Source organism: Hemitrygon akajei, chromosome 14 (genome assembly GCF_048418815.1).
Source record: "Hemitrygon akajei chromosome 14, sHemAka1.3, whole genome shotgun sequence".
NCBI lineage: Eukaryota > Metazoa > Chordata > Chondrichthyes > Myliobatiformes > Dasyatidae > Hemitrygon > Hemitrygon akajei.
The window spans coordinates 97,850,943-97,923,031 of record NC_133137.1 but is presented as its reverse complement, the minus strand read 5'-3'; the positions used below and the strand labels follow the sequence as shown (position 1 = coordinate 97,923,031).

The 72,089-nt window shown below is 40.8% G+C and overlaps 1 protein-coding gene across 5 annotated transcripts; it reads left to right on the top strand.

The window, feature by feature from the left end:
- The first annotated feature begins 12,830 nt into the window (after positions 1–12,830).
- Positions 12,831–65,020, top strand: cdhr5-rs (cadherin-related family member 5, related sequence). Of its 5 annotated transcripts, none has more exons than XM_073067008.1 (16): positions 12,896–13,005; positions 22,735–22,872; positions 26,873–27,081; positions 29,826–29,888; positions 30,680–30,772; positions 31,983–32,069; positions 36,664–36,774; positions 36,944–37,114; positions 38,384–38,474; positions 39,867–39,973; positions 45,344–45,544; positions 49,306–49,437; positions 49,641–49,719; positions 51,767–51,954; positions 61,004–61,033; positions 62,213–64,645. In XM_073067008.1, exons 2-16 carry the CDS (start codon positions 22,806–22,808, stop codon positions 63,527–63,529), a joined length of 2,946 nt encoding a protein of 981 aa, XP_072923109.1. In that variant the 5' UTR covers positions 12,896–13,005; positions 22,735–22,805; the 3' UTR covers positions 63,530–64,645. The 5 variants fall into 5 exon arrangements, with proteins under 5 accessions (XP_072923112.1, XP_072923111.1, XP_072923107.1 ...); XM_073067009.1 differs by lacking the exon at positions 12,896–13,005 and adding an exon at positions 22,058–22,135; XM_073067011.1 differs by lacking the exon at positions 22,735–22,872 and having other exon boundaries at positions 12,831–13,005; positions 64,507–65,020.
- The last annotated feature ends 7,069 nt before the right edge of the window (positions 65,021–72,089 follow it).

The window sequence follows — 72,089 nt, the reverse complement described above, 5'->3', positions numbered from 1 at the left end:
TCCCCTCACCTCGTCTTCCTACTCCCACAAAATAGACATTGGGGGTCATTTTGAGTACCATGATTAAAATTAAGTGATTTTTCTTCCAAAATAGAATAAAGGGGCAGTGGGAAAAGAAAACTAACAGAATAACTTGAAAGGCTGAATGATGCCTATTGTTTCTATGCTAAAAATGCATAGCATCTGAGAGCAATTCCACTGCACTTTAGAAAATCATAATGAATTTGGAAAATGTTACTAATGACTCTCAAAGGGCTAGTTTCACAGATGTGTCAGAAGCTTGAAGCTTCAAGCTGTGATGCACAACACATTCCTTGTTTATGTTCAGTTCTGCTGAGTTCCTCTTTGCTTATAATTCTAATCATTTCACAGTGATTGTCTCGGTTATTAATGGAACACTGGTTAATATTATCCTCTTAGAACCAGGCTCATAATCTGTCAGGGCAGATGGTCTCACACGACAGATTGCTCCAACACTCATTTGCAAAGTAATTATTAGCCTCTTATTTGTGTTCCCTGAAATTTACCTCTTCATACACCAGCATAATGCTTCTCAGTTATAATACATCCCTGGTGCAAAAAGAGAGCAAGATAGAAGTAGTGTTCATGGGTTCATGGGTCTGATGGCAGACAAAAAGAAGTTGTTACTATAATGTTAAGTGTTCCAAAAATATTCAAACCAATGAACACATGCAGATCCCAAAAAGCAGTCCATCAGCTCATTGCCCATTTTCCTCACTCCCCTTCACCCCTCAACTTATTTTCTCTCCATGCCTAAAAAATTTTCAATTCTTTTGTCACTATAGGGTGATTTACTGTAGACAATTCACTTACAAATGCCTTTGGTATATGGGAATATAACAAAACACAGCAGGAAAATACATATACAATGGATTCTGGTTAATTGGGATACATCAGGACCAGTACATTTTGGCCCAATTAAGCGGCTGGCCCCAATCAGCCGAAGTCTTATGGAAATAGTTAGAAAGGTATAAAAAAGACAAATTACCATTTGCCTGAGCAACAAATTATGTATTTAAATGTAATATGGAACAGATTGGAAAATTACCAATAATACTACCATACCTTAATGCTCCGTATTAGTTCCTAATATTCCTTGTTGGAGGAAATCATCCATTTTACACTTTCAGGTTCTGTTGATTGACTGAAAATGAACAAAATCAGCACAGACAGCTGGTGCAGATATGGACTGCCTTCATCCAATGTTATTGATGACTGCATCCACCGAATCTTCAGTTTCTTCGTCATATTCAACACCTTCAAGTTCCTAACTTGTTGACGTAGTGAAATGGTCACTCTCGGCCATGTCTTGCATTTCCAGGCCTGATTGCTTGAACCTGCGGTGAACAAAATAGTTCTGAATTGTCTTACTGCTTACTTCTCGCTAACTATCAGTGACAAAAAATCTCTCCATTTTGAACAAAAGCATACACAACGGACGTTATTTAAAAACTGTTTGCTCGAAGAATGATGTAGTGTTTAATGGCCAGACAAGTGCATGTGACTGATGCTAGTTAAAAACTGGTCGGCAATTTTCTAAAGTCTCAATTAAATGGCAGTGTCCCAGATAAACAGAAGGCATCCCAACTATTTTCTTGATTAGTTTTCATCCCTTAAGAGTTGTTCCAAATAAGTGGGTGGCCTGATTAACCAGAATCCAGAATCCACTGTAGTTAAAGCAGAAACAGTGGTTAGTATAATTGCATGACATTGCCAGCTATCACTGATCAAGGTTTGATTGCCGCCGCTGTCTGTAAGGAGTTTATGCATTCTCTCCATGACCACTGTAAGTTTCCTCTGGGTGCTCCAGTTTCCTCCCACATTCCAAAGACATACTGGTTAGTAGGTTAATTTAGCAAAAGAGTGTATTTGGATAGCGTGGGCTCTTTGGGCCATGGGCCTATTACTGTGCTCTATCTCTACATAAGGGATACCCAATCTGTTTTTATGCCACGGACCCCTTGGTTAATGGCAGGGGTCCATGGCATCAAAAAGGTTGGGAGCCTCTGCTCAAAATAAATAAATAAATAACAGCCCAAACCCACTCAGAAAGCATCTGAGGTGAGGATTGAACCTGTGTTTCTGGGGTTGCGAGGCAGCAGCAGTAACTATTACAATACTACACTACCTCTGTCACTCTTATGATAATGCATTTGAAAGGAAAACATTTACCTGTTAGCTCATTAGTGACTCTGATTTCATTTTTGTTTATTAATTGGGAATTCTAAATTGGAAAAGGCTAGAATTGCAGGAATATATTACCACCTGTACAGCCTAAATAACATATTCCAGAGCCGAGCAATATGTTATTGAACCCATGATCACCCTCCATCCATTGTGGTTGCAGAATACAATGCAGGATCTCACCAAGTCCATTTCCTGTCACTTCTACCTGTGACAAGTATTACACACTCATGGGAACTGCATCAGCTCCCTGAGATCACATGCCATTCTCATCTTGGTATATATCGACATTCTCTCACTGTAACTGCATCATTCGTGGAGGCTCCCGAGGCAGTTTGACCACAGCTGTTCAAGAAGAAAACACCTCGCACACCAGAGGGTGCTGAGCTTGCCCGTTTTGCCCACATCCTAGCAGAAAATTAAAACCCTGGCTTTGCATACTCTAAAAGACACACATACAGACCCACCTTTCCCAACACATACACAAGGGTTCAATCTCAGCTGAATTTAAAATTTTTAAATCACTGAACTGATTCCACAACCTATGGAGTCATTTTCAAAAACTCTGAAACGCATGTTCTCAATATTATTAATTCCTTATTTTATTATTATTTCATTTTTCTTTTGCATTTTTACAATTTGTTGCCTTTTGCACATTAGTTGTTTGTCTGTCTTTGTTAGTGTATAGTTTGTCATTGACTCTATTGTGTTTCTTTATATTTACTGCAAATGCCTGCAAGAAAATGAATCTCGAGGAAGTACATGGTGACATAAAATGTACTTTGTTAATAAAATTACTTTTATCATTCTATCAGAGCTTTTGCAGGAACTCTATGAAATGTCATAGAAATAAAATGATTCTTGATCTTATCATAAGGACCTTCCTTTTATCCAGTGAATCTTGACCTTTTCCGATAGGTTGTTATATACAGTAATCCTCAAAACCTTGACACAATCCTGTGACTCTTTAGAGAGTGGCCTTGTCATCTGGATCTAGTCCCAACCTGGTGTACTCAAGGCTGAGTAGCCCTTCACCTTATAATATGATGTAGCACAGAGTAGACCCTTCCAGCCCTTGAAACAGCGCTGCCCCATCGACCCCCAGCAAACCCGATTATCTCTAATCTAATCACAGGACAATTTTCAATGAGCAATTAACTTAACCAATACACCTTTGGACTGTGAGAGAAAACTAGAGCACCTAGGGAAAACCCATGCATTCCATGGGGAGGACATTCAGAGATCCTGTCAAAGGATGCCAGAATTGAACTCTGAACTCCGACGGCTGAGTTGTAATGCTAACTGCTACACTACTGTGGTGCATGATGCCTGTTAATTCTTTACTGATTGTGCCATGTGACTGACTGCATTCTGAGCTTCAACAGGCTATGAGAAGCCCTAGAGCGAAGGAGTGATAGTTTGTTCCCTTTGTCGAAGTATTTGCTCTGCGATTGGACTCCAATGGATGTGATGAATCAAAAGGATACCAGAATTAGATCTGTTGAATTTCCCAATTTCTCCTTTCCACCCTATCCCTTTATCTAACATTTGAATTAAATCCCTTCAGCCAGTCACCAAACAATCTTATTGATCTCATGTCTCTAATGAAACATTCAATCCCACTCCCGGTCATAATGCTTGATCGTACCTCTGCACCTTAGTCCCTCAGTCCTTCCACACCACTGTATCTCTCAATACAGCAGACTGAGCCCCAATCCAATCCAGTCTCCCAATATGTTGATTTAGCAGAGCCGATTTGATCGGACAAATGGCCTGATTCAACTCCTATGTCTTATGACCTAATCTCACTTCCTCACACATTCCTCAAGCACTTCCCACACTCAGCAGCCCAATCTTACTATCTCTCAGTCGGTGGGGGGGAAATACGGAGAAAAGGACAGAACCGGTATTTTTGGTAGGTTGGCAGCAGCTTCTCAGGGGCCAACCAAAACTGCTTTTTACTTTGTTAAATGTGTTTTTTTTTACAATTGCAAGACAATTCTACTTAGAAACATAGAAAACCTACAGCACAATACAGGCCCTTCAGCCCACAAAGTTGTGCTGAACATGTCCCTACCTTAGAAATTACTAGGCTTACCCAAAGCCCTCTATTTTTCTAAACTCCATGTACCTATCCAAAAGTCTCTTAAAAGACCCTATCGTAACCACCTCCACCACCATTGCTGGAAGTCCATTCCACGCAATCACCACTCTGAGTAAAAAACTTACCCCTGACATCTCCTCTGTAACTTCTCCCCAGCAACTTAAACCTGTGTCCTCTTGTGGCAACCATTTCAGCCCTGGGAAAAAGCCTCTGACTATCCACATGATCAATGACTCTCATCATCTTATATACCTCTATCAGGTCACCTTTCATCCCCAGTCGCTCCAGGAGAAAAGGCCGAGTTCACTCAACCTATCCTCATAAGGCATGCTCCCCAATCCAGGCAACATCCTTGTAGATCTCCTCTGCACCCTTTCTAGGGCTTCCACATCTTTCCTGCAGTGAGGTGACCAGAACTGAGCACAGTACTCCAAGTTGTGTCTGACCAGGTCCTGTATAGCTGTAACATTACCTCTCGGCTCCTAAATTCAATTCCATGATTGATGAGGGCCAATATACCGTACGCCTTATTAACCACAGAGTCAACCTGTGCAGGTGCTTTGAGCGTCCTGTGGATTCGGACCCCAAGATTCCTCTGATCCTCCACACTGCCGAAAGTCAAACCATTAATACTATAGTCTGCCATCATATTTGACCTACCAAAATGAACCACTTCACAATTATCTGGGTTGAATTCCATCTGCCACTTCTCAGCCCAGTTTTGCATCCTATCAATGTCCCACTGTGACATTTGACAGGCCTCCACACTATCCACAATACCCCCAATTCTTGTATTATCAGGAAACTTACTAACCCATCCCTCCACTTCCTCATCCAGGTCATTTATAAAAATCACGAAGTGTAAGGGTCCCAGAACAGATCCCTGTGGCACTCCACTGGTTGCTGACCTCCATTGCAGAATATGACCCGTCCACAACAACTCTTTGCCTTCTGTGGGCACGCGAGTTCTGGATCCACAAAGCAATTTCTCCTTGGATCTCATGCCTCCTTACTTCCTCAATAAGCCCTGCATGGAGTACAATATCAAGTGCCTTGCTGAGATCCATGTATACTATATCTACTGTTCTTCCTTCATCAATGTGTTTAGTCACATCCTCAAAAAAATTAATTCAGACTTGTAAGACACGACCTGCCCTTCACAAAGCTATGCTGACTACTCCTAACCATATTATACCTTTCCAAATGTTTATAAATCCTGGCTGTCAGGATCTTCTCCATCAACTTACCAACCACTGAAGTAAGACTCACTGGTCTATAATTTCTTGGGCTATCTCTACTCCCTTTCTTGAATAAAGGAACAAAGTTTGCAACCCTCCAATCCTCCAGAACCTCTCCCTTTCCCATTGATGATGCAACGATCATCGCCAGAGGCTCAGCAATCTCCTCCTTCACCTCCCACAGTAGCCTCGGGTACATCTCATCCTGTCCCGGCGACACTATGATCACTATCTCCAAAATGCTCTCCCACTGAGAGATCTGATACCTGACCAGGTTCATTTCCCAATATCAAATCAAGTACAGCCTCTCCTCTTGTAGGCTTATCTACATATTATGTCAAGAAATCTTCCTGAACACACTTAACGAACTCCACCCCATTTATCCCCTTGCTGTAGGGAGATGCCAATTGATATTTGGGAAATTAAAATCTCCCATCACGAGAACTCTGTTATTGTTATACCTTTCCAGGATCTGTTTCCCTATCTGCTCCTCGATATCCCTGTTACTATTGGGCGGCCTATGAAAATCACCCAGTAAAATTATTGATCTCTTCCTGTTCCTAACCTCCACCCACAGAGACTCCATAGATAATCTCTCCATGGCGTCCACCTTTTCTGCAGCCGTGTCACTATCTCTGATCAACAGTGCCATGCCCCCACCTCTTTTGCCTCCCTCTCTGACCTTTCTGAAACAGCTAAAACCCAGCACTTGAAGTAACCATTCCTGTCCCTGAGCCATCCAAGTCTCTGTAATGGCCACCACATCATATCTGCAAGTACTGATCCACTTCAGGAACTTCAAGCACTGCAGGGCCACTCTATCACTGAGCTGCTTATTGATCGGAGTAGCTGGACTGGTATCGGTGCCGGAGCCAGCTGAGGCATCAAAGGGCTGGCTGGGATGTTGGTGAAGGAGCTGGCTGGGATGTTGGGAAAGGAGTTGGCCGGGATGTCGGATGAGCTGGTCTGGGTGCAGAGGAGCTGACCTGGCTGCAGACCGTAAGGCATCAGAGTTGGTGTGCAAAGGCAGTATGCAGTATAACTGTGGGTGATCATCTTAGACCCTTCACTTATGACCGCAAGACTCTGTTGGACAGTGATATGTAAGTTGCTGCAGGCCTGTTACTCTTGCAACTTGATTTGATTTCAACTGGGCTGAACTGTCAGTTTGCTCAAGAAGATTAGAGGAATTAGATCACAAACAGCAGGATTAAGAATCCAAAGATAGCAGAAGAATGAAACTAATTGTGTTGAAAATAATTAAGCACTCATCAGATTTAACAGAAATATGAGAAGAGAAACAGAGTTGATATTTCAGGTGAAAACTTTTTCATCAGGACTTGGAATTTGAGAAAACAAATTGGTTTTAAGTGGCAGAGAGGGGTGGATAGACAGAGGGGAATATCTCAGATAAGGTGAGGCCTGATTTACCATGGCAACAAGTTATTGTTGAAACCAAATATTCAAGCAATTAAAGAGTGAAACTTAGAGAGAAAAAACAAATGAGAGGACATGTTTGAGGAATGTAATGTCAGTGAGAGCTGTAGGAGATACCCAGCAGATCTCACACTGCCAGTGGAGAGACAAATCACATTGTAGACTAAGAGGAGGTACCAATAGAGTAGTTAGTTTTGACACCTGCAGCTCAGTTTAAACATGGAACAAGTTGCCCCGTGCTCAACATGATTACATTTTTTCAAAAAAGTTCAATGTGAACTGGAAACTATATTGCTAATTCTGATACCAAATGAAATGACGTCAAAGATTAAGATTTGGACAACACCAAATCCTCTTTGAGTCTCATCAGCTGAGGTTAAATCAAGTAATGTTGGCAAATCACTCAAGTGATCCCATAAAATGACTGGTCTATAAATTAACCTCCATTCTGCATTTTTGAGTACTAATTACAGTCCAAAATCTATTGTGAATTGAGATCTATTGTTTATGTTACTGTGTATAAAACATCTGAACACATTTTAACATCCTTGTCACAGGTGTACACCTGTGACATGCAGAGAATGGAGGCGTATGATTAATCTTCACTCAATGCGGACTGGACCATTTCCCTGTGCATGTTATTCACGTGCATGTGGTTAGTACAGAGTACAAGGTATGCACAAGAAATCAGGTCCAAAAAGTTTTATTGATCTGTCAGAGCAGAGCACATTGGAATTAATTTCTTTTGTTTGTTAATGGAATTAAAAACTGGTATCAGTAATGCTAATCATGAAACTACCAAATTGTCACTAAAACACATTTAGATCTCTAATGTAATCTTCCAAGAAAATGACAGAGGGAGAGAGGGAGAGAAACAGTTCAGACAGAAAAGACTGACAGAGAGGGACACAAAGTAGGAAAGAGATTTAGAGAGGAAAGGGCAGAGACAGAATAGAAAGAGTGAAAAGAGCTTAAAATGGGCTAAGAAGAGAAAGAAATAGATAAAGACTGAGAGAGTAACAGAGAAGCAGATGTGATTTGGAGACTGAGAGAGAATGACAGAATAAGGATGGTTTCAAGGAGAGATAGGTCGAGAGAAAAACAATAAAGGTGGACCCTTTCTGGATGCACCGGACATCTCTGAGGTTTAGATGAGGATTGCATTCCACCTGCGAATGTATGGCTCATGCAGATTTTGAAAACAACAAGATTTCACCACCACTCAGCTTAGGAGTCCATTTATACCGGATGTCACAGCATATGATGATCGCAACTCATCCCCACCACTACCATCAAACTAGCCTTCACCATTCATGAAGTGCCTGGACCTGAACTGGTGGATTCACTTGTCAGATATCTCTGCTTCAGTTCCTGGCAGCTCACTGGCTAAAATGAGGAGCAAGGAAGGTGCAAGTTCTGGGGACGGGACAGATAAGGGGCATTTTTAATTCTCCTTAAGTATATGGCAGAGTACAGAGTGGAATGAGGAAAAATAGGGAAAGTGGGAAGGATGATTAAAAATGAGAATATTGTCATGTGACAATTGATCCTCCATTGGCCACTGGCTCTATGGGAGTTGAACCCCTGATTACAGCACTGGACATTACAGGGTTTACTTCTGACCACTGCTGGGGTGAGGGTGAGGGTGAACTGATGGGTTTGGTGCAGGGTACTCACTATATCAGATTTCTCACATCTGCTTGTACATCCTTCCCTACCTCAAGGTAGGCAATAAGATTGTGAATTTGTGACTGATGTTCTTCTCCACTCTGATTTGGAAAGGCAGCAGGGAATCTGCTTGGTCTAAAGCCTCGTTGTTTCTCAGCTGCCGTCTAGCCCTTTCGGTTTCTCACCATCAAGGGGTAGCAGTGAGGTTGAACTATGTAATTTGTTGTGGAATAGCATGAAAGCACGTGCCAAGAGCAGAGTCACCCATGAGGAAATGATTTCTTTGGACACCAACTGACTTGCTCATGTTTGTTCTTGCTTTAGTTGTATGGGCTGCAGTGGGCTTGACAGTGCTGAAAATTCAGTACATCGCAGAGATCAGTCAGCTGCTGGGCTCCCATGTTCTTTCCACCCACAGACTGCTCCTTGGATCACAGATTATTGCATGGATACAGGGGCCTAATGAGTCTATACCAACCATAAGGTCTACTCAGCTAGTCTCAATTTCCTGCATTTGGCTCAAACCCCTCCAATCTCCACCCCTTGTTGTACCTATCTTAAATGTTACAATCGTACTTGCCATATCTATGTCCTCTGGCAGCTCGTTCCATTTACTTAGGATTTTCTGCATGGAAAGGTTTCCCTACAAGATCCTTTTAAATTTTAATCCTCTTACCCCAAATCTCCCTAGTTTCAGATTCCCTACCCTGGTGAAATGACTGTTACCATCAACCTTACCTATGCCTCTCATCATTTTAAATGTTTCTGTAAGCTTGCCCCTCATTTTCCTACCTTCCATGGAATAAAGACCTAGCTTGATCAATCAAATTCTATATCTCAGGCCCTCTAGACCTGGCAGCACACTGTAATCTTTTCTGCATTCTTCCAGAGTAACCACATCTTTCCGATTCAAAATCGTATTCCAAGTTGTACACAGTACTCCAAGCGGGGCCTCACCAATGACACTTACAACATGATATTACTCAGTGTCCTACGTGATGAAGGCCAGCATGCTAAATGCCTTTTTCATCATCCTATCTACCTGTAACATCACTTTCAGTAAACTGTGCAATTGTCCCTGTTTTCCTCTAATGCTAGTGCCTTACTGTTCGTGGTACAAGTCCTATGCTGGTCTGACTTTACAAAATGCATCTCTCATGCGTATTTGTATTGAAAACTATTTGCCTTTACTGAGTCCACTTCTCTAACAGATCAAGATCCCCTTGTAATATATAATAATCTTTTTCTGTATCAACAACACCTCTCAAATTTCTGCCATCCAAAACTTACTGATCAAGAGTTCTACAATCGCATCCAAATAACATATGCAAATAACAAACACCATCCTATGGCACACCACTAGACACCGATTTCCATTCTGAGAAACAACCTTCAACCTCTATCCTCTGGTTTGCACTGTCAAGTTAATTTTGAATCCACCTGACTTGCACTCCCTGGTTTCCATGGTATCTGGATTTCTAGACCAGCCCACTTTGCGACTTTCCATATACAAAACCACGCTGACTCCTCCCAATCAGACTCAGTCTATCCAAATGCCGGCAGATGCTGTCCCTCAGAATTTTCTCCAGTTACTTGCCCATTACTCATGTCAGGCTGATTGTCCTGTAGTTCCCTGGCTTGCTCTTGCCACCCTTTTAAACACTGGAACAACATTAGCCACTTCTCAGTCTTCACAACCCGCATAAAGGCTGCCACAATTTCCTCATGACTGCCAGTCTAAGTGGCAGATCACATCACCTCCCAAACTATGCACCTGCCCACCCAGTCAAGCGCATCTTACTCCATTTGTGGCGGAGTCTATAGGTCTCAGCTCAGAACCTAAAGAACTGGAAATGAAATGGGTGCTTGCTGAGAATGAGAAGATACAGCATTGAGCAGCATGTAAGTGTTTTGCTGAACCAGCTGTGGATGGACTTTCCTCTCATTACTATCATCAGGGAGGAGGTACAGGAGCCTGAAGATGAACACTCAACATTTTAGGAACAGCTTCGTCCTCTCTGCCATTACATTTCTGAGTGGACCATGAACCATGAACATTGACTCGCTATTCATCCTTTGCGCTATTTATTTATAATATATTTTTGTAACTTAGAGTAATTTTTATGTCTTGCAAGGTACTGCTGCCACAAAATCACAACTGTCACAGTGTACAGTCAGATACATTAGGGGCATTAAGAAACTCTTAGAAAGACACATAGGTGATAGAATAATGGAGGGCTATGTAGGAAGAAATGGTTAGATTGTTCTTAGAGTAGGTTAAAAGTTCAGCGCAACATCCTGGCTGAAGGACCTATACTGTGCTGTTACGTTCTATGTTCCTTGTTCTATATATCATTGATAATAAAACCCTGATTCTGATTCTGACTGAGTCATCCTGGGATTATAAGATCCCCTTCCTTTTGTCAAGGTTCATTTTATTGTCAAAGTATACATATACAATACAACTCTCATATTTGTCTTCTCCAGATAGTTGTGAAATACACACGAAAAAGTAAGAGAATCAAAACTCGCAGAAGGCAGAATCCCTCAACCCCACCGCACAGAAAAACAGCAACAATAACAATCCCCAATCCCATCTCACAAAAAAACACAGCAACAATAACAATCCCCAATCCCATCTCACAAAAAAACACAGCAACAATAACAATCCCCAATCCCAGCTCACAAAAAAACACAGCAACAATATCAATCCCCAATCCCAGCTCACAAAAAAACACAGCAACAATAACAATCCCCAATCCCATCTCACAAAAAAACACAGCAACAATATCAATCCTCAATCCCAGCTCACAAAAAAACACAGCAACAATAACAATCCCCTATCCCATCTCACAAAAAAACACAGCAACAATATCAATCCTCAATCCCATCTCACAAAAAAACACAGCAACAATATCAATCCCCAATCCCAGCTCACAAAAAAAACACAGCAACAATATCAATCCTCAATCCCATCTCACAAAAAAACACAGCAACAATAACAATTTCCGAATGCTGTCCCACAGAAAAAAAAGTCACATCAACCACAACAACTCCGACCCCTCCTCCCCTCAGGTAAGTAAATCGCAGCAACAATAACAATCCCCAATGCTCTCCGCCACAGAAAAAAAACAAAAACAATACAATCCCCGAATCCTTCACTTGCAGAAAAAAAGGCAGTGACAATAACAACACATCCCCAAACCCCTCCCTCGCATAGAAAAAAAAGCAGCCACCTCCTCACTCACAACAAAGAACAGTGACAGTAGCATCAAGTCCTTCCCTATCCCTGTCCCACACAAAGAACTTCCAGATCACCCACCTGCCAATCGGCCACAAGAAAGAAAATGCTGAAAAACTGAAGGAGACCAATATAAAGTACAGTGCAATCACATAAATCTCAGAACATTGAACGGTCCTACTGTGACTCAGAACTCACGCCTTTGTCACCTCTTTGACCAGGCTTTTTAGCTCAGTGTCAGTGAAATCGAGTACCCACCCCAGCTCTGCCATCACAGAAATTGCAAAATGACCTTCAGCAATGCTCAATTCCCTAAATAATGTAGGGATAACATCAATTAGCGCTGATTAGTTTTGGCTATAACCACGCTACAAATGGTTAGTGTGCGCAAATTGAGGAAAAAAAAAGATTTAGAAGCTTGTTTCCCACATGAATATTTGCATAAGTCCTATCTGAATGGCTCTGGGGCAAATTAGTCACTTTATGCAGAGATTAGTTTCTATTATAGTTGATTTCAAATGAAAGCTTCTCACAAAATTAAAACACAAAAATAAATTCACTTTTGAGTCAAATTGCTGGACAGCTCATAATTTTCACTGAACTGGTAAAAGTCTATCATTTCAGAAATGTGGTATACATTATCCTGCCACATTGTAGTTTTTATGTGATGTTTATAATGGCAAATATTTTCTCCTCAAATACAAACAAACAGAAACTATTTATGATTCATCTCATTGAATTTTAGGAGAAGTTAGTGTTCTGTACATCCAAGCAAAGTAAGTCATTGGCCTAGAAATTCCTTCTCCCCTCAACAAATATGTTGTACTAAATCTCCTTCTACTGGCTTAGATACTATTCCTAAAATCTTATCTCTCTTTAAATTCCCTCTAAGCCCTTACTAGGGTAGAGATTTCTCTGCCAAGCAACGGACATGTGACAACCTTACTGCCGTTGTCCAGAGAAAGCAACTTAATCTTTAAATACCCAGCAAATGGAACCTGTGAAAGAAAAACATGTTCCATTAAATAATGCAAAGTATTTGCTAATTAGTAAACCCTGGACTATCGATGAAAGTGAACTCAGCTGGACTTCCCCAGGAGGGACAGTGAAGGGTAAGTGAACATACATTTTATTATAGTCGATTGAAGCAACAGGCAACTCATTTAATTTAATTTTTTTTTCTGGCTGATGATAATTTTAGAGCTATATAAGTTATTCATCAGTTGGAATTGTGAGTTAATTTAATGTGAATATATTATAAGTATGTGAAAAACTAATCACAGAACTCTTTCAGCAATTTTAAGTGGAATTTCTAACTCAAATCTATTGCAATCACATTCACCCGACCAATCAAATATGAATGTTAGAGACTTGTGCACGGTGTTCAACAGGAGGGTGGGGGGAGGTGATGTGCATGGAGACCCTCAGCTATACGCTGATGATTACAGTGCTTCCTGTCTATGTTTCAGTGTTCACAAAGAGATCCAGAAGTGGTTCATCATTCAGAGAGGGCCCAGAGCCTGTCAGTTGGAAAGAGGGTCCCCTTTTATAAAAGGTTCCTTTACATGGTCACCAGTACAGGGGTACCCAAGGGCGTATCTGTACATGGAGGGGAAGAGGGGACCCTGGGGTTATATCATTATTTGCTGGTAGTCTAGAAATGTAATGATATTCTCACAGGGGTGTATCAACATTGAGACAGGAGGTCCAATGTGTGCATTAGCAACAGAAGGGGCTTCAGAAGTGTGTAAGTATTTCCAGAGAGTCTGAAGTGTGCATCAAAGTATCTTGAGAAAGAGATGTCACATGTGTGTCAGTATTCACAGAGGATTCGGGAAATGTATCGGTATTACATATGTCTTACAAATACTGTACATCACTATTCACAAAACACTTTGTGAACAATCTGTATTCAAGAGGTGTCTCAGGTGGTGCATCAGTTTTAACACAATTTTCAAAAGTATCCGAGTGTACAGAGAGTGCTTCAGGGGATACTGATAATCTCTCAGTATTTGCAGATTGTTTCATGATTATGTCTATATTCACAAAAGGTCTTAGCGGTATCCTTGTTCATAGTAGCTTCTGGGATTTAATATAATACAACTCACAGGGGTTCCTTCGAGCACTTCCATCTGCACAGCAGGTCTCAAGCGTAAAACAATATTTGCAGAAGATCCCAAGGGTATATTAGTAGTCAGAAACAGAATCAGAATCAGGTTCACATGGTAGAGCTGACTCTTCTTGTTTTGATCCTGTGCAGAGGCCTCCCCATACCAGACACTAATGCAGCCAGTTAGAATGCTCTCCACGGTACGTCTGTAGAGATTTGCAAGTGGCTTTGATGACATACAAAACTTCCTCCAACTCCTATGAAATATAGCTGCCGTCTCACCTTCTTTGAGGCTGCATTGATATGTTCTATCCAGGATAGATCCTCAGAGATATGGATACCCGGAAACTTGAAATTGCTTGCTTTTTCCACTTCTGATCCCTCTATGAGGATTGGTGTGTGTTCCCTCGTCCTACCCTTCCTGATGTCACAATCAGTTCTTTGGTCTCACTGACATTAAGTGCAAGGTTGTTGCTACAACACCACTCCACTATCTTGCTCTTGTATGCCCTCTCATCACCATCTGAAGTTCTGCCAATAATAGTTGTGTCGTCAGCAAATTTATATCTGTGCACAGTCATGGGTAGAGAGAGTAGAGCAGTGGGCTAAGCAGACATTCTGAGGTGAGCCAGTGTTGTCAGTGAGATGGAGATACTATTTCTGATCCATACAGACTGTGGTCTTCTGGTTGGGAACGAGGATCCAGTTGCAGAGGGAGGTACAGAGGTCCAGGTTTTGGAGCTCTTTGATCAGAACTGTAGGAATGATTGTGTTGAATGCTGAGCTGTAGTCAATAAACAGCATTCTGACATTTATATTTGTATTGCCCAGCCAATCTAAGGCCAATGAAGAGCCAAATGAGGTTGCATCTTCTGTAGACCTATAATGGTGATGGGTAAATTGCAGTTGTGCAGATCCATAAACAGGAATGATAAGAGCCTCTCAAAGCACTTCATCACTGTGATGTGAGTGCTACTGGATGACAGTCATTAAGACAGCTCACCTTGCTCCTCTTGGGCACTGGTATAATTGTTGCTCTTTTGAAGCAGGTGGGAGCTTCTAACTGTAGCAATAAGAGATTGGAAGTATCTTCGAACACCCCTGCCAGTTGGTTGGCACAAGTTTTCAGAGCCCTACCAGGTACTCCATTGGGCTTGTCATTGTGCAGGGGTTCATCCTCTTGAAAAGCAGCCTGATGTCGGCCTCCAAGACAGAGATCACAGGGTCACCAGGTGATGCACCATCAATAACTCTTGGAGACTGGAAGTCTCCAAAAAAGTCTCCAAATAAAAGCCTATTAACAAGGCTTTTATTAACAACAAAAGGGAGCACGACATCTTGAAGACTGAGGGAGGAGCAGTGCCCCAATCGCCTTTATACAGGGGTGTGTGGGAGGAGCCACAGGAGCAGTCAGCAGCAGTCAGCAGAGGGGCGTGTTCACACAGGTATACATAGTTTACCACGCCAGGTGCTGGAGGGATCCTCATAGCTACAGTTTTATTCTCTCTTTCAAAGCGAGCATTAAAGGTGTTCAGCTGATCTGGGAGTGAAACTTTGTAGGAAGTAATGTCCTGCAAACCCTGCCAGAGTTGACATGCATTTGATTCTGCCTCCAACCTCATTCTGAATTGTTCCTTTGCTCTTGAGATAGCCCTCTGCAAGTACCTGGTTTTCTTGTGCAGTCCTGGGTCATAGAGCTTCCTTTGAGGATGACAGTATTCACAGAGGTTCTAAGTTATATCTGGGATTTTGGAAGTTCCTCAGTATTCTCAGAGGGTCCCAGGAATGTGCCAGTTTTATGGCACGTTCCAGATGTGAATCAGTATTTGCAGAGGGTGTCAGTGGTTTAACCATGCTCAACAGCAGTCCTGAGAACACATTGGTACTCAGAGAGGGTCTGGGTAATATCAGTACTCATAGACAGTCCAAGGAGCTTATCAATATTCACAGGGTTGCCAGGCGTGTATCTGTTTTCACAGGGGATTCTGGGAGTATCTGAATATTCACAGAGTATCCCTGAAGAGTATCAGGACTCACAGAGGATGCCGGGAGCATTTCAATATTCAAGGGGATCCTGGGATGAATCAGCATCCACGGTGGGTTCTGGAAGAATAATTAACTTTCTTAGAAGTTCTCAGGTCGGTTTCAGTATTTATCGACTGTCTCACAAGTAAATTAATATTCACAAGAAGTCCTTGGATGTACCAGTATTCACACTGGGCTCTGGGAGCATGTCAAGGCTCCTAGCTGTGTTTGTTTTCACAGAGTCCTTCAAACATATCAACATTGTTAGCAGATCTCAGCAGGGTACCGCTATCCACTGGGGGCTTTGAGAAGGCATCAAGGAGAGTATCCGTATAGTTCTCCCCCACTTTAAGGCAGTTTAGGTGATGGACTACTACTTATCTATATGGATTTGTTAAGTTACTTTCAAAAAATGTGAGATACAGAATAAAAATTCACTCTGGAATTTACTTAAGTAAAAATAGCTAGATAAGCACAGTATACTGAAGAAACAACATTATTTATCAAGCTTAGACAATGAAAATAGTATTATGGGATGGTTTTCTTGAAACACAACCACTCTGTAACAAAGAAGTGTTCTGTACTCACAGGGTGCTGTAAGTTTAGCATATCCTGAGCATGTATCGGTTCGGAGTATACAGGTGTACAGCGTAGCACAGAGGAGGAAGGCATGAGAATATCACAGCTGGTCATAGAAGGTTATCAATTATCTATCTATCTATTTATCTATTTATTTATTGAGATGCAGTGTGGAGTGGGCCCTTCTGGCCCTTTAACCCTGATTTAACTGTAACCTAATCACGGGGAATTTACAATGATCAATTAACTTACCGACTGCTATGTCTTTGGACAATGGGAGGAAATCAGAGAACCCAGAGGAAACACATGCGGTTACAGGCAGAATGTACAAACTCCTTACAGACAGTGGCAGGAAAGTAACGGGTCCTGGGAAGGGATCAGTTTTAACAAGGTTCCAAGATGTGTATTGATTGGGGATCTTGGGTGTGTGTCATTCAGAGGGGTCCCAGGATTATATCAATAGGTATAGGATCCTGGAACCCTTTTATTCTTTACAGAGGACCCTGTAAATTAATCAGTTTCCCCACACATTTCAGGTATGTCTTAGTGGTTTCAGATGAGGGTAACCTGGAAAGCTCTGAAAACTTGTGTCAATCAACTAGTGGGTGTATTTAAGGACATCTTCAACTTCTTTTTGCTTTGGTCAGAAGTTCCCATTGTTTCAAAAGGGTGACAATTATACCAGTGCCCAGGAAGAATAGTATGAGCTGCCTTAATGTCTATCGTCTAGTAGCACTCACACCTACGGTGATGAAATGCTTTTAGAGGTTGGTCATGGCCAGAATTAGCTCCTGCCTCAGCAAGCACCTGGACCCATTGCAATTTGCATATCACCACAATAGGTCTACAGCAGACACAATCTGAATGACTCTTTACGCGGCCTTAAATCACCTATACCATACAAACACCTACGTCAGGATGCTGTTTGTTGACCATAGCTCAGCGTTTAACACCATCATTCCTCCAGTCCTGATTGATAAGTTACAAAATTTATACATAAGCTACCTCCCTCTGCAATTGGATCCTGGACTTCCTTACCGGAAGACCACAATCTGTGCCGATTGGTATTAATCTCTCCTCCTCGCTGACAATCAACACTGGAACACCTCAGGGGTGTGTGCTTAGCACTCTGCTCTACTCCCTCTATACCCATGACTGTGTGGTTAGGTATGCCATCTATAAGTTTGCTGATGATACAACCATTGTTGACAGAATCTTAGATAGAGATGAGAGGGCGTACAGGAGTGAGATATAACAACTAGTTGAGTGGTGTCGCAGCAACAACCTTGCACTCAACGTCAGAAATACCAAAGAGCTAATTGTGGACTCCAAGAAGGGTAGGGGAAAGGATCACATACCAATCCTCATAGAGGAATCAGAAGTGGAGAGCGAGCAATTTCAGGTTCCTGGGTGTTAATATCTCTGATGATCTAACCTGGTCCCAACATATTGATGCAGTTATAATGAAGGCAAGACAGGGGCTATATTTCATTAGTTGAGGAGATTTGGTTTGTCACCTATGACACTCGAAAACTTCTACAGAAGAACCGTGGAGAGCATTCTGACAGGCTGCATCACTGTCTGGTATGGGGGGGGGGGGGGCGGTGCTACTCCACAGAATCGAAAGAAGCTGCATTTTGGGTACTAGACTCTGTAGGTATCCAAGACATCTTCAAGGAGCAGTGTCTCAGAAAGGCCGGGTTCATCATTAAGGATGCCTCCCCCCAACCACCCTGGACATGTCCTCTTTTCATTGTTACAATCAGGAAGGAGGTACAGAAGCCTGAAGGCACACATTCAGTGATTCAGGGACAGCTTCTTCCCCTCTGACATCTGATTCCTAAATGGACACTGAACCCATGAACACTATCTCACTTATATTATTTCTGTTTTTGTACTATTTTTAATTCAACTATTTAATACCCGTGTATATGCTTACTGCAATTAATTTACATTTTCCCAATATTAACATGCATTGCATTGTACTGCGGCCACTAAGCTAACACATTTCATGACATATGCTGGTGATATTAAACCTGATTCCAATTCTGAATAGAATCAAAGGGTATATTTGTTGTTGAACTGTATTTGCAGCAGATGCCTGGAGTGAATCAGTATTCACAGAGGTTATTTGATGTGTATCTGTATTTTCATTGGGTCCCAGGACTCCATCATTATTCACAGGGGTTCCCAGCTGCTTTTCTGTGTTCAATGAGGGCCCTGGAGGGACGTCAGTATTCACAGAGGGATTCCCAGTGAATACTAATGCTTAGGAACCCAGTGAATGCTAAAACTGACACAAATTACATGTAAATATTAACATATTCTCAAGATGCTCCTTGAATACTGATGTATTTGTGGGTCACTTTGTGAAAGGTGATATTCTTGCAGAAGCATTGAATGCATGAGGAAAGAAGAGAAGCATCAGTGGCGCTCATTCCACTTGAGAGTCAAATGCACGTTCTATAATGGAAGTTGTGTGATGGGACACGTATAAATAGACAGAGGTTGCTCAGTAAGAGCCCATATCATAAGCAGAACATGATGATATTGTAATTTGATCCCTTGCAAGTCCCATCTTTTCTGAGCTTGCAATACTTATAAGACAATCTACTTCCCTTGCAGTCCAAATATAGAAAGTGATACAGTGAGTTAAACTCTTTCTCAAAAATCACTCAAGACAGAAGCTTTCTACAGGGATTTTAATGAGATTGTACTTGTGAAGAGATATTGCTGTTTCAAGGGCAAATAAAGTTAAGATGGAGATGGATGTCTTTCCACCATGTGCTTCAAATCAAATCCACTAACCTGCACAGGGAATGATATAAAATCAGCTTAGGTACAAAAAGTGATGTTCATACAAAACAAACTGCACTTCTAGAGGCCAGAGCAGCCAACATTCTTCACTGAATTATATGCATTTATATGACAATGAACAGCCATTCAGCTCAATGGGTCTGCTTGCTTGTCCACCCTCACTGCCCACCCTCACTGTCCATCACTGTCCACCCTCTCTGATAATCACTGCCCACCCTCAGTGTCTTTGATGTCTATCCAAATGCTAGCCTAGCTGGACCATTCTGCCTGTATCATTATTAGTGTGGTTGAGATATGAGGCATCCATTGTACCTAAGAAACTGGAATCACCAAGTGAAACAGAACTGTGCCGAGGGCACTAGGAGGAGATGTGAAAAATGTTCAGTGATCCACCACAACAAAGATGAACTTAGAAAGTGAGCTGGAGCAAGCAGGTGCTCTGATGGACACTACTACATTTAGCAGTGTTAATGTGGAGGTCACATAACAAGTGAGAATCTTCTGTACTATATTTGTATGCAATAAAGTCATGGGAGGCATAATTTTAAATTGATTAGAGGAATTTTTTAGAGAAGGTAAGATGGCAGAAGCAAGTTTATTAGAGACTGGGGTAGGTACTTGGAAAAGGCTGCCAGGAGTGTTGGAGAAGCAGATATATAAGTGACTCATAGATAGGCACATAGAGGAAAGAAAAATGGAGGGCTCTGTGGGAGGGAAGGGTTAGATTGATTTTAGAGTAGATTAGTAAACAAGTTTTGCTGGAGGCTGAGAATTGGAGCCCCATGTCAGTAAGGAACTGATTGGACAAACAGGTAGATGTCAAGGAAAGTTGTCATGGTTCCAGTTGGTCGTTCCCCTTTAACACTTTCTCCCCGATTATGCCCCAATTTTAGTCAATTGCTGCTAGTTACCCAATTACCGTACAGCTGGCTTTCATCAGAGACTGGGAAATAAATATGATGACGACTCTATCACAGGTTGCCAGTTCGTTGGTCCATTCTAGTGTGATACTTTGTTCCCTGTTCCGATTAGAACCAGTAGCTCAAAGTTCCGCTCCAGTTTCTAGAGAGTCTCTGTGAATTCCGTCTCCTTGCCAAGATCCCTCTGGTTTCCTGCTCTACGTTCAGGTCTACGCCAGCCTCCCCAACTGAGTCGACGTGCCAGTGTCCTGCATTAGGGTTCTTCTCCATTGCCCCCGTGTAGCAAAAGTATTGTAAGACAAAATTGAAATAACAGGAATGATGGGTTGGATATTTGAAGTGTATATATTTTAATGCTTTGAGTATTATTGGGAAGGATGATGAACTTTAGAGCATGGATCAGTACATGGAACTGTGATGTTGTGGCCACTACTGAAATTTGGTTGAGAGAGGAGAAGGAATGGGTGATTAATGTACCAGATTTTCAAAGTTTTAGAAAGGATAAAGGAGGATGTAAAAGAGGCAGGGAATGGAGTTGCACAACTAATTAGGGACAATATCACAATTGTACTCGGGGGAGATGTAATGGAGTGATCAGACTCTGAGTACATTTGGATCGAAGTCAGGAACAGGAAGGGTGTGATCACACTGATGGGATAGTACAACAGACCCTCCAACTGCCTCCAGAACATTGAGGAACAGATATGTAATCAGATTAAGGAAGTGGGGTTGTTGTCATGGGGGATTTCAACTTCCCTTACATAAACTGGCACTTTCTTAGTGCAAGGGGTTTAGAAGGGGCTGAATTTGTTAAGTGTATCCAGGAAGGTTTCTTAAATCAATATGCAGACAGTCCACCAAGAAGAATGGCCGTACTGGACCTGGTGTTGGGTAATGAGTCTAGCCAGATGACTGACCTTTTAGTTAGTGAACAGTGACCACAACTCCTTAAGTTTCAGGATAGCTATAGATAAGGATAGATATAGCCGGTGTGAGAGAATTTTAAATTGTAGTAGGGCAAATTACAAGGGCATTAATTAGGAACACCTTTTCTCTGGGAAGACAACATCAGACTTGTGGAGGGTGTTTAAAGGTCAATTGCACAGTATACAGGAAATGCATGTTCCTATTAGAAGGAAGGTCAAGGTTGGAAAGATAAGAAGCTTGGATATCTAGAGAGGTGATGAATTTAGTCAAGAAGAAAAAGGAAAATAATGTAAAGGTTTGGAAGTCAAGATCTAATGAAGCAGATGTGAGGATAAGGAAGCCAGAAAAGAACTAAAAATGGGAATTAGGATGGCCAGGAGGTGGCAGGAAAAGTCCTTGGCAAGAAGGATTAAGATGAATCCTGAGGCATTCCATATATACAACAAGAGCAAAAGAATAACTAGGGAAAGGATGGAACCACTCAAGAATAAAAGGAAGATAATTTGCTTGGATGTAGAGAATGTGAGTGAGGTACTTAATAAGTAGTTTGCTTCAGTGTTTACAAAGGAAAAGGATATGGAGGACCAGGAGATCAGTGGTGAGTTTATAAATTCATTAGGGTGTTTAGAGGTCAAGGAGGAGAAAGTGTTGGGCCTCCTAATGAGTATTAATGAGGATGTCCCCAGGGTCTGAATGAATTTACCCCATTTATTGAAGGAGACAAGAGATGAGATTGCTGGGCCCTTGACCAGTATCCTTGTGTCCTTTCTAGGTGTGGGTGAGGTCCCGGAGGACTGGTGAGTGGCTAATGTTGTACCTCTATTTAAGAAGGAAAGAAGGGAAAGTCCTGGGAACTATAGACCGGTGAGTATTATGTCAGTTGTCGGGAAGTTGCTGAAGAATATTCTCAGGGATAGGATATATGAGCATTTGGAAACCCATGGCCTAATTAGGGAGAAGAATCATGGCTTTGAAAGGTGGTGCTTAATTGGGTTTTTTGACAAGGTGACAAGAGAGATTGATGAGGGTAGGACAGTGGATGTTGTCTACATGAATTTTAGTAAGGCGTTTGACAAGGTCCCTCACAGGAGGTTAATCCAGAAGATTAAGATGCATGGGATCTGTGGCAAATTGGCTGCTTGGATTCAGAACTGCCTGAACTAGTGTGGATATTTTCAATCACCATTGCTCTGAACTGATTCTATAATTTACACTCACTTTCAAGGGATCCTTACAACTCATGTTCTCAGTATTTTTTCATTTGCACAATTTGTCTTCTATTGCACATTGCTTGTTTGTCAGTCATTGTAAATGTATAGCTTTTTTTTTTTGTAAATTCTATTGTATTTCTTTTATTCCTGTAAATGCCTGCAAAACTCAATGTAGTATATGGTAACATATCTGTACTTTGATAAATATACTGTGAACTTTGAACTTATTAATTTTACTTTGAACTTTGGCAGTGACTCTGAGAAGAGAGTGATAAAGGGCCTCTATATTGTACTTCCAACTGCAACCCACAGACCTGAACATTATGCTGAATTTACAGATATTGGTTGTGGGCATGTTGCTTGCCAGGCTTAAACCAGTCTTCATGGAAGGTAACAGTGACTCACTGCTTCACATTGTTTTTGGAAACTTTTCTGCATTTATATAGTGGCTTTTGTAGCTCCAGATCTACTAAATTGTGGTCTCTATTATCAAGCAGAAAATACAACAGCCAGTTTTTGTAGGGTAATACTGGCAAATATCAATGAGAATTTGACCAGATCACCTTTTGGATGAAGAAGAAACATTGACCAAGGCAGTGGGGAAACTCCTTTGTCTTTCAAATATGCCACAGAATCTTCTCCATCTGTGGTAACAGGGCAAACTTTTAAAATCTATTTTGAAGATTTGTTATGTTTGAGGCCTGGTTGAAATTACAAATGCAATAAAGATGTTTGAAAATCTAAATCTGAGGCAAGCTCATAAGTTGACTGAGGCAACACACACAAGATGCTGGAGGAGCTCAGCAGGCCGGAAGCATCTATTGAAAAGCGTAAGCTGTCAATGTTTCAGGTCAACACCCTCCATCAGGACTCTTTTAACTGAGTGCAGTTTTGAACTTGCTGAACCTGCCTTCACATTTTACCTTGACCAATGGGGTGAAACTAGGACACAGAACCGTGAGGAGATCTTTAACCCATTGAACCCATCAAACTCATTTCACCATCAAGTGACCTTTAATCCTTCATAGAAATGTTTTGCAAACCAATATCAATTTGTTTTGAGTAGGGGTGGAGTGGAGGGCTATCATGGTTTGCAGCAAGATCTGGACCAACTGGAATAATGGCAGATGGAATTTAATGCAGTCAAGTGTGAAGTTTTGCACTTCGGTAGGACTAACCAGGTAGATCTTATACAGTGAATGGTAGGGCACTGAGGAGTGTGGTAGAACAAATGAATGTAGGAATACAGGTCAATGATTTGTTGAAAATGGCATCACAGGTAGATAGGGTTGTAAAGAAAGCTCTTAGCACATTGGACTTCATAAATCAAAGTACTTGAGTACAGGAGAAGGGATGTTGTGTTGAAGTTGTATAAGACACCGGTGAGGCCTAACTTGGAGTATTGTGTGCAGTTTTGGTCACCTAACTACAGGAAAGATGTAAATAAGGTTGAAAGAGTGCAGAGAAAATTTACAAGGATGTTGCCAACTCTGGAAGACCTCAATTATAGGAAAGACTGAATAGGTCAGGTCTTTACAGACAGACAGACAGACATACTTTATTGATCCCGAGGGAAATTGGGTTTCGTTACAGTCGCACCAACCAAGAATAGAGTAAAAATAGAGCAAAATAAAACCAGAAATAATTAAATGATAATAAGTAAATTATGCCAAGTGGAAATAAGTCCAGGACCAGCCTATTGGCTCAGGGTGTCTGACACTCCGAGGGAGGAGTTGTAAAGTTTGATGGCCACAGGTAGGAATGACTTCCTCTGATGCTCAGTGTTGCATCTTGGTGGAATGAGTCTCTGGCTGAATGTACTCCTGTGCCTAACCAGTACATTATGGAGTGGATGGGAGACATTGTCCAAGATGGCATGCAATTTGGACAGCATCCTCTTTTCAGACACCACCGTCAGAGAGTCCAGTTCCACCTCCACAACATCACTGGCCTTGCAAATGAGTTTGTTGATTCTGTTGGAGTCTGCTACCCTCAGCCTGCTGCCCCAGCACACAACAGCAAACATGACAGCACTGGCCACCACAGACTCGTAGAACATCCTCAGCATCGTCCAGCAGATGTTAAAGGACCTCAGTCTCTTCAGGAAATAGAGACGGCTCTGACCCTTCTTGTAGACAGCTTCAGTGTTCTTTGACCAATCCAGTTTATTGTCAATTTGTATCCCCAGGTACTTGTAATCCTCTACCATGTCTACATTGACCCTTTGGATGGAAACAGGGGTCACCGGTGCCTTGGCCCTCCTCAGGTCCACCACCAGCTCCTTAGTCTTTTTCACATTAAGCTGCAGATGATTCTGCTCACACCATGTGACAAAGTTTCCCACCGTTGCCCTGTACTCTGCCTCATCTCCCTTGCTGATGCATCCAACTATGGCAGAGTCACCAGAAAACTTCTGAAGATGGCAAGACTCTGTGCAGTAGTTGAAGTCTGAGGTGTAGATGGTGAAGAGAAAGGGAGACAAGGCAGTCCCCTGTGGAGCCCCAGTGCCGCTGACCACTCTGTCTGACACACAGTGTTGCAAGTCTGCCAGTCAGGTAATCAATAATCCATGACACCAGGGAAGCATCCACCTGCATCACTGACATTCCTTGGAATGTGGAAGACTGAGTGGAGATTTGATTGAGATATACAAAATTATGAGGGGTATAGGTAGAATAAATGCAAGAAGGCTTTTTCCACTAAGGTTGGGTGGGACTACAACCAGATGTCATGGGTTAAGGGTGAAAGATGAAAAGTTAAGGGAAATATCAGGAGAAACTTCATCATTCATAAGGTCATGAGAGTGTAGAATGAGCTGCCAGCGCAAATGGTACATGCAAGATTGATTTCAATATTTAAGAGGACTTTGAATAGGTACATGGATGGTAGGGGTATGGAGGGCTATGGTCCCAGTGTAGGTTGATGGAAGTAGATAGTTTAAATGGTTTGGCATAGACTAGATGTGCCAAAGGACCTGTTTTTCTATTGAACTCTTATATAACTCTATGACTCTAATTTCAGATTTGGAAAGGTTAATGAAGTTTAGCATCAGAGTTTCACTCTTCTACAAACATCTATATGAACAAATGTTTCCTAACCTCCCTCCTGAATGGCCTGGATGTTATTCAAGGATTATGCTCCCTTGTCTTAGATTCTTTCTGCACAGAGATATATCTTCCTCTCCATTCTGTAGCTTCTTTCAAAATCTTAAACCATCAAATAACCATATATCTTATGGGGATACCAAACCTGCTTTACAAAAAGTCTTTTCATATGTAAACTTCACAGTATTGCTAACATTGCAGTGAATTTATATTGCAATATAGCAAAAATAGTATATCCTTACAAAGGTGTAGCACTGTGTGTATATGAACTTCTCTCAATGTTGCCTGATTCGATCTTTAGATTACGTTTGTAAATTATATGGCTAGTCTCCATAAATTAGTAATTTTCCCAGGACAATTGGTTATGTAATAAGGCCACTCCATTAGTCAGTAATTTCCCCTTAGTATTTGCCCAAATAAAAATTCAATCATTGGTTAGTAATCTCCTGGAGAAGATGGTATATTTTTAAAAATAAATTATGCATTATGCATTACCCACAGATATTAAGGTAATTTATACAGGATTCAGAGTTTTCTTCTCCTAGATGAGCTGCCAAGCATGGCTGATGAGCCTCATCTGCCCAGAGCGTTTGGTTTTAATGCACCAGTAACCTGTCCTTCCCTTTCTCTTGCTGGGCTTAGTAGTTAAGCCACACATGAAGGTCAGGAGCTGGACTTTGTTGTCAGAAGTTATTTCAGACTCAGGCCATTGGGAAATTTTATAGGTATTGAGAGCTTATCTCCATTCCCCCACCCCTTGGCTTTGACAACCTTAAGGAAACTTAGGGAGGAAAAATTCCTGAAAGTGACAGAAGACAAACAGGCCCATAGAAAAGAACTCTGCAGCTCCAGCAGAGCTGCGGCCTCTTAAAGGTGCAACTTTTACAACACAGATTGCCACTGCCAAATTGGTCTCGTCAACCACAGCTGGCACTGCACCACTAATGTAGGTAGCTAGGACGCAATATCCATGGTTGACCTCGACCAACACAACTTAGGATTGCAAGGCCAATGACCTACTGAGTTTCTCCAGTACTTTGTGAGTGCTGTTCAAAATTTCCACCTTTTGCAGAATTTCTTGCATTTATGAGTTGCAAGGCCAATTGTGGGGCAATAATCTTTTCAGGTCACCGCACACTTACCCATGCTGGTTGTTAACCCCACTCAAGTGACTGACCACAATGCATCATCTATCACTATGGCACTAACCTTTACCAGAAGGTAAGGGCTAAATTGTTGAATGCAGTAATGGGAATTATGAAGTATTTCCTTGTCATTTGAACCAGGTGATCTATGCTCTGGAGGGCATGACCTCTCTGTGGATATTCGAGAGAATAGTCCAGATGGAACATTCATTGCGAAGATCCCTGTGAATGGCAACCCGCTCACTGCAGAGATTCACTTGAATGTGACTGGACCAGATGTGGAATGGTTTCGAATGGAAGGAAAAGTCATCAAATTGAATGTGCTACCAAACAAACCTTTGGATCGAGAGGTACACATAAGAGGTGGAAGATTCTGGGTGTCCAGGATGGCGGAGTTGAAATTCTGAGACAAATTGATCTAGCCAAATTATTCAGGCAGATTATGGTGAAGTTAAAAAAATCCTGTACTGAATACACTGGCACTGAATGAACTAAACAGTTAAAGAAAGGCTCATTGTGCAAATTTCACTGAGTTTTTATTCCTTCCCTAAATTTCACCTGGCAAGTTTGATTGTTATGAATATCAGCACTTCTCAGGAAATTTATAGTCTGGTTCCATTTGATATCCAAGCATAAAGTCTCTTTGCTGAACCACGTGCCAACAATGCTGACACTTCTCCTTATACGTGCTCCCCTTCACGGATATCATTAGAGGGCATAAACTTGATTTCTACAGTTATTCAGATCACACACAATTGTATTTCTTGGTTGAGCCTAATGATAAGACCATAAGACATAGGAGCAGAATAAGGCCATTAACTCATTGAGTCTGTTCTGCCAGTCCGTTGTGACTGATTTATTATCCCTCTCAACCTCATTCCCCTGCCTTCCCCCTGTAACCTTTGACAACACTGATTACTCAAGAACCTAGAGTCATAGAAAACTACAGCATAGAAACAGCCCTTTGGCCCATCCTGATGTGTCTGTGCACAAGTACATATCAATTAAATAAAAGTACGCACGTAGGACATGGCTTTAACTGGCATATTCACATTGCAGTGAAGAGAGGGAGAGAATAATGTACATGCACAGACATCAGATCTATATGTAGTGTTAAAGGAGGGGGGGTTATTACTCTAAATAAAATAGATCCATACATTACACATCCTTCAATAAGATCCCTCTTCATTCATTTAAGCTCCAGTGAGTACAGGCCCAGAGCCATCAAATACTACTCATGTGTTATTTCTTTCATTACTGGGATAATTCTTTTGAACCTCCTCTGCACCCTCTCCAACACCAGCACATATTTTCTTAGATAGGGGGCCCAAAAATGCTCACAGAACTCCAAGTACAGTCTGACCAATGCCTTATGAAGCCTTAGCATTACATCCTCGCTTTTGTATTCTAGTCCTCTTGAAATGAATGCAAACATTGCATTTGTCTTCATTACCATCAACTCAAGCTGTAAATTAATCTTCAGGGAATGCTGCAGGTGGAAACCCAAGTCACTTTGCACTTCCAACTTTTGAATTTTTTCCTATTTAGAAAATTGTCAACATCTTTATGCCATCTGCCAAAGTGCATGATCAAGTACACCCCTACACTATATTTCCATCTTTGCCCATTCCTCAATCTGTCCAAACCCTGCTTCCACAGCACTACTTGTCACTCCACCAATCTTCATATTGTCTGCAAATGGCCACAAAGCCATCAATTCCATCATCCATTTAATTGACGTCCTGTAATGTGAAAAGAAGTGCCCCAACACTGACCCCTGCGGCACACTACGAGTTACTGGCAATGAACCGGAAAGGGCTCCCTTTATTCCCACTGTTTGCCTGTTGCCAGTCAGCCATGCTAGTACCTTTCCTGTAATACTATGGTCTCATATCTTGTTAGGCAATCTCGTGTGTGATACCATGTCGACGGCCTTCCGAAAGTCCAAATAAACAACATCAACTGAATTTCCTTTGTTTATCCTGCCTGTTATTTCCTCAATGAATTCCAACAGATTTTTCAGGCAAGATTTCCCCTTAATGAAACAATGCTGACTATGGTGTATTTTGTCATGTGCTTCCAGGTACCCTGAAACTTCATCCTTAATAATAAACTCCAAAATCTTTCCAACCACTGAAGTCAGGCTAACTGGCCTATAATTTTCTTCCTTCTGCCTCCGTCCCTTCTTAAAGAGTAGAGTGACATTTGCAATTTTCCAGTCCTTCAGAACCGTTCCAGAATCTAGTGATTCTTGAAAGACCATTACTAATGTCTCCACAATTTCTTCAGCTAACACTTTCAGAACACTGGGGTGTAATCCATCATATCCAGGTGACTTATCTACCTGCAGATACTTCTGCTTCCCCAGCCCCTTGTCCTTAGTAATAGCAATGCCATTCACTTCTGGCCCCTGGCACTCCCACATTTCTAGCATTCTGCCAGTGCTTTCCACAGTGAAGACTGATGCAAAATACTTAAGTACATCTGCCATTTCTTTGTCCCTCATTATTCCCTCTCCGGCATTATTTTCTATCGGTCTGATATCAACTCTTGCCTCTCTTTTACTCTTTATACAGTATATCAGAAAAAGCTTTTTGTATCCACTTTTTTATTTTTTGCTGGCTGACCTTCATATTTCACCTTTTCTCATTTCATGGCTTATTTAGTTGCCTTCTGTTGGTTTTTAAAAGCTTTCCAATCTTTTACCTTCTCACTAATTTTTGCTATATTACGTGCCCTCTTCTTTGTGTTTATGCTGCCTTTGACTTTCCTTGTCAGCCACAGTTCTCTCAACCTCCCTTTTTCATCTTTGGGATGTATCTTTCTTGCACCTTCCAATAATGCCAAAATATCTTGCCTAAATTAACTCAAAAGACATTTTTTGATATTTTTTGTGCTGAGATTACCCAAGGCCCTAATTCCAAGTTGATGTCAGATTTCTTGATAGGGAGAATTAGTTATATTTTTGTGAATGGGCCATGAACAATTTTTTACCTACACCCTCTGGAACAGTAGATGAATACACTGTGCACTGGCTATTGGATGTTATAATACCACTTGCCCTAAGATTGTGCATGTTGTGCTTCTTTAACAGCTACTGACCATCCCCTTTCTGTTTGCCATGATAAGCTGTACTGATATTGTTTCTACAGATCAGGTATGTGGATGTCTGCTACCTTATATTAATCTTGTGCCTATTTTTCTGTATCTTTGCCTGTTACTTCAATCAAAATAATTGGTAAGAATGAAAGACACATTAGGTTTATTTGTCACAAGTGCATTGAAACGTATAGTGAAATGCATCCTTTACATCAACACGTGCTCCCATGCTTCTGGCATATCCACAAATTAGTAACCCTCACCCATGCGGGAGGAAACTGGAGCAGACCTCAGAGGAAATGGGGTTGCAGAGAGAATATGCAAACTTCTTTCAGAGATCAGCAGGAATTAAACTCCAATCACTGGTGCTATAATAATGTATGCTAATCCTATGTTACCATGGTATGAGGTAGTCAGGAACCAAGTTGTTCATCAGTGCATTGGCATGGTGGTTCTACACAAAAAAAACCCCAATTTGAGACCAGTAAATATAGACTTGAATTAGGCTTATACAGTGATTCTTGGTAATTGGAATCAGGGAAGCTTACAATCCAAAAGCAGGGAATTTTGCCCACATTGGTTCTTAAAAAAATCAAGTTTGCTTGATGCTATATGGTTACATTTTGTCCACAAATCTGCATCTTCCTCCTCCTCCATCATTTTCTTTTATAATTAGTGGAATTAGCTTCTACTGCCTTATCATGTAGAATGTTTCCAATCCCAACAATTCATGACTTGCATAAAAGGCTGAAAATTGTGGAAGCTGAATGGAATGATAGTCAAATTCATTCAGATGCTAGTGCTTTATTTATGAATGAAAGAATTAGTGAAGGTTTCTGTGATTTGCAGATTGATTACAGGTTAATGGTGCAAGTCCTAAATGAAAATGATAATTCTCCAATTTTCCTGGAAGAAAGTGTTCAAGCACTCAACGTCAGTGAGGTAAGTTTATTGCCTTGTTCTTTCACGCAAAATGAAGAACTCACATTTATGTTGCCTTTTACAATTTCAGGTCATCCCAGAATGCTTTGCAGCTAATGTGCTATTTATTGAAATGTGATCAGTCAAAGTACATTTATTATCAAAGTACGTATGCCATATGCAGCCTTGAAATTTATCTTCTTGCAGACAGCTACAAAACAAGGAAACCCAATAGAATTTTAAAAAATACACACCACAAAGACAGTCAAACATCCAAAGTGTGAAAAAGAGAGAACAAATTGTGCAAACAATAAAAAATAACAAACAATCCACAGAACATGAACCTCAGAGACCCTGAAAGTAAGTTTACAGCTAAGGAGCCACACAGTCACTGCCCTGCACAGATAAATCAGCCATTTTGTGTACGATGAACCTCAACCCAGAATGTGTTTGCGTTTTGAAAAAGTCCCATGATTTTATTCAGTCCAAAGAGGGCAAACTGAGAAACCAAGAGCATAGTTTGGACTAACTCTCTAGAGCAGCATTGAAGAAGTGCCAGTCTTTAGGTAAGACTTAAACTAAGGATCCCTTAGCCTGCTCAGATGAATATAAAAGATGCTATGTCATCTTTACATCTTGATGAAAGAAAAGGAAACACACAATCTGGTCATTATCATATTGCATGTTGCACTTCCAACACTATGACAGTGAAGACATTGCAAAAAATTATTTATTTGCTCTCAAGTATTGGAATGTCCTGAGATTTAAAAAAGCTGTCATATAAATGCATTTTTTTTTCTTTGAAAAAGAAATTGGCTTTTCCACCCCTAAACCAGTGGATCCACTGCCTGCCATCAGCCAGCATGGTCATCCATGGCTCTACCATTACTATCTTGTCCAAACGCTGCTGCTGCATATCCAGACATGGTAACTGTCCCATGTCCCACTTGGCTGGGGAGAGGCATGCCAGCAAAATAAAAAAAAAACAACAGATGCTGAAAATCTAAAATAAAACTGAAAGATGCTGGAAAAATTCAACCGGTTAGGCCAAATCAGTAGGAAGAGAAAACAAGTCAATATTTCAGGCCTGTTGAGCATTACCAACATTTTCTCTTTTTTATTTTATATTTGTTTCTTTCTTCTTAATATTTCAGGATTTTAATTTCCAAAAGGTTTTGAATCATCATTAAAATCAGTTCTTTATTTTCCCTCCCCACTCTTCCACTCATAGATGACACCAGTAGGCGAGGTTCTCATCAGATTGCAGGCTCAAGATAAGGATGGTGATGGACTGATTTACATGATTAATAAGGCATCGGTAGGTAAACTCTTATACCAACTCAGAATGAGACAATTCCCTTAAAGAGGAATCAAACAAAGATCTAGCGAGTGTATCAGTGACTTGGCTTCCATCGGCACAAATGGCCAAGACCCATCATACCATTGTTGGCTCTTTCAAGCAGTTAGGTAAATAGTGAAAATCTTCCTACTTTGACTATAAAACTATAAATTATAGGAGCAGAATTAGGGCATTTGGCCCAATAAGCCTGCTCTGCAATTTCCCTCTCAAATCCAATCTTCTGCTTTCTCCCCATAACCCTTCATGCCCTGACTAATGAAGAACCTATCAAGTTCTGCCTTAAATATACCCAAATGACTTGGCCTTCACAGCCACCTGTGGCAATAAATTCCACAGATTCACCACACTCTTGTTAAAGAAATTCTTCCTCATCTCCATTCTAAATGGACATCCCTGTATTGTAAGGTTGTGTACTATGGTCTTCCGCCATTGGAAACATCTTCTCCACAATGCACTCTATTGAGCCCTTTCAAGATTTGATAGGTTTCAATGAGATACCCCTTATTTTTCAGAATTCCGATGTATAGGCCCAGGGCCATCAAAAGTTCCTCATATGATAAGCTTTTCAAACCTGGGATCATTTTTGTGAACCTTGTTTGAACCCTCTCCAATATCAGCACATTTCTTCTTAGATAAGGGGCCCAATACCACTCACAATACTACAAGTGAGGCCTCACCACTACCTTATAAAGCTGCAGAATAACATCCTTGCTTTTATATTCCAGTCCTCTTGAAATAAATGCTAACATCACATTTGTCTTCCTCACCATTGACACAACTGGCAAATTAACCTTTAGGGAATCATGCACAAGGACTCCCCAAGTCCCTTAGCACCACAGAATTTTAAATTTTCTTTCCACTGAGAAAATAGACTGTTTATTTCTTCTACCAAAGTGCATGACCATACACTTCCCAATACTGCCACTTCTTTGCCCGTTCTCCTAGTCTGTCTGGTCTCCTTGTTTCCTCAAAAACTACCTGCCATTCCACCTATCTTCACATCTTCTGCAAACTTGGCCAAAAAGCTATCAATTCCATTATCCAAATCATTGACATATAACGGAAAAAGAATCGGTCCCAACACAGAACCCTGAAGAAAGCCACTGGTCACCACCAGCCAACCAAAAAGGCTCCCTTTATTCCCACTCTTTGCCTGCTGCCAATCACCCAATTCTCTATCCATGCAAATATCATTCCTGTAATACTATGGGCTCTTAACTTGTTAAGCAGACTCATGTATGGCACCGTGTCAAAGACCCTATGAAACCTAAGGACACAGCATCAACTGATTCTCCTTTATCTGTCTTGATGTTATTTCTTCAAAGAAATCCATCAGATTTGTCAGGCAAGACTTTCTCTTAAGGAAACCATGCCAATTTTGGTCTATTTTATCATGTGCCTCCAAGTACCCCAAAACCATAATCTACTCCAATATCTTCCCAACCACTGAGGTGAGACTAACTGGCCTATGATTTCCTTTCTTCTGCCTCTCTCCCTTCTTGAAGAGTGGAGGGCATTTTCAATTTTCCAGTCCTTCAGAACCATACCAGAACCTAATGATTCTTGATAGATCATTACTAATGTCTTCACAATCTACCCCCTGACATTCTTGAAATTACAGCATTTTGCTAGTGTCTTCCAAGGTGAAGACTAATGCAAAATAGTTATTCAGTTTGTCTGCCATTTCCTTGTCCCCAATTTCCATCTCTCTAGCATCATTTTCTAGCAATCTGATATCTATTCTCACCCCCATTTATTCTTTATACAGCTGAAGAATCTTCTGGTATATTCTTTAATATTATTGGCTAGCTTACCTTTGTATTCCATCTTTCCTTTAAGATTCATTTAGTTGCCTCCTGTTGGTTTCTAAAAGCTTCCCAATCCTCCAACTTCCCACTAATTTTGCTGTATTATATTCCTATGTTTTTTTTTGCATTGGCTTTGACTTCCCTTGTCAGCCTCTTGTGGAATACATCTTTTTTTGGGATATATCTACTCTGTGCATTCCAAATTGCTTCAAGAAAATCTAGCCATTGCTGTTCTGCCATCATCCCTGCTATCCCCTTCCAATCAATTTTGGCCAACTCCTCTCTCATGCCTCTGTAATTTCCTTTACTCCATTGTATACTGATACATCTGATTTTAGCTCCTTCTTCTCAAATTGCAGAGTGAATTCTATAATACTATGATCACTGTCCCCAAAGGGTTCCTTTACCTTAAGCTCTCTAATTAATTCCTCTTCATTGCAGAACACCCATTCTAGAATAGCTGATCCCTAGTGGCTTCAACCACAAGCTGCTCTAAAAAGCCATCTTGTAGGGATTCTGTAAAGTCCCCTTCTTGGGATCCAACACCAACCTGATCTTCCCAATCTACCTGCATATTGACATGCTCAAGACTGCCCCATCCTCAGCCCTATCACTCCAGTTTCCATCCACCTGCCAAATTAGTTTAAACTCTCCAAAACACCTCTAGCAAACTTACCTGCCTATATTGAACCCCCCCCCCCCCCCCCGCATTTGGGTGTAACCCATTCCTTTTGTGCAGGTAGTGACTTCCCTAGAAGAGGTCCCAATGATCCAGAAATCTGAACCCCTGTCCTTGCACCAATTCCTCAGCCACACATTTATCTGTCCAATGCGCCTTACCCTCACTGGTGCCGGCACAGGCAGCAATCCAGAGATTACTACCCTGGAGGTTCTGCTTTTCAGCATTCTATCTATCTCCCTAAAATCTCTCTTCAGGACCTCCATACCTTTCCTACCTATGTCACTGGTGCCAATATGTACCAAGATTTCTCAACCCTCCTGTTTAAAATGTCAAGGCTCCGATCTGAGATGTTCCTGACCCTGACGTCTGGGAGGCAACACACCATCGGGTTTATCTATCCTATCCACAGGATCTCATCTCTATTCCTCTAACTATGGACTCTCATATGAATACAATGGTCCTCTTCACCTCTCTTCTCTTCTGAACCACAGCACCAGGTTCAGTACCAGAGATTTGCTCAGTGTGCCTCCCCCCCCTCCCCCACCATAGCTTCTCTCAACAGCATCCAAAACAGTTTACTTATTTTTGAGGTGGATGACCACAGGGGTATTCTGTACTAGTTACCCATTTCATTTTCTTTTCCTGACAGTTACCTGCATCCTGCAAACCTGTAGCTCCTAACTATCACTTCCTCAGCCTCCCGTATGAGCTGAAGGTTATCAAGCTGTAGCTCCAGTTCCTTTGCTTATTCTCAGAGGAGCTGCAGCTCAGTGCACCTGGTGCAGGTGTGGTTAACCAGGAGACTGGAGGTTTTCCAGAATTCCCAGGTCTCACGCAATGAACACAACCTAGCTCCTAGAGCCAGTCTCACTGCACTAACTGCGCCCTAACAGATGAGGAATGAAGAATAAAGAAGAAGAAGAAACTTATCAGATACTTACCTTGCTCAAACCTGATGAGCCAAAGCCACTCCTACACTGGCCCACACACACAATGGTCACTCCATTTGCCCCTGCCTTATTTTTTTCCACCCTTTCTAATGAATCCTCTTCACTGATTGGATTTTTAAAAAAAACCCACAGCACAATACAGGCCCTTCGGTCCACAAAGTTGTGCCGAACATGTCCCTACCTTAGAAATTACTCGGCTTACCCATAGCCCTCTATTTTTCTAAGCTCCATGTACCTATCCAAAAGTCTCTTAAGACCCTATCGTATCCACCTCCACCACCATTGCTGGCAGCCCATTCCACGCACTCACCACTCTCTGAGTAAAAAAACTTACCCCTGACATCTCCTCTGTACCTACTCCCCAGCACCTTAAATCTGTGTCTTCTTGTGGCAACATTTCAGCCCCGGGAAAAAGCCTCTGACTATCCACACAATCAATGCCTCTCATCAGTCCAAACTCTGAAAACTGCCTTTTTAAATCTTCAATCTTGGACCTGCGCAAAGTTGTCACTTCTTGTCGTGCTTCCATTTTCCTGATTGGGTACAGTCCACATTACTTCAGGTTCCCTTTTAAACTATTTAGTCAATTCCCTTTCAAAAGTTACTATTTCACTTGATTTGATGATACGTCAGGTTCTAATAATTTAGTCTGGTTTTTGATCTCCATGTTTGCTTTGTAAACTAGCTTCAATCTGCAATATCTGTCTACTAATGCTCTCATAGATGGTAACATGCATTAATTATTTAGAATATCTACCATTAAGTTTCTAAGTAAGCTAGTCTTTTCGAGGTTGACAATCTCAAACTAGTGTCTGAAAGGATCAGGTTTGTATTAAAATAAAAGCAGGATGTACTCTAGGAACAGAAGTTGTACCTTTTACTTGGAGATATAAAGTAGGTGTAAAGAACACAAATTTCAAAAATCAACACACCATGCTGAAAAATTACAAAAAGATATGTAGTCTGCTAATGGAAAGTCCCATTTTACAAGAGTCCCAGCAAAGTGCCCTAAATAAGTATTTGATTAAATTGGAGAGGCATTCTCTGCCTCTATGCTTGCTGATGGATGAATGATGTCTTTCATTTTATCACTTTCTACCCTTGTGTTGTAGAATGATGCAGAATTCTTCAGGATTGACTTGCCAAGTAGTGGGAAAGTCCTACTGTCCCAGCCCCTTGATTATGAGGTCAAGAAACAATTGGATCTACAAGTTTATGCCATGGTATGAAAACTCACTTATCTTACTTATTTTTGTTCTAGATTCTGTCTGCTGTGTCCTAATGAACTAGAGGATTGAGCTCATGGAATAATATCAAGAGTTCCTTCCTGAGATCATGTCCCTCCTGACTTAGTTGTTTTAGCACTGAAACACTTTCTTTGCCATCCGACAGGAAATGAATACTGAGGAGAGGTACAACACAACAGCAAAAATTGCTATTAGTGTGTTGGATGGAGATGATCAATACCCAAGATTTCTTCCATGCAACTTCCTGTTACACAAGAAGACAAGGATTTGTGTCAATCCAGTCTATAGAGGAAATGTCACTGAAGCAAAGCTGCCGGTAAGGGGAAATCTTACAAGTAGGAGAAGGATCACTTCTGAAAATTCAGCACAGGATCATCATGGCCCAAAACAACCATTACTTAACATAGTTTCCTCGTCATTACTCATGTGGGGTTCAGTGCAGTTAGTCACCTTGTACTGAAGAACTTCAGGAATTTTTCTCCTGCTCAGTGCTATCAGAAGAAATGTTACAAGACAAAATTTACACTATTCATTAACTTTCTTTTAATGCTTTTATTCTTTATCTATAAAAATATTGGATAAATGGTAAAAGTCTCTTTAACTGGCAGTCAACCATCACTCCAAATTCATAATAAAGAACCTATTTTTATCCCACTTAGTATAAGAAAGAAGGAGACAGGATGTTTCATAACATGACACATTTTAAGTGATCAACTGCATTTTTGCAGTAGTTGCGTGGTTTAAGACAGGTCTTGTGCTTAAAACTGCAGGAAAATATACTACGAGGGAAAATAATCCAATTATAACTATCTTCATGGGGTTTCCAACACTACTAAAGATAATTTGGATGTTATATTCTGATGTAAAATGGTGCTATAGAAGGTAATTATTAGAGAAGAAAATGTATTTAAAACTCATTTAAGAATGCCTCAATTAAGTGTTCAGATTAAGAGAAAGGAGCATTGCTGGTTCTCCGAATGTCTTAGCAATTCAAATTTCCTAGAAGTAAGCATGTTCCATAGGAAGTGTTGCACTGCTAGAACTGTTATCTTTCTGAACAGATATTAAACCGAAGTCCTCCGTGCTGCACAATAAATTCAAAAGACTCTACGGTATTATTTCAAAGAATTTATCCTGGTTAATATATAGATAGAAAGTCCCTCAATAATGATATGCAACACGTGAGAGCTTGATGTGCTAAAGTTGGCTATTTACTGTGTAAGGAAAATGATAACCTCACATTATTTAGCTGGTTGGAAGATCCTGAGAAAATGCAGTCATATCTTCATTCTGATTTAATGTTATATAGCCAATATCATCCAGAGACACAGAAAAATGGGCTGGGAACTGGATAATGCCGCTCTGATGCAATAGGAAGTGCTGTTGCAAATATAGATTTGAGATAATGAGTTTGGATCCTGTAGGGATAGTTTATCTAATTGATGCTGGAGTTCACCTATCAATGACAGTACAAAATGGGAGGTGACCAAATTCCAATATTGTTTAGATCACTTTGACAAAATTACTTATCAGCAAGGCAAGTGTTCCCTAAGTTTGCTGATTTCAGTCTTTTTTTCTATTACAGTATCATGCTCTCCAGCTCTCCCCAGGACCCTTATTAGCTAAGGATGGAGACAAGGGGCTTCAGACACCAGTTGCATACTCAATTCTTGCAGGTCTGAACTCTAAAAGGCAACCAGATCAGTGCATGCGCTTGAAATATTATCTTGCTTGAAATACTTCTGAAATAAAATTCTCAACATAAAGTAGAGTGGAAGGTAGCTATCAGTGCTATCACTGAAAGCCTTCAGATGAGGTGTAGTTATGCTGAGCAGCGACGAGGTCAGTAGGTGAGCTCGGCTGATAATTGTATTTATTTATTTAAAAATACAGCATGGAGTAGCCCCCTTGGGCACTTCGAACCCTTGACTTAACACTAGCATGATTATGAGACAATATACAATGACCAATTAAGCTACGAACTGGTATGTCATTGGACTGTAGAAGGAAACTAGAGCATCTGGAGAATGCCTACATATTCCACAGGGAGGATGTACAGACTCTTTACAGAGGATGCTGGGATTGATCACTAACCTCTGATGGCCTGAGCTGTAAAAGCATTGTGCTAAGTGCTACACTAACATGGAGCCATTGTAGCTACCATTGAATGCTCAGTTGCAGTGAAGTTTCAGGGCCCATGCTGATACTGGCATGGAACAGCATGAGAACAGTTTGTTTCTGGGAATAGAAACTTTTGGGTCTGACAATCATGTTCACTTCAACGGGTGAGATTGGGTCTGATCTCAGCGGCGTGTTCTGGAGTGCATAAATGAGGGACCTCAAGTAAAAAAAACTCAATAATTGAGTTGAATCTCACAAAAAGAAGTTCTGAGGTGAAAAACTCAAAATGCTGGAGGTAGTCAGCAAGTGAGGCAGCATCTATGGAGGGGAAATAAACTGTCAGTGTTTTGGGCCGAGACCCTTCATCAGGCCTGGAAGGAAGGAGGCAGAAGCCAGAATAAGAAGATGGAGGAGGAGATCTGGCAAGTGATAGGTAAGATCAGGTAATGGGATGGATTTATGAGTGGGGGAGGTGGGATGAAGTAGGAAGCTTGAGATGATAAGTGGAAATGGTAAGAAGCTGAAGAAGAAAGATTCTAATAGGAGCAGACAGTGAGTGGACCATGGAAAAAAAGGAAGTTGGAGGTAATCCAGAGGGCACTGAGGAGGGATGAAAAGTTAACCAGAATGGGGAATGAGAAAAAAAGAGAAGCGGAATGGGGTAGTAATTACGGGAAGTTAGAGAAATCGAGGTTGAGGTTAAAATAGTGAAGCTGCAGAAGGTGGGCTGTTCACCATTGGGAGAATTGAGATCCAGTCTGGGGTCTAGTGTGTAAATGCAGTCTGGCAATTGGAGAGATGGTTTTCAGTTTTTGTCATTGAATCTGGGACCAGCGAAGTGAGAGGTGGGAAACTTGAGCAGGACAACTAGGGATCACACTCAGTGCATGGAGTGGAATAGTCAGTGAGAAAGGGCGCTGGGTCTCACTGTTCCTTCTTTTCTCTAGGCGATGACAATGGTAGATTTGAAGTCAACAATATCACTGGAGCAATAATGATGAGGTGGCCAGTCCGGAGTTTCGTGAAGACACCCATGTTCACTCTGACTGTCATGGTAAAAATAATAGTATTAATAATGATTTATAGCTTTTAAAAAATCAGTGTGACTATGATTGTTTCTGGTTGTTCAAGCCTTTAACCCAGCAAATGTATAATTGACAGAATTATGCAGGAGCACCTACTGGCCTGTAACTTGCTCACTGATGATCACTTTCAGTTTTCCAAGGAATGACTCAGCTCCGCACCTCATCAAAGCTTTGCTTTAAATGTACACAAGGAGATTAATTTGTGAGGTGAGATGCGGAGAGTTGAAATTAACTGCCCATGACTTCAAGAGAGCACCTGGATGTGTGGTTTCAAAGAACCCCAAGGGAATTGAGAATAACGGCAATCATGGCAAAAACTCTTCACTAGCAAGAAAGAAGACTGTTGTGGTTCTAGAAGCCAACTATCTCAGTTCTAGGACATCACCACAAAGCAGGACAGTATCCTGGCCCAAAAGATCTTCACAAACAAGAGAAAATCTGCAGATGCTGAAAATCTGAGCAACACACAGAAAACGCTGGAGGAACTCAGCAGGCTAGGCAGCATCTATGGAAAAGAGTACAGTGGACGTTTCAGGCCAAAACCCTTCAGCAGGACTGGAGGGAAGAAAGGTGAGGAGTAGATCCTTCCTCCTTCAGGTTTCACCCATCACCTGGTGGTTCTCTCCCTCCCCCCCCCCGACCTTTTAAATCTACTGCTCAGCTTTTTTCATCAAGTCCTAAATGTCAACTTTACTTCTTGCCATAGATGCTGTCTGGTCTGCTGAGCTCCTCCAGCGTTTTGAGGGTGTTCCTCCATCATAAAATCTGAAGTGAGAATGTCTGTTGATGATCGCACAAGTTAATTCCCATTTGCATCTACAATGTAGCAGACTAGTGCAGTATACAGGATGGTATAGGCAAAATTGAGACAAGATTGATAAATGGAAATGAACATATCTGAAAAAATCCCTGGATCCCCTCTTTTACAACACTGTGGGAATACTTTCACACAAGGGCTGCAACTGTTTATTGAGAGAAAGAAATATATTGATGATTGATAGGATGGGGTGGAGTAGGATGGGAGGAAAGTTCTTGTGTGGCTTCAACAAAGGTTTAAGCAATTTGGCAATATTTGAATGTTTCTATGCTAAAGGTCAACGGATGAAGCCCAGGGATCAAACCCATAGGTTACCCAGAATAAAAAGATTAAAATTCTGGACACCCTCAGCAGGTCAGGTGGCATCTGTAAGTCTGATCCAAAGAACCCAGTATGAACTAGGAAACATTGGTAATATACTTAAGAGTGAAATGGAGGCCGTAAGTAACAACGGACTGCAAATTTTTTCAAACAAGTTGTTTCCTCAGAATTTTTTTTGTAATTACGATAGACCACTTGAAGCCAAACACAAATATAATTTCAGACTACTTGTATCGTGTCGTAATGTGGAGAAACAAAAAAAGTTAACTTTTATTGGATATAATGCATTTAATTGCATAATGGTGCTGATGCTTTGCAATAATTTAACTGAGCTAAAAATATTTTGTTGATGATTCTCATTTGTACTCTGTATTTGGGGCTTCTCACTTAAGTGTCCAACAATAATCTGTCAGCTTTTATAGATTCCAGTTGTCCTGATATAATTTCTCCATGACCACAAAATCCCTGCTGAAACTATTTACCATGTTCATCACTGATAGCACCAAGATTTGCAGGGACCAAGTCTAAATGGGAATGCAGAGAATGATTCTTTAGTGACATGTTGCACTTCAAGGTTTTGAATGCTTGAAGCATGTTGTCAACCAGCTGCACGTAGTTTGGTACTCTGTAGTTGTCAAGAAAATTTTCAATATCTTTGAATGCCTTGCTTGCGACTTTCTCTGGGTCCACAAGAAGTTCTTCAGATTGCCTGTCATTGATGACCTGTTTGATTTGTGGACCAACGAAAATGCCTTCCTTATTCTTGGCATCAGTTATTCTGGGACACATCTGTGTCAAATATTAAATCCTTCATGGAAATTTTTGTGCCTGCTGGCAGCAGATTCTATCCTTGCAGTCTTGAACCCAATAATACTGCTTTTGCCTTTGACAAACCCAAGTCTCTGACCAGGTCATTTAACTCAGATTGAGTTATCAGATGAGGCTCACTAGACATAAAGAGTGAAAATCTGTATCAGCCTCAGTGTTGTTTTTCATTCCTGGCTTGTGCATCATGGCATCTTTGTCTGCCTCCTCCAGACTCCATGTCTCTGCTGGTTTCGGTACCGCAAGACTATTGTCAAAGGTCTCAGGGCTGAAGGGAGATTGGTGTATTCAATAGATTTCATGTTTTTAAGCAGGCACATCCATCAGACAGAAGTAGCAGTCTGTCATATGATCCTTCTGCTCTCACCATATCATCGGGACAGCAAACAACATTGACTTTTGAGAACCTCTGAGCGAAGCTCTACGATTGAGAGATTATGTTGCACAACAAATATGAGGAGTCCAGGCTTTGACTTAGTCGTCAATATTGTACCCAAAATAGAGCTCATAGGCTTTCTTAATAAGAAGAGTCAAGTTCTGCCTTTGAGATTTAAGTGTATACTCACTTCAAATCCTCCATCTTTGAGATTGTGGAGGCATTAGTAATGATCTTTAAAAAATAATTGGTCTCTGGCATGGTACCATGGAATACCAGAGACCAATTATTCACCAAATAATTGGTCATGGCATGGTCTCTGGCATGGAAATGTCACTCCACTCTTTAATAAAGGAGGAAGGCAGCAGAAAGAAAAGTATAAACCAGTTAGCCTGACGTCAGTGGTTGGGAAGATGTTGGAGCCAATTGTTAAGGATGAGGCTATGGAGTTCTTGGTGACACAGGATAAGATAGGACAAAGTCAGCATGGTTTCCTTAAGGGGAAATCTTGACTGAGCCTGTTGGAATACTGTGAGGAGATTACAAGTAAGAGGATGCAGTGGATGTTGTATATTTGGACCTCATAAGGCCATTGACAAGGTGCCACACATGAGGCTGCTTACCATGTTAAGAGCCCATGGAATTACAGGGAAGTTACTGGCTTGTTTAGTGCATTAGCTGATTGGTAGGGGGCAGTGACTGGGAATAAAAGGATCCTTTTCTGGTTGGCTGCCAGTTACTAGAGGTGTTCTGCAGGGGTCAGTGCTCGAATGGCTTCTTTTGATGCTGTATATCAATGATTTAGATGATGGAGTAGATGGCTTTGTTGCCAAGTTTGCAGTTGATATGAAGATTGGTGGAAGGGCAGGTAGTGTTGAGGAAACAGGTAGGCTGCAGAAGGACATAAGACAGTTTTGGAAAATGGGCAAGAAAGTGGCAAATAAAATACAGTGTTGGAAAATGCATGGACTTGCACTTTAGTCGGACAAATAAACATTCAGACTCTTATCTAAATGGGAAGGAAATCCAAAAATCCATGATGCAAATGACTTGGGAGTCCTTGAACACCCTAAAGGTTAACTTGCAGCAATGGATAACTAAGGAACTAAAGGAAGGCATCAAACTAAAAGCTCATGTGTACAAAGTCACCCAGAGTAATGGGAAACTGGAAAATTGAAAAACCTTTAAAAAGCGACAAAGAACTACTAAGCGAGCAATAAAGAAAGGGAAGGTAGATTATGAAAATAAACTAGTACAAAATATAAAAAGGGATATTGAAAGTTTTTATAATTATATAAAGCAGAAAAGGGTGGCCAAAGTGAACACAGGTCCCTTGGAGGACAAGAAGGGGGAATTGATAATGGGTAATGAGGAAATGGCTGAAGCTTTGAATGACTATTTTGTATTGGTTTTCATGGTGGAGGACACGTCTAACATGTCGAAGAGATATGATATGGATGTGATGGGAGGTGAGGACCTTGATAGAATAGCTATCATTAAAAGGGTAGTGTTGAGGAAAACTTGGGGGCCTGAAGATAGACAAATCTCCTGGTCCTGATGGAATGCATCCAAGGGTATTGAAAGAAATGGTAGAATTATAGTTGAGGATTTGGTGATAATTTACCAAAATTCTCTGGACTCTGGGCAGGTCCTGGAGGATTAAAAGAAGGTGTTTGTTATGTCACTGCTCAAAAAAAGTATGTAGGCAAAAGGCAGTTAACTATAGGCCAGTTAGTTTAACATCTGTAGTTGGGAAAATTCAGAAGGATGGGAGGAGATCTTATAGAAACATAAAATTATGGAGCGATAGATAAGATAAAGGCAGGAAAATTGTTTCCACTGGTGGGTGAGACTAGAACTAGGGGATATAGCCTCAAGATTTGAGGGAGTAAATTTAGGATCGAGATGAGGATGAACTGCTTTTCTCAAAGAGTAGTGAATCTGTGGAATTTTCTGCCCAATGAAGCAGTGGAGACTACCTCAGTAAATGTACAAGGGGTGATTGATAAGTTCCTGGCCTAAGGTAAAAGGAGTCAATTTTAGAAAACCTAGCACATTTATTTTTCAACATAGTTCCCTCCTACATTTATATACTTAGTCCAGTGGTCGTGGAGCATACGGATCTTGGACCTCCAGAAAGTGTCCACAACAGCAGGTAAGTTCATGGCCTAAGATAGAAGGAGATGAGTTATACAGCTCTCTTTATATGCACATGCAGTTCAACTCTTTGAGTGATTATGCAGAAAGTTTGAAGTTAGTAACTCATCAGGGGTGATTGATAAGTTCATGGTCTAAGGTAGAAGGACATGAGTCATTAACTTCAAACTTCCTGCATAATCACTCTAAGAGTTGACCTGCATGTGCATATAATGAGAACTGTATAACTCATCTCCTTCTACCCCAGGCCACAAACTTATCAATCACCCATCTGTGGACACTTTCTGGAGGTCCAAGATCCGTATGCTCCACGACCACTGGACTAAGTGTGTAAATGTAGGAGGGGACTATGTTGAAAAATAAATGTGCTAGGTTTTCTAAAATTGATTCCTTCTACTTTAGGCCACAAACTTATCAATCACCCCTTGTAGCTAAGACAAGGTTAGATATATTTTTGCATTGTAGGGAGATTGTGGGTTATGGGGAGAAGGATGGTAGGTGGAGATGAGTCCATGGTCAGATCAGCCATGATTTTATAGAATGGCGGAGCAGGCTCTAAGGGCCAGATGGCATACTTGTGCTTCCATTTCTTATGTTCTTATGTTTTCAGGTTACTTTGTGGGCAACATTTTTATTGAGTGAATTATGAATTGAATTAACAAACATAGGTGATTTCAAAATATGGTGTGTTTTATGAGAATTTCATAGTGACTTTCATGATCAGCAGCCCCAAATCCATAAGGAACACCTAAAATTATTACAGAAGCAAAATGATTGTTGTCCAGTGTATTTAGAGGGACAGCATCTCTCTGATTCTGCATTACATTAATGTCTTTCCTCCAGGCCTCCCAAGTCGATGATTCCACTAAGTACACAGTGACAACAGTGCTGATTCGCATTTTGGCCCCGAATCGCTATCGGCCACGGTTTAAAACCATCGAGTACGAGGGATTCATTCAGGAGCAGCCAAACTCACTTACCCTGGTAGTTACTTATAGCAATAAACTCTTAATGCTAGAAGCAATAGACCAGGATTTCAAAAATGTGAGTGAAATTATATTTTTGTTTTATGTGTTTCTTTAGCTACTATTAAAAAATTCAAATGAAACATTGAACTGGGACATTTAGCCCCCTGCTTGGGTGCATGTGAAAGATCAAAAGGCAGTTTTCAAAGACTTTTCCAACTCTTCAATGCATATAGAAGGGGAGCAAAAAATTAATCAGTTTTACAGAATCTTTTTCTATTTTACCTCACTGAACCATAAAGGCGAGCCATCTGGCCCATTATGAATAGATCTTTGAAAGAGCTTTCCACTGGGCACATTCACCTGCCTTTCCCATTGTTTGAGACCATTTCTGAAGTATCAAATTCATATCTGAGTTCCAAAACTCAGGAAAACTATTACACATGAAAATACTGGAAATACTCAGCAGGTCTGGAGAGAAAAATGGGGTTACCTTTTCATGTCCATGTCTCTTCATCAGAACTCAGAAAAGACATGGATTTCAGCAAGACATGATAGCATTGGAAAGGGATAGGAACAGACAAGTTAGGAAAGTGTTTAATTGGAGTAAGGAGAAATATGAAGCTATCAGGCAGGAACTTGGAAGCATAAATTAGGAACAGATGTTCTCAGGGAAATGTACAGAAGAACTGTGGCAAATATTCAGGGGATATTTGCATGGAGTTCTGCATAGGTATGTTCCAATGAGACAGGGAAAGGATGGTAGGGTACAGGAACCGTGGTGTACAAAGGCTGTTATAAATCTAGTCAAGAGGAAGAGATTACAAAAGGTTCAAAAAACTAGGTAATGATAGAGATCTGGAAGATTATAAGACTAGCAGGAAGGAGCTTAAGAAAGAAATTTGGAGAGCCAGAAGGAGCCATGAGAAGACCTTGGCAGACAGGATTAAGGAAAACCCCAAGGCATTTGACAGGTATGTGAAGAGCAAGAGGATAAGGCATGAGAGAATAGGACCAATCAAATGTGACAGTGGAGAAGTGTGTATGGAACCAGAGGAGATAGCAGAGATACTTAATGAATACTTTGCTTCAGTATTCACTATGGAAAAGGATCTTGGCAATTGTAGGGATGACTTGCAGTGGACTGAAAAGCTAGAGCATATAGATATTAAGAAAGAGGATGTGCTTTTGGAAAGCAACAAATTGGATAAGTCACTGGGACTGGATGAGGTGTACCACAGGCTACTGTGGAAGGCAATGGAGTAGATTGCTGAGCCTCTAGCTATGATCTTTGCATCATCAGTGGGGATGGGAGAGGTTCCGCAGGATTGGAGGGTTGAGGATGCTGTTCCCTTATTCAAGAGAGTAGAGATAGCCTAGGAAATTATAGACCAGTGTTATTATTTCTTATTTCAGTGGTTGGTAAGTTGATAAAGAAGATCCTGAGAGGCAGGATTTATGAACATTTGGAGAGGCATAATATAATTAGGAATAGTCAGCATGGCTTTGTGAAAGGCAGGTCATGTCTTATGAGCCTGATTGAATTTTTTGAGGATATGTCTAAACACATTGATGAAGGTAGAGCAGTAGATGTAGTGTATATGGATTTCAGCAAGGCACTTGACAAGTTACCCCATGCAAGGCTTATTGAGAAAGTAAAGAGGCATGGGATCCAAGGGGACATTGCTTTATGGATCCAGAACTAGCTTGCCCATAGAAGGCAAAGAGTGGTTGTAGACAGGTTATACTCTGCATGGAGGTTGGTGACCAGTTGTGTGCCTCAGGGATCTGTTCTGGGATGCCTTCTCTTTCTGAGTTTTATAAATGACCTGGATGAGGAAGTGGAGGGATGGGTTAATAAGTTTGCTGATGACACAAAGGTTCGGAGTGTTGTGGATAGTGTGGAGGGTTGTCAAAGTTACAGCAGGACATTGATAGGATGCAAAACTGGGCTGTGAAGTGGCTGATGGAGTTCAACCCAGATAAGTGTGAGGTGGTTCATTTTGGTAGGTCAAATATGATGGCAGAATATAGTATTAATGGTAAGATTCTTGGCAGTGTAGAGGATCAGAGGGATCTTGGGGTCCAAGTCAAAGCTGCTGTGCAGGTTGACTCTATGCTTAAGAAGGCATATGGTGCATTGGCCTTCATCGATCATGGGATTGAGTTTAAGAGCTGAGAGGTAATGTTGCAGCTATAGAAGACCCTAGTCAGACCCCACTCATTTCTGGTCGCCTCACTATAGGGAGGATGTGGAAACCATAGAAAGGGTGCAGAGAAGATTTACAAGGATATTCAAACAACACACACAAGATGCTGGTAGAACACAGCAGGCTAGGCAGCATCTGTAGGGAGAAGCACTGTCGACATTTCGGGCCGAGACCTTACGTCAGGACGGATGTTGCCTGGATTGGGGAACATGCCTTCTGAGAATAGGTTGAGTGAACTCGGCCTTTTTCACTTGAAGCGACGGAGATGAGAGGTGACCTGATAGAGGTGTATAAGATGATGAGAGACATTGATTGTATGGATAACCAGAGACTTTTTCCCAGGTCTGAAATGGCTAGCATGAGAGGGCACAGTTTTACGGTTCTTAGAAGTTGGTACAGAGGAGATGTCAGGGGTAAGTTTTTTACGCAGAGAGTAGTGAGTGCGTGGAATAGGTTGCTGGCGATGGTGGTGGAGGCATATACGATAGGATCTTTTAAGAGACTCCCGGACAGCTACCTGGAGCACAGAAAAATAGTGCTTTTGGTAACCCTAGGTAATTTCTAAGGTAAGGACATGTTCGGCACAGCTTTGTGGGCCAAAGGGCCTGTTTTGTGCTGTAGGTGTTCTATGTTTCTATGATTTTTAAGGGTGTAGATGGACAGGCTGGATAAAATTAGCTCATCTTCCCTTGTGTTTAAATAGTTTGGTCATCTGATCCAGACGTTTGAGCTGACAGAGGCTTGATATATTCTATAGTTATTACAGTATTCCATACAGCAGATTCTTTCAGGTGAGAGCAGAGATGAAAATCTTGAGGCATTCTGTGAAGAGGTTAAAGAAACTGAGGACCTTTCATTCCTAAAATGAATATTAAATGATCTGAAGTCTTGAGAAATGTGGGAGATTTGGACATGATGAATCTGAAATAAGATTTCATTATTGGGAGAGTTTTTATCCAGAGTACATCAATTCATCACCAAAAAATAAGTAAAGCCAAGAAGAATCTTCATTTATCTCAGAAGTTATTGAGTCATGGAAAGAATTGCCTGATGAAATTACCAGGAGAAACCAGGAAAGGTTTTAAAACAAAAAATGTTTTAAAAAGAAATGAAATGAAACACCTTGACACCCCAGCACACTATATTGCTAATTAACTACTTCCTATTATGTTTTTGAAATACCTCACCAGGAAACTTTCAACCTGACTTACTACCAAGACACCTTTCTATCGTCACATTGCCATCTGTTGCAATACCAAAATAGTTTATTGTCCATCTATTATCTTAACACATCCAACTTTGAGATACTTCATCACATAAACATATAACTTTACTTATTTGACCCATTGCAATGCTGAATTACATTACCATGACCTTTCACAGCAACTGAACTGCTGAAATGTTTAGGTACATCACGATTCATCACCTTGAACTATTTCAATGTTTACCAAGACCCATCACCATTCAGTGGTCAGAAGCATTCACAGCCTGGAGCTTACTGACAGAGGTCTGCTGAGTGGTTTATGGAATGCAAATGGGATTAGGAAGCAATGGGTACACTTAACTATTCATTCTACCGTATATTGTGTGAATGCATTTTGCCTGATCTTATGCCCGTGTGTTATCCCAGGGAAGAAATCCGAATATTGTCTACTCCCTGGCACATCAGTCCAATCACACACAGCTGTTCCAGGTAACACAGGAAGGGCTCTTAATAGCTCGAGCAGATCGACTGCATGCTTTTGAGAAATACATGTTACAGGTAAGGGTGGACTCTGGCTTTACCTCTGACATAAACACATGAAATATTGTTTCTCTGACGTTTGAATGCCAGTCTTTAATGTCATGAGTTTGTTTTATTACTGATAATGCAGCTCAGTGGGTAGAACGGACATTTGCTCTCCGTAACTCTTTCCATAGTTACAAAGGCAAGATACTGAACTTTGGTTTGATTTATCTGTACAGATTGTTGGAACTGACAAAGAATCAGGGGACATGATCAGTACAAGGGTCAAAGTTGAAGTTCTTCATTCAAGTCAGCCAGGTATGCCTGTCATCAAAAATATAAACCTCCCCTGCTCTATCAATTTCACAATTACTAAACTGCAGCAATTTCAGTTTATTAATAATCCCAGGTCAGACAAATCATATGGTAGATAAGTAGATAGATAGCGAGGTAATTTATTGATCCCAAAGGAAATTACAGTGTCACAGTAGCATTACAAGTGCACAGATATACAAATATTAGAACAGAAGTAAAAAGAATAAAAAATAAATTACCTTAAAAATAAAACAGAGCATAATTGAGCTCCGGTAACCAGAGGTTAATAACAGTTTAACAGGAGGGGTTTAGCACTTCCCCGGCTATAGGTTGACTCATTATAAAGCCTAATGGCCAACCATAAGAAGGACCTCATATACGTAGCACTCTTTGGAGCAACACAGGCGTCTTAGTCTACTACTGAAAGTGCTCCTCTGTTCAGCCAAGGTGGCATGCAGAGGGCGAGAAACATGTCTAGAATTTCTAGGATTTTCTAGTGTGTCCTTTGTTCTACCACAGTCTCCGGTATGTCCGGTTTGACTCCTATAACAGAGCTATCCTTTCTAATCAGTTTATTGAACCTGTTGGACTCACCCCTGTGAATGTCATTGCCCCAGTACACCACCGCATTGAAGATTGTACTGACGACAATAGACTGGTAGAACATGTAAAGGAGAGGCCTTTATACTCCAAAGGACCTCAGTCTCCTTAGGAAGTAGAGACGACTCTTGCCTTTCTTGTACACAGCCTCTATGTTGGTGCTGCTCTCAAGTCTGTCATCCAGGTGCACCCCCAGATACTTGTGGGTCCTCGCCACATCCACGTCCTCACCATCAGTAGTAATAGCAAGCATTGCAGGCTTGGACTTCCTAAAGTCCATCACCATCTCCTTTGTCTTACTGATGTAGAGCGGCAGGTGATTCAGCTTGCACCATTTGACAAAGTCCTTCACCAGAGTTCTGTATTCATTCTTCTGTCCTCCCTTTATACACCCAACTATTGCTGACTCATCAGAGAATTTCTGCAGATGACATAACTCAGTGTTGTACCTAAAGTTGAAGTAAGTGAGAGCTGTACAGGAGTTAGAAGTGATATTGAACCGGTGGTGCCCAAAGCCCTCCACTACTGGGGGATTTTCCTTGTCACATGTCTACTTATAGACCAATCAGAAGAGATTGATTGATGTGATGAATAAGTGCAGAAGCTCACCACAGTAGCAACTGGGACAGAAAGCGACTAAAATAAAGACATGAGATGCTCAGCCAGGTTAAATGGAATGAAGAAATGAAAGCAAAGTGGCTGGAAATAGAAAGTAGAGATGTCATAGAAATGAATCAGTGTGCAACCACATTGGTTAATGGTTTTTGTTATTAAGCTGGCAAACACAATTCCCCAGCTGGTGTCAATAAAAAGAAGGTATCCTAATGATGGAGGAACTCAGCAGGTCAGGCAGTATCTATGGAAATGAATAAACAGTTGACATTTTGGGTTCAGACTCTTCATCAGGACATTCCGGATCTCTACCTGAAATGTCGAATGTTTATTCATTTCCATTGATGCTGCCCAACTTGTTGAATTTCTGCAACAAATTCTATGCATTGTCCTGCGTTTCTGAGGATATTTTGACCAATTCAGGTGAAAATATAGGTTCAAATGTAATACTTGATATGTTTCCTGGCAAGAAAATAGAGTGATCTGTACAATCCTCATTATAAAATTTTAATTGAGTAGCATGAAATATATTTGGTCACAGAGAATCCTACATTCATATTGCTCAGAGCTTTGAGGTATGAAGTAATAATTTAATGGTTAAAGAAAACCTGCAAGCCAGTGTAAATCAGTGTCCTATAATCTAAACTGAATATTGAGGATGTCCAACATTTTAAAAATGATATAATAGTGATGTTTGTTTCTACAGCTAGATATTAATATACCTGTGCTGGAAATCACATATTCCTCACTAAAAATACTCTAGCAATGCTCCTGCAACAGTCAATGTATATTTTATTAATTTTATCATCTAAAATCTGTTTTTCCCATTAATGCACAGTTCCATCTGGAATTACCAAAAAGAACAGCAAGTTCAGTGTCAAGGAAATGGGACTCATGGGAGGAGTCGCTGCGATATCACTTCTCTTCCTCATCTTTGCACTTGTTCTACTAATACATCATGGAAGAGAATGGAACAGGCATCGCAGACATAGGGACGTAGTCGCCATTGAACAAAACTCCAATGTGGTAAGATATCTAAATTAAGTATTTCTATGGGTGTTGTATTAAATAATGACAACAATTAAAATCTGAACAATAACAGAGGGGTGGAAAACTAGGGAGATCAAGAGTTCCTCATTTCAAGCAAAGATTGCACTGGTGTGAGATATGATGAGCTTTGGTTACAATACAAGGATGAATGCATTGACATTTGAGGAATAAGAGAATGTTCAGATGAGAAATAGGCATAGCAGTAAAATGAACAGAATATTATCACTTTGATTAGGACAGAGTCACAGGTCTCCCAAGGTATAATTAGATCATCTTCTACATTAATTTCAGTCTTTTAGTCCAGGCTTAGAAAAATGGAAGGCTATGGGTAACTCTAGGTAATTTCTAAAGTAAGAACATGTTCAGCACAGCATTGTGGCCAAAGGGCCTGTATTGTGCTGTAGGTTTTCTGTTTTCTATGAACATGTTTTTTGGAACACGAGTATCATTGTCAAGGCCTACAATCCCCGAGGTGGGTGCAAGGCACCTTCTTCATCTGTTACTTTCCTTCCATTGAAGATAATTCCATTGTGCTATCATGAGGGATTTCTAGATTTTGGATTCTGCACTAAAGAAGCAACAGTAAAGTATTTCACATTCAGGGTAGTGTATACTTGGATATTCTATTACCTCACTACTCACTAAACACTCAAAAATCCTTCAAGCTACAATTTGAATGAACTTTATGATCAAGTTTTACTGCATCTATAATTCCTGTGAATGAGAAGAAATCTCTTTATTTAAGTGGCTGATCTTTTATCCTAGGACAATGAATTGTACTTCTATGCTCCCTCATCAAGGAAACAACCTCTTAAAATATATACTGTCAAGGTCAATCAAACCTTTAATGTGATGATGAGATCCCCTTGCATTGTCCTGAACTACAAAGACTATATAAAGAACCTTTATTGCTTTACAAACCAGAGAAAATCTGCAGATGCTGGAAATCTAAGCAACACACACAAATGCTGGACTTCATCCTGCTGAAGGGTGTCAGTCGGTAACCTTAACTGTACTTTTTTTTCATAGATGCTGCCTGGCCTGCTGAGTTCCTCCAGTGTTTTGTGTGTGTAACCTTCATTGCTTTCTATGCTTCACAAGCTTTCTGAATATTATTTAATTCACCTCCCAACTTTAAAATGCTTAATCTTAGTTCTAGTCATCATGGACAATTTCACACTTCCATCTGTCAACTCAATTGGTTTGTGTCTTTTGTCACCTTTTAACATTCTTCTGAAGCTTATAGATTATGCCCTCAGGCTCCTTATCTATAATGTAAAGAAACACTCTCCTACAGTAGCAGATTGATGACCAAAAGTGAGAGAAAAATAATTTATCGGATCCCAACCCAATACTGCTGTTCTTTATTCTGGGAAAGATTGAGCAATCACCTGACAAGTCTTTAAAAATATTGAATATTTCCATGCAGTATGGTGCACAATAACCTCTTGTGAATTCAGTAAGAGACTAAGAGGAAACTTCTTTTCCTGGACAGTGGTTGGAATATTGAATGTGACACGATTACAAATTAGTTCAGGTGAGTAGCATACATGTACAATGGACTCCGGTTAATTGGGGCACATCGGGCCCATTCCAACTGCACAGCTGGTTGAGAGACTGGCACAATGGCACCTTTTACCTCCCCGCCTGTCTGTGAGGACTGTCTTTGCCGTGATTGGAAAATTGCAAAACTTGATGGGAGAATTTCAACTCCATAATTGCTGTGGGTACCACCACTGCTGGAGGAGAGCTGGACTTCACCATCCTCTGGTTTGGGCTCCAATTCTACTGCTCCTTATTCAAGGCCACTCTAGCCAAAGCAACTGAGACCTGGATTGAACTGGGAGCCAGGTCTAAGGCATGAGCCAGCTCAACTCTGTGCTTAGCGGGGCCTTTGACAGTCGTAGAAAGTCATAAGTGCTTCACTCCTCCACCAACATGACAAGAAATCCAATTGCAGAATAGATTCTACATACTGGACAAGCAAGACTGGCTCATCTCATCCTCCAACACATGGAGCATCAGGGACTCATTTGCGAGTAGGGAGATGCTCACCACTGGCAGCTGCACACCACTCCAAACTGCCAGCACGTAACCCCACCCCACGACCTGCACAGTGATTTTAGACTACTACCCGGGCCGCAACACCAACACCTCTGCAGATCCAACAGTCTCCGTCTGACCACCACCACCCAACAATGCTGAAGTTTGGCAACTCCCTCATCAGGAACATCAAGTCAAAGCTGAGTGTTTCTGTTTGCTTTCCTGGTGCTAAAGTCTCTGATAATATATGCAGCTCCCTTGCCTGCTAAATGAATACTCCTGTAAATAGGATTGTTGTCCTCATCGGCATAAATGACACTTTTCAGCAACAATCTAAGCTGCTCAAACGTGATTTTAGTGATCTCTTTGAATTTCTAAAAATCAGTAGCAAAGGCATTTTTATCTCTGGACAAATTCCCTCACAGGGTAGTGCCATTTTAGCAGACTCCTCAGTCTTTATTGGCTTCAGACTCTATGTAGAGCACTGAATTTCGGCTTCATTGACAATTTTAATCTACTTTAGGAATGTGCCATTTTTTTCAAACATGTTGGTCTGCACCCAAACAGCCTGAGCTCATGGGTTCTGTCTGAACTTATTTCTGGCAAACCCATGCAGATGACTATTTACCATCAATGGTGTGTGCGATCCCTCCATAACTACTTCTGTCTCACTGTCTACCAGTTCCATGAATGTTACCCATCCTATTCAGATCACTGTCACTGGAAGAGCCCCCAGATTGAACAACATTATTAAAGGTGTTAGCAGAAATAACCATCTACACTTAAAATCAACCTCCACTGATGCACCACTCCAAACTACTCTGTTTAAGCTAGCTCTTCTAAATGTGAGATCCCTTTCAAATAATACTTTTATCTCAAGTTATTTTATTACATCCACAGACCTTAATTTTATGTTCTTAACTGAGACCTAGTTAAGCCAAATGAATACTGCCAGTTATCTGAACTACGTCCACCAGACTATGACAGATTAAGCCGAGGTTTCTAAACCAGGGTTTTGCGCGAGATGGTGATTAAAAAGAACATTATTTTTTGAACTTTGTGCAATGTGTGATGCTAGTGCTTGCAGTGGTGGACAGTGACTGAGCAGTTCCGTTAGCAATCCCAGCCCAGTTTGGCGGTGTGCAGTTGAACCGCGTTTATTCAATTGAGTCCATTCCAAGTTTTTGACACAAGATAGGGGAGGCCATTGATAATTGTTGAGCTCTGTATTGCACAGTGGGGAGGATGGTAGGCTGATAATTGCTGAGTGCTGTATAGTTTGTAGGGGAGGATGGTAGACTGACAAGGAGCATGAAGTGCTTTTTCCAAGAATTGAATGGACTCGCCCAGCTTGGGCTGTGACATCAACCTCACCCTCCCAAATTACTGCCCTCAACCTCCCCTTACTGACTGACATATGGGAATGAACAAATTCTACCAGTAGAAGATTGGAGGGAAATTTTCATTCTAAAGACAGTCTAATGTGGCGATTTTGAAGAGGAAGTGTGAGATGGAAGAGGAGGATTCTAAGCCTAGGCCTACTGACAATTCTGATAAGGTTATTGATGAAGAATTACAATCTTCAGAGTCATTTCACTGAAGTAGTGAAACAATGGACACAAAAAGGTCCATCTTTATAATGAAAACTACTTATGAATGGGTTTTACATGCACTGGTGATCCAAGTAAAAAGGCACAACAAGCAAGTTATTTAGCAGTAGAACTTGTTACCCAGAAAGGGAAAAGTCTCACAATCAGTGACAACTTAATAATGCCAGCATGTAAAATTACAGTCTGTGAATGCTAGCAGAAAATGCAGTCGGAGAAATTGAAAGGGTTTCAGTCTCAAACGGTACGATAAGTCAACGTATTGATGACATGTCATATGATGCGGAAGAGGTTTTGAGAGATAAACTGAAAAACAGCTTCTCAATCCAGGTTGATGAGTCAACAGATCTCACCAATAAATATCATGTTGTAGCATTTGTAAGATTTGTAAATGATGGTGAAATTCAAGAAAATATTTTCTGTTTGCAAAGAGCTACCTGAAACAAGCAAAGACCAAGATACATTAAATGGTTTGTCTTCATATCTGGAAACAAAAGGTCTGTTTTGGCATCTGTACTGATGATGCCCTATCAATGGTTGGTTCCATGAGAGGTTTTAAAAAAAGAAAATCCTGATGTTGTCGCAACACACTGCTTTCTTCACAGAGAGGTGCAGATGTCAAAAGCTCTTGGAGATGAAAAAAATTCTGGATGATGCTATAAAAATGGTTAACTTAATTAAACAAAGACCAATTGACTCAAGAATGTTAAAAAAAAACGTATGAAAACCTGAACAGAAAGCACACCAAATCTCTTGCTACGTACAGAAATCAGGTGACTTAGTAGAAGAGTTCTCAAAAGGGTGTTTGAGATGAAAGTTGAATTGCAGGAGTACTTCCAAGAAAATGGCAGATCCGATTTTGCTGAATGCTGTGAAGATGAAAAGTAGCTGCAGAAACTAGACTACTTTACAGACATTTTTCATCATATGAACCAGTTGAGCAAATCTCTGCAAGGCCCAGGAGAAAATGTTTTGACTTCAAGTGACAAGATTCTTGGATTTAAAAAGAAACTGAATTTTTGGAAAAATCATGTTGCCCAAAGCAGATCTTGAAATATTTCCACTGCTGCTTTGGCTTGAGAGTGAGTAAGGATATCAGAAAGTTTTGAGTCTTATTGAAAACCACCTGGAAGGACTGCAGAACAAAATTGAACAGTATCTTCACAATTTTCAACACAAGTGCATGACTGGTAAGGGACCCTTTCTCTGAATCTTCTGCTCAACCTGAGAACTTGACTTTGAAAGAAGAGGAAGAACTTTGTGAGCTGCAGTCTGATCATGCATTCCAGATGAGAATAACTGACCTACCCCTGGACAAGTACTGAATTTCTGTTAAAGAAGAGTTTCCTGCCATCCATAGGAATACAATGAACATTTTGTAGCAGTTTTCAGCTTCTCACATGTGTGAGCAAGCTTTTCCTTGTTTAACAAGCATCACGAGCAAGGATAGAAATCCTGAGTTTTAAAAATTTATGAAAGGGTAGGAGATTAATTTCAAGTAAAGTAAGCTGAGTTTAACACCTGTTATTCCCCCCCAAGGAGGGTTGGCTAAAAATTCATTCTCTACTCAAAAGAGCATTTTTGGATTGTTACATCTACAACATACTGATCATGCTAATGTACCGTAAGCTGCAGATATAATAATTTTTACCCAGGGTTTTCCTGAGACCTGATAATTATTTCAAGGGTTCCTCCAGGGCAAAAATGTTGAGAAAGGCTATTTTAAGCATACCAAGGTCTAATAGTTGAGTTGGCAGTCTTGCTACAGTGTTCAAAAACTATTTTATGTGCAAATGTCTGTCAACAATCTTTCAGGTTTTGAGGTACATATGTTTGAAATTTGTAGTGTGAATCCTGTCCTCTGTATTATCATTTATTGCCCTCTTAAATCCAATGCCCGCTTTTTTTCAGAATTCTTATCTTCAATTATATTGAACTGTGACAGAGTTCTCATCTCTGGTGATTTGAATATTCATGTTATTGATCTCTCTAATGGAAACACTATGGCAGCTGAATTCATGAGTTTACTAGACAGACTAGATCCTTCCCAGCATGCCACTGAGCCCACCCACCAACTGGGAAATACACTTGCTTTAGCAATGGCAAAAGGGTTGACTCTTCCTAATGTCTCTCTGTCTGATACCACTATCTCTGACCATTTTTGTATACGCTCTCATATCCTCCTACCTGGAAACAAGACCATGAAAGAAATTACAGTTATAAAACAAATTCTTGATGCTGCATGGAAGTTAAATTCTCTGAGCTGACTAGTTCATCTCACCCATGTGACCTACACTACTCAGTAAATTAAGTGGTTGATTCTTTCAACAATAACTTGACAAGTTATTGACAAGTATATTAAATACAGTGGCCCAATGTAGGAGTAAAAAGAAATCACTTTGTAAACTGATGCCATGGTTAAACAATACTGTCCACAAACTCAAGAGATCATGCGGAGTAGCTGAGAGCAAATACGGAGCAGGCTCAATACACCAGATGGCCTTCTTCTGTTCCTATGTATTGTGGTCTAAAACTGGACAACCAGTCCACTGTAGTATTCCTAAGGAATATTACCTACAGACCTTCAACCAATTGTTTGTCCACAGGACCTAAAGTGTGGTTTAAAGCATCAGTAGTAATGTCTATGGTCACCAATGTAGATTTTTTGTAAATTAAATAGCAGAGCTGATTTACATTTAAGGGAAACTGTAACAACTCCTTTATTTTCAACGAAGTACAGAACGAAGTGTGGTAAAGCACATTACGTCATCGCATCTGACCAGCCTCTTAAAGTGAGCCCCAACTCAAAATCTGTGATTGTGAATTATGCACATTTCCACCCATTACCCTACACTGCATTTGGCACAATTAACCACAACATTCTCCAGGATCACTTTGAAAACTGGGTTGACATTGGGTAGTGCCCTTAAATGGTTTTGTTCACATTTCTTCAAGAGAAAATTTTTTGCATGTCTTAGAGATGTAATGTTCCATTTGGTGTTGCTCAGGAAAGCTGTCTTGGTCCCCTACTCTTTTTCTTATAAATGCTTTCCTTAGGAGACGTCACTAGAGAACATAAACTTGAATTCCACAGTTATGCAGATGACACACAAGTTTACATCTCGGTTGAGCTTGATGATGATTACACCACATCTTCTCTGACTTCTGGTATTGCTTCAATAAGTGTATAGGACTATAAGTTATAGGAGCTGAATTACACCATTTTGCCCATCGAGTTTGCTCCTCCATTTCATCATGGCTGATCCATTATTCCTCTCAGCCTCAGTCTCCTGCCTTCTCCCTGTATTCCTTCATGTGCTGTCCAATAAAGAACCTATCAACCTCTGCCTTAAAAATACATACAGACTAGGCCTCCACAGATGCCTGTGGCATTGAATTCCATATATTTACCACTCTTTGGCTAAAGAAATTCCTCCTCATCTCCATTCTAAAAGGACACCCCTCTATTCTGAGGCTCTGTCTTCTGGTTTTAGACTCTTCCACTCTATTAAGGTCTTTTAACGTTTGATAGGTTTCAGTGAGATCACTCCTCATTCTTCTAAGTTCCTGTGAATTCAGGCCTGGAGCAATCAAACGTTCTTCATATGACAAGCCATTCAAATCTGGAACATTTTTGTAAACCTCCTTTGAACCCTCTCCCGTTTCAGCACAACTTTTCTAAGGGGCCAAAACTGCTCACAATACTCCAAGTGAGGCCTCACCAGTGCTTTATAAAGCCTGAACATCATATGCTCTCTTTTACATTCTAGTCCTCTTGAAATGAATGCCAACTTTGCATTTACCTTCCTCACTACAGAGTCAACCTGTAAATTAACCTTCAGGGAATCCTGCACAAGGACTCGCAAGTCACTTTGTATTTTCTGTCCATTTAGAAAATAATCATCCCATTCATCTCTTCTGCTAAAATTCATGACTATACCCTTCCTGACACTGCTCCATCTGCCACTTCTTTGCCCATTCTTCTAATCTGTCCAAGTCCTCTGTAGCCTCTCTACTTCCTGAAGACTACATGCCCCTCCACTTACCTTCATATCCTCTGCAAACTATGCACAAAGCCATAAATTCCATCATCCAAATCATTAACATAACATAAAAATTATTTGTCCCAACACTGACCACTATGAAACACTACTAGTCAAGAAAAGGCTGCCTTTATTCCCACTCTTTGCATCCTGACTCCTGACAGTCAGCCACTACTTTATCCATACTAGAATCTTGCTGAGCAGCCTCATGTGTGGCATCTTGTCAATGCCCTTCTGAAAATCTAAGTACACAACATCAACCAATTCTTCTTTTGTCTAATTTGCTTGTTACTTCAAGGAATTTCAACAAATTTGTCAGGCAACATTTTCCCTTGAGGAACTCATGCTGCCTACAGCCTGTTTGATCATGTGTCTTCAAGTATACTGAGAACTCATCCTTAATAATCAACTCAAACATCTTCCGAACCATTGAAATCAGACTAACTGGCCTATAATTTCCTTTCTTCTGCTTCTCTCCCTTCTTAAAGATTGGAGTGACATTTGCAATTTTCTAGTCTTCCAGAATCTAATAATTCTTGAAAGATCATCACTAATGTCCCACAATCTCTTTAGCCACCCACCTCTTTCAGAACCATGGAGTGTAAACCATCTGGTCCAGGTGACTTATCTATCTTTAGATCTTTTAGTTTCCCAAGAACCTTCTCTCTAGTAGTGGTAACTTCACACATTTTATGACACCTGGAACTACCACCATATTGCTAGTATCTTCCACAGTGAAGACTGATGCAAAATATTTATTCAGCTCTTCCACCATTTTGATGTTCCCCATTATTACCTTTCCAGCATCACTTCCCAGGGATCTGATATTCACTCTGGCCGCTTTTACCACTTTGTAAATCTGAAGAAACTTTTAGTATCCTCTTCAATATGATCAGCACAAGACCATTCATCAGGACAATTATTATTTGACTAAAGCTACCATAAACATTGAATTGCCAATGTGGGTTATGCTATTTTGTGAGTGAAGGCTCGGTGAGAACCATTTTCCATATTTGAATATGACCAAATGTTCTTCCCACCACAGTATGGGTTTCCACTTGATGCTCCAGTTTCCTCCCATCGTTCAAAGATATACTGGTTGCTATGTTAATTGTCATTGTAAATTTTCCCATGATTAGGCCAGGATTAAATTGGGGAATTGCTAGGCAGTGTGGGTCAAAGTGCCAGCAGGGCCTATTCTGCTCTATATCTCAATAAATAAATGAACTCTTGTCATACTTAAGGTGAAATAATTCCTCAAATTAAAAAAAAAATGACTTGTTTTCCTTTCCTCTCTTTCTTGGTTCGTTTTCTTTATTGTTCACTACTCAGCATCTTCGGAGTTTGAAGAGATTCCAGATGGTAAGTGTGTATTCTATTCTCCATTCTACCACAGGATCTCAATTAACAATGCCTGGCTGTTGAGAGGATATAATAGGTTGGATAGCTGTATGTCTAATCCACCAAATCCAGTGGGTCTGTGTATGAATCTAAAGCAGGGCTTCCCAACCTGTTTTATGCCTTGGAGCAATCCCATTAAGCAAGGGGTCTGTGGACCCAGCTTGTGACTATGTGGTCCAAAGGTTGTCTATAATCTAGGTTCCTGTCTGAGATAGATTGAAAGTGTTCTCATCCCCACTTAATCAATAGATTCAACAGAACATAAGGAAAATCAAGTCAATTCATATTATAAAAGTTTTTGAAATTTATCTGCCACTAAATTATAAACAAGTGAATCCAAATTAAGACAAGGCATACATTTTTACCAGTAGGATAATTATTTGATGGCAAATTCACTGAGGATAATAACAATTAAGATAGAATTGAAGAGTGATTTGTTCAGGAAAAAAGCAACTGAGAACTAAGTGTTAGTTTACTTTGTTCCATTGATCTGGTGATCATGTTGTTTTCTGCAGATTAAAAAGGTGCCAAGTGAAGAATATCCATTTAACCCATTAATCCTGCTTTATACTTAGTCATTTGTACTTATTTATAATGCTCATTTCTTCCCTAAAATATTCTGCAATATTTCACACTTCCAGATGATTTCTCCTCCCCTCCCAATTATATTTAATTTAATATTTTGAATGCTAGGAGAGTACTTGAATCATTTTTCCAGTTTCTCTGAGTCAGCTATCAATGAAATATTTTAGAGTGAAGATCCTGATTGATAAATCTTGTGGTGGCAAAGTTAGTTTCTGGATCTACTCTCTGACTTTTTTTCCCTTCATGTTTTAAAGTTGAGGCATATTCACACAACACCTTAATTTCATTCTATTGATATCTGAATGTTGAGGAATGTTGAAGTTTCATTGTGTTGAATCTATGCTGTACAATATCATATTGTTACAGCTCTATATGACATTTATATAAAGCTTAAGGACATTCATTCTGAGCTTAACTTGTGTGTGACAGTATTTCATATGTCTTTCAATTCAAAGAATTAATAAAAATACTCATGGCAAAATAATGAAGAAATGAAACACTTTCTCTCGACCTACTTGACAAGCATTTCTTTCTTGTTTTCTTTCTGCAATTCAGGATAAGACCAGCAAATCAGTTTCATCTTACAGTAATCTGACCTATATAAATAAAGGCTACGGTATTGGTAAAGAGGAATCAAATAATGAATGTGATACAAGCAACCAAGGGAGAATCTCAAATACACTGCAGGAGTTGACACTAGTTAGAGAACCAGAGAGTGTGGACAAATTAGTATTCGCCAATGGCAAACAGATGCAATTCACTGACTACAAGTCTTTCTGTATAAAAACTAATGCAATGGCAAAAGAAAGTCATACCAATATAAGCCATCAATACTTGGAGTGTAGGAATGAACAGCACAGAGTATTTGGAGATTGTTCACTAAGAATTGATTTGCAATTGCCCAGAGGAGTAGAAAGTGAGTCAGGAAAGGACCACATGAAGAAGGATGTACAATATGATAATAAGGCTGCTGTTTCTGACTTCATAGAAGAAACTATTCATGAAGACGGGGGACATTTGGAAACTATGAAAGGAGAAATTAAATGTTCAGTATCTGTAACAGAGGGAGACTGGTCAGCAAATTTAGCAGCAGAGTCAAACCATTCAACCTCAACAACAGAAGGATTGGAGAACCAAGTAACTGCAGAGCAGAAACAACAGATGTTCTCACCAGAAAACAAGTTTTCAATGACCACATTAAAAGGAGAAGCTCAAGTATTACATTCAGAAAAACCAGGTTCTATGAATTCAAATGTAATCACAGAGGACACAATAGGTACAGATTACTTACCAGCCATAGAACAGCCAGCAACAACTGAACATCCAAAGTTACCAGCAGCAGACATGCCACTAGGGGATCCCCTGGTAGCTCAACGTCTGATATCAGTGTCCATAGAGAACCCAGTCAAAGCAGATTATCAAGTGCCAGTGGAGCATCCATTAATGGTACAACATTCAGTGGAAGAAGCATCCCAGGTGTCAACAGACTGTCTAGTAGAAATGAATGGTCCAGTGGCAGTGGAACATAAAACAATTATGGAACAGACATTGCCAGATGGAATTGCAGTAGGGAATACAGCAGCCATGGGGACAGAAGGAATAGTCATTCATTGTCCAACAACGGGAGTGATCATAGAGATCCGAGAGGATGAAATGGAAGGCACAACAGCAAGAGAAACATCCACTGAAACTCCTATAGAAGGATTAGCAGCTGGGGTCATAAAATGTTCAATAGCAGAGGTGGCCGAAATGAGATTAACAACAGGACTGGTAACTGAGGGCCAGTCAGAAGGACACAGGGTTGCAGAGGATGAAGCAGCAGAAAGACTGGCTGTAATAGACACAGAGGAAGAAGCACCCACTTATGGATGAAATGAAAGCCAAAGAGAGCTCAGAAACTGAAAACAGATGGAGTTAGCAATGATCAGCCAGTAAGAAGAAGAGGTACAGAAATGTCAGTGACAGCCAGCTTTCATTCAACAGCAGAAGAAAGGAGTCCTGAGGCTATAGAGCCAGATGTAATTCAATAGTTAAAAATACAGCAGTGGTCGATTACTTGATAGATACTGTAAGTTAAAGCAATTCTGTAGGTCCAGCATAGAGTGCTCCAGATATGTTTTTTTTTTGTTTTAACCAGACTTCAATGAGCAAACAAGAAATCTGAGGTCATTGTCTTCATCAGACTGCACTAACTTCAGGATGTTATTGAATCAGCCACTATATGAAAAGGACAGTATAGAATTTACTTCATGTTGATTGAGCATGAAACTGAAACAACTGAGTAACTTCAAAATATTTTAGCAACACACACAAAATGCTGGTGGAACGCAGCAGGCCAGGCAGCATCTATAGGGAGAAGCGCTGTCAATGTTTTGGGCTGAGACCCTTCGTCAGGACTAACTAAAAGGAAAGATAGTAAGAGATTTGAAAGTAGTGGGGGGAGGAAATGTGAAATGATAGGAGAAGACCGGAGGGGGTGGGGTGAAGCTGCGAGCCGGTGAAGGGCTGAAGAAAAATATTTTTATGCTTTCTCCTTCCCACAATCTCCATCCACTATCCTCACTCCATGCCTCCGAAAAGAGCAGTTGTCAACACTACAGTATGAAAGAAACATGGCTCCTGGACAATATCCCATTCACCATCAATCTACAGCCCCATTCAGGAATTTGGGCTATATTATTTTTGTTACTGTGTATTTTTCTGCTTTGTAACCATATGTACTATGTGCTGTGTGTGACTGTTGGTACTGTGTTTTACCCCGTGGCCCTTGAGGAATGCCGTTTCATTTGGCTGTATTCATGTGTATGGTTAAATTACAATTGAACACAAACTTGAAATCTCTTGACTAGCTCACAGATGGGCGAGAAAGGTATAAAATTTCAGAATTCTTTTGGGATCAGTGCCGTAGAAAGACCCTTTGTTATGACCTCAGCTTGTTGGCAGAGTATTCTGTAAGCTTTGAGTTTTGTGCTGTTTTTTTTTATTTTCTGTGTTTTATTCATTATAATTATCTGTATTGTTGCACTTCAGGTTTTTAATGTGTTGCTCTCCAGTCATCTCTACATAAATTGCTATTGTCCTTAATTAATATCTAATTAATTCTCTGAGACATTGCAGGTGTCCAATTAAGTATCCTTGGATTTTGTGTCTAATCAGAATAGTTACTTGATAGCTTACAATTAGTCTGGGGTTTTAATTGGCTGGACACTTAACCTTCATGCCCTGGAATATATTTAAAGGAGCCATGCTAAACCCTTGTTTGTTTGGTTGCCTTGATCTTTATCTAGTTGAGTTCTTCAAGACATTGTAAATTCTACTGTTTAGAATTGGCACTTTTGTAATAAAAGTCCTTGTTTTATTTAACCCTTCTGAGTCTCTATGATCCTGTGCTTGCATCGGAAGATGCAGCATAACAGTATAATGCAGCCACACTTGGATCAAGTAGTATTCGACTTTCCAAAAGATCAAAAGATATACAAGCAAAATGAGTTCATTTGGCCCATCAAATCTGCTCCATGATTTCATCTTGGCTGATCCATTATCACTCTCAGCCCCAATCTCCTGTCTTCCTCCTATTTTCCTTCATGCACTGACCAATCAAAAACCTATTCCCCTCTGCCTTAAATATACATAAAGACTTGGCCTCCACAGCTGCCTGTGGTAAAGAATTCCACAGACTCACCACTCTCTGTTGAACAAAATTCCTCATCTCCTTTTTAAAAAGTTGATCCTGTATTTTGTGGCTGTGTCCTATAGTCTTAGACACTCCCATCATAGGAAACATCCTTTCCACTTCCATTCTATCAAGGCCTTTCACCATTCGATAGGTTTCAATGACGTTACCAATCATTCTTCTAAATTCCAGTGAATACAGACACAGAGCCATCAAATATTCTTCATATAACAAGCTGTTTAGTCCTGGAATCAGTTTTGTGAACCTCCTTTGAACCCTCTCCAGTTTCAGAATATCCTTTCTAAGATAAGGGGCCCAAAACTGCAAACAATACTCAAATGAGACCTCACCAGTGCTTTATAAAGTCTCAACACTTCATCCTTGCTTTTATTTTCTCATCCTCTTGAAATGAATGCTAACATTGCATTTGCCTTCCTTGTCACAGAATGAAGTCTGCAAATTAACATTTACGGAATCCTGCACGAGGACTGACAAGTCTCTTAGAGCCTCAGGTTTTTGTATTGTCTTTCCAGTTAGAAATTGGTCAACCCTTCCATTTCTTCCACCAAAATGCATGACTGTACACTTCCTAACACTGTATTCCATCTGCCCATTCTTCTAATCTGTCCAAGTCCTCTGTAGCCTCCCCATTTCTTCAAAACTACCTGCCCTTCCACCAATCTCTGTATTGTCTGCAAACTTTGCAACAAATCCATAAAATTCATCATCCAAATCATTGACATATAATGTTAAAAGAATCAGTCCCAACCAGACCCCTATGTAACACCACTAGTCACCAGCCACTAAACAGAGGCTCCCTTTATTTCCACTCTTTGCTTCCTGTAAATTAGTCACAGCCTTATCCATGTTATATTTTTTCCAGAAATAACAGGGGCTCGTAATGTGTTAAGCAATCTCATGTGTGGCTCTTTGTTAAAGGCCTTCTGAAAATCCAAGCACACATCAACCGGTTCTGCTTAGTCTAACCTGCTTGTTATTTCTTCAAAGAATTCCAACAGATCTGTCAGGCAAGATTTTCACTTCAGGAAACCGGGCTGACTACAGCCTATTTTATTATGTGCCTCCAAGTACCCTGAAACTATATCCTTAAGAATTGACTCCAACATCTTCCCAACCACTGAGGTCAGACTAATTGGCCTACAATTTCCTTTCTTCTTCCTCTCTCCCTTCTTGAAGAGTATGGTGACATTTGGAATTTTCCAGTCTTCTTGAATCATTCCAGAATCTAGTAATTCTTGAAAGATCATTATCATTGCCCACACAGTGTCTTCAGCCACCTTTTTCAGAACCCTGGGGCACACACCATGTGGTCCAGGTGACCTACCTTCAGACCTTTCAGTTTCCCAAGAAGCTTTTCCCTAGTAATGGCAACTTCACACACTTCATGACCCCTGACACCTGGAACTTCCACTAGACTGCTAATGTCTTCCACAGTGAAGACTGATCCAAATTAGTTTTTCAGTTCTTCCACTATTTCCTTCTCCCCCATTACTACCTCTCCAGCATAATTTCCAGTGGTCCAAAATCCAATCTGGCCTCTATTACACATTATGTATCTGAAGAAACTTTTGTTATCCTCTCCTTCGCATAGCTTTTGGAAAATCAGACCACTCTTTGGTCCTGCTTTTGCTGACATACAAGCAGAAGCTGAGACAAGTGGTGGCCATTGTTAAAACCATCCACTGTTGGTCTGACCAATCAGCCTCCATGCTGCAGGACTGCTTTGATGATGTTGACTGGAATGTCTTCCATGATGAGGATGTCACCAAGTTCACCAATGGAATTACATGCTTCATCTGGAAGTGCATTGATGATGTTGTTCCCCAGAAGTCGTTCAGGGTCTTCCAGAATCAAACCCTGGCTCAATAGTTCATTGCAAGCAGCACTTACAGCGTTACATCAAGCTTACATCGCTGGTGATCAATTAAAGCTCAAGAAAGGCAGCTATGATCTTTGCAAAGCTATCAAGGCTGCAGATCAACAATATAGAGAGAAGATTGATTCAAGATTCATTACAAATAGCACAAATGACTTGTGGCGAGGGCTGTATACCATTGCAGACTTCAAAGCCAAACTTTGTGGTGCTGCCAACATCGCGACCTCTCTCCCAGATGAGCTCAATCGATTTTATGCTCGGTTCGATGTCGCTAACTCTGAGCCTCCGAGGAAAGCCACCACTACAGCCTGAAACCTAGTCATCTCTGAGTCTGAGGTCTGCAGATGTTTCCAACAAGTGGGCAGTCGCAAGGTTGCGGGACCAGATGGCATCCCAGGGTGAGTACTCAGGCTGTGCGCAGCACAACTGACAGGTGTGTTTACTGATATTTTTAATCTCTCCTTCTCCCAAAGTAGAGTGCCCTCCTGCTTCAAATTATCCACCATTGTCCCTGTACCAAAAAAGACCAAGGTAACATGCCTGAACGACTGACATCCTGTCACACTCACCTCAATAACAGGCAAATGCTTTGAGATGCTGGTCAAGGATTACATCTGCAGCTTGCTACCACCCAGAATGGACCCCTTACAATTCGCCTACTGACACAACCGATCGACAGATGATGCAATAGCCATTGCTCTACATACCATCCTTACACATCTGGAGAAGAAGGATGCTTATGTGAGAATGGTGTTCTTGGATTACAGTTCAGCATTCAACACCATAATTCCCTCCAGGCTTGACAAGAAGCTCAGAGAACTCGGCCTTGACCCTGCCTTGTGCAGCTGGATCCTGGATTTACTGTCAAACCAACAGTAGGCTGTAAGAGTGGGCTCTCTCACCTCCAACTCTGAATACAGGAGCCCCAGAAGGCTGTGTTCTGAGTCCCCTCCTGTACCCCATGTATACCCATGACTGTATCGCCACCCACAACTCCAACCTGCTAATTAAATTTGCCAACGACACTACATTGATTGGCCTTATCTCAAACAATAACAAGGTAGCCTACAGGAAAGAAGTTATCTCTCTGACACAGTGGTGTCAAGAAAACAACCACTGTTGCAAAAACAAGGGAGCTGGTTGTGGATTACAGGAGGAATGGAGACTGGCTAACCCCTATTGACATCAATGGATATGGGGTTGAGAGGGTAAGCAGCTTCAAGTTCCTCGGCAGCCACATCACTGAGGACCTCACGTGGTCTGTACACACCAGCTGTGTGGTGAAAAAGGCACAACAGTGCCTCTTTCAACTCAGACGGTTGAGAAAGTTTGGTATGGGCCCCCAAATCCCAAGAACTTTCTACAGGGGTGTAATTGAGAGAATCCTGACTGGCTGCATCACTTCCTGATATGGGAATTGTACCTCCCTTAATCGCAGGACTCTGCAGAAGGTGGTTCAGACAGCCCAGCACATCTGTAGATGTGAACTTCCCATGATTCAGAACATTTACAAAGACAGGTGTGTAAAAAGGGCCTGGAGGATCACTGGGGACCCAAGTCATCCCAGCCACAATCTATTCCAGCTGTTACCATCTGGAAAGTGGTACCACAGCATAAAAGCCAGGGCCAACAGGCACCAGGACATTGTCTGAGGTGGAGAGTTTCAGATATGAGAAGGGACTGGATGGAATTGGTTTGTTTCCCTGGAGTAGAGGAGGCTGAACAAGACCTGATAGAGATACACAATATAATGAGGGGCATCAGTTGGGTGGTGGTGAGAAAATATTCACCAGTACAGAGACTTCTAAAATGAAAGGACATGGTTTAAGGTGAAGTGTAAGAAATTCAAAGGGGATTTAAGGATTTTTTTTTACACTAGAAGTATGATTGCCATTTAGGATTCACTTCCTGAGATGGTGGGAGCGGTGGGTACTCTCACAGCACTTGGAAACATTGGAGAAACACTTGAATCACAATGACAGGATGGATGGCTACAGGCCAAGTGTGGTGAAGGGGATAAGGAGGATTGTATTTGATGGTTGACATGGATATGGTGGCCAATGGTTTTTTTGTTGTATTATCTGTTGTCTTATAAGTAAAATTATAGATTTGTTCCAGGGTTGGTATTGGAAGGATGTGTGATACATGACAGCACCTCTACTGTCTTAGAATTTTGTATAGATTTGGCCTGTCAGCTAGACTTTGATAAACTGTTATAGATGCATAGAGGAGAGGATCCTGACTGGTTTACTAAAAAACTACAGAAATTGGTGGATACAGCTCAGTTCATCACAGGAAAAGCTCTCCTGAAAATTTAATGCATTAACCAGGATTGCTGCCATAAGAAATCTGAATCCATTTTCAAGACCCCACCACCCACTATCCAGGTCATGCTCTCTTCTTGCTTCAACCTTTGCACAAACAGCATAGGAACCTTCAGCACCACACCACCAGGTTTATGAACAGTTATTACCCTGCAACCCTCAGGCTCCTGAACTAGCGTGGATAATGTAAAACAACTCAACTCTGAACTCATTCCACAACCTACCAACCTCGAAAGGGTGTCTGCACAAGTGTGACTCTACAATTCATGTTCTCAGTATTCTACACAATTTCTCTTCTTTTGCAACTTTGTTGTTCATCTGACTTAAAATACATAAAATTTGTCATAAATTCAATTGTGTTTTTATTGACTGCAAGAAAATGATAATCAGGGTAGCAATGGCTGACCTATGCATAATTTGAGAATAACGTTTCTTTGACTTTGACAATGAAGATGTTTGCTGATGATTCTAAAGCTGATATTCTTGTAGACAGCATAGACTAATGATTAGGTTACAGGAAGACATTTGTCGACTGGTCAGGTAGGAACAAAAGTGGAAGTGGAAATCAATCCTGAGAGAATATGGCCATGCATTTGTTGGGATCTAACAATACAAGGGTACTTATGGGGAATGGTGGGATAGTAAGCAGTGGGTGCATGGACTTCCAAGACAAGCTCTGAAGAGGGTCAAAAGCCAAAGGGATGGATACAAGTAGTTGTTCACAGGATTTATGGTGATGGAGAGAAATATTTTCAGCACATCTGCTCTTTATCTTTACGATTCTCTGCCTAGTCCTACCTACTGGCATCTAAACTACAGCCCTCCATATCAATCTCATTTATATACCAATCCAAACTTCTCTTAAATGGTGCAATTGAACCCATATCTGCCACTTCAGCTGACAGCTCAATCCACACATGTACCACCCTCAGAAGTAGTTACCCTTCAGATTCCCCATTAATATTTCAACTTTTACCCTAAACCTCTGACCTCTAGTCAGACTTGTCTACCGTAAATTCTGCCTACTATTTTTCAGTCTAGTTTCCCAGCTGGTTCAGATCATGTTGCAAGATTTGATAACCTTCCTCACTGTCCACTATGCATCAGTCTTGATATCATCTGATGTCTTTGTCTCCTGATCTCTAGGAGAGTCTCTGACTCATCTTCCATCTCAATAGCTCAAAGTTGAATGTCCCAAACAAGACATTTCTACCAAACAGTGAGTGAGTGGGCCAGTGAAGGAGTGGAGCTTTGAGGCTTTGACTCGAGAGATTCTGGCAGTTGGACTGTGCAATCAAGCCAATCAAGATTTGAATAGCTCAGACTCAGTAGAGAGCAGCTGAGGGGCAATCGAAGTCAGGTGACAAAGCAGCTTGATCTCCAGTGGAGTGAGACTGATGGGCCAAACAGATCTTCCTTTCCCTGGATCTTCTCTTGTTCCCCAATCATGTTCTATCAATAGATTTCAGATCCTGACAACTTCCTGATCAAAAGTGATACCTCCTGTTACCTCTGATCACCACTTACCAATTATCTAAGATCTCTACCCTCTAGTTAATGTCCCCACTGCCTAGCAGAGAGCTGTTGGAAGTTATTGATAAATCAGCTGATGATGGTTGTGTCTGAGACACTGACCTAAGCAATTCATGCAGTGATGTTATGGGCTGGGATACTCTACCATGGCCAATTTATTTTGAGTGAGAAATTAATCCAACCATTGAGGTATTCTGTCCATGATGACCCTTGTCTTAGAATCAACAAGTCTCCTCAATGCTGCATTCAGTCAAATGCTGCCTTGTTTTAAATGAGTGACATTGTGACCTCACCACTAGAATCCAGCTGTTTGTTCTGCTTTGGGACCAACACTGTGATGTGCTTGATCTTCATGAAACAAACACTGAGTATGAGTGAGTAAATTATAGGAAAGGAAGTGTTAAGGGATATGTCAGGGTCTCTAGCGAACTTAAATGCAGAAATCCCAGAGACTTCGGCATTTTAAACAAAGCAAAGGATTTATTACAGAAATTAACCAGCAAAACTAATAAGACCTCAGGAAAACTATACGGAACCTTGAAGGACTGAAATCACTCACGATACAGAGAAAAACTCAGTCAGAGTTTCACCAGACAAGGATTGAAAAATTTGTCACAGTCCCGATCATTAATTCCCTATTTTCTTCTAATTTCCTTCGATTGTGCCACTGTTCTGACCATTAATTTCCCATTTGCTCCTAATTATCTTTGATGCTGACACACCCGGTTTCCATCAAGACCTGCAGCATAAGAACCCCGGCATTACAAACACTAGTTGCCAGATCGTTGGTTTTGCCTGTGTGGTAATTAACATTTCCCGGCCGCTTAGGACTGTATGTTCTAAGTCTTGCTCCAGTATCGAGAATTACCTGTGAAACTCAGTCTCTTCGTATCAAGATCAGTTTTCTAAGTTCACCTACAGTTCAGAGATTTACTTGTGTAACCCAGCCTCTCTGCATCAAGATAAGTCTTCTAAAGTTTTACTTCAGCGTAATTCCGTCTCTCT

Excerpts from the sequence above, each read along its gene's own strand:
- cdhr5-rs (XM_073067006.1), top strand. The coding sequence starts at position 12,885 with ATGGAACCTGTGAAAGAAAAACATGTTCCATTAAATAATGCAAAGTAT. Across the intron at positions 38,475-39,866 it reads TGCATACTCAATTCTTGCAG|GCGATGACAATGGTAGATTT; the intron begins GTCTGAACTCTA and ends TCTTTTCTCTAG. Across the intron at positions 49,720-51,766 it reads TCTTCATTCAAGTCAGCCAG|TTCCATCTGGAATTACCAAA; the intron begins GTATGCCTGTCA and ends ATTAATGCACAG.